Source organism: Salvelinus fontinalis, chromosome 16 (assembly GCF_029448725.1).
Source record: "Salvelinus fontinalis isolate EN_2023a chromosome 16, ASM2944872v1, whole genome shotgun sequence".
In the NCBI taxonomy this organism is placed as follows: Eukaryota; Metazoa; Chordata; class Actinopteri; order Salmoniformes; family Salmonidae; genus Salvelinus; species Salvelinus fontinalis.
In genome coordinates this window covers 24,246,984-24,319,072 of record NC_074680.1, presented here as the reverse complement: position 1 = coordinate 24,319,072, position 72,089 = coordinate 24,246,984, and the positions used below count along the sequence as shown (strand labels likewise).

General features: G+C 41.2%; 3 protein-coding genes across 3 annotated transcripts; all 3 read left to right on the top strand.

Annotated features, from left to right (window-relative positions):
- Positions 1 to 823: 823 nt before the first annotated feature.
- Positions 824 to 8,587, top strand: LOC129813427 (adhesion G protein-coupled receptor G3-like). Its single transcript, XM_055865764.1, has 16 exons — positions 824 to 920; positions 1,539 to 1,625; positions 2,204 to 2,284; positions 2,404 to 2,574; positions 3,672 to 3,746; positions 3,895 to 4,051; positions 5,486 to 5,642; positions 5,795 to 5,926; positions 6,085 to 6,195; positions 6,295 to 6,334; positions 6,461 to 6,561; positions 6,676 to 6,797; positions 6,934 to 7,199; positions 7,615 to 7,705; positions 7,822 to 8,105; positions 8,340 to 8,587. Exons 1-16 carry the CDS (start codon positions 836 to 838, stop codon positions 8,468 to 8,470), a joined length of 2,091 nt encoding a protein of 696 aa, XP_055721739.1. The 5' UTR covers positions 824 to 835; the 3' UTR covers positions 8,471 to 8,587.
- Positions 8,588 to 50,758: 42,171 nt separating this feature from the next.
- LOC129812841 (cytochrome P450 1B1-like) lies at positions 50,759 to 53,887 on the top strand. The gene has a single exon (XM_055864756.1). It carries the CDS (start codon positions 51,076 to 51,078, stop codon positions 52,654 to 52,656), a length of 1,581 nt encoding a protein of 526 aa, XP_055720731.1. The 5' UTR covers positions 50,759 to 51,075; the 3' UTR covers positions 52,657 to 53,887.
- Positions 53,888 to 55,828: 1,941 nt separating this feature from the next.
- LOC129812840 (cytochrome P450 1B1-like) lies at positions 55,829 to 60,409 on the top strand. The gene has a single exon (XM_055864755.1). The coding sequence runs from the start codon at positions 56,314 to 56,316 to the stop codon at positions 57,886 to 57,888; it is 1,575 nt and encodes a 524-aa protein (XP_055720730.1). The 5' UTR covers positions 55,829 to 56,313; the 3' UTR covers positions 57,889 to 60,409.
- Positions 60,410 to 72,089: the final 11,680 nt, after the last annotated feature.

Below are 72,089 nucleotides of genomic sequence, written 5' to 3'. Positions count from 1 at the left end.
TAATGTCAACAGTATATCACCTAGTGCTCATAGTTAACTGTAACAGGAGTTAAGAGCGCTAACAAAACATTCAGCCATGACTCTCTCATCAGACGGGTAAGAATCCTTGATTGGTCTTATAATTTCTGATTCACCATTTTGCTGATAATAACAATTATACTTTTTCTTATAGAAAACAATATAAAAGACGATAGTTTGATAGTTGAAGGGTTTATTTCCAAAACGCTATATCCACTATATCCAGAAATGTTGGCTTATGGGTACCTTCATGTGTGTAAAATATTACTGTTCTCAGATTTTATATTCACGATCTTCGATGTGTATGAAAATGTGTTTACTTTGCAAAACTCTACAAAACATTAAGAACGCCTTCCTAATATTGAGTTGCATGCACCCCCCCCCCCCCCCCCCCCCCCCCACCCTAAAATTAATGCACTTACAGTAAGTCGCTACGGTTGAGAAAAGCATTTGCTAAATGACTAAAATGTCCAATATTACAGAATTTTTTCAATATTGATGCCACCAATGTATCATTTGTACATTTCTTTAAATGGAGCTGCAGTAAAAATGTAGTTATTTGTTATATTTTAGAGTGTGAAGTGGATATATAGCATTTAGCAAAAAAACATGATTATTTGTCTCTGAAATGAAACCATCAAGTGATATATTTTAACCAAATTAGATAAGAATTCTTCAATAAATAAAGGCTAATTTACCAACATTCTGAAAATTGAAATATAGCATTTTGGAATTAAGCTCTTCAGATGTATATTAGACTGTTGTAATGAGCCTGTAATGATACATGTTTTCTTGGCTTGACAGATTAAGGCTATCAATGGAAGGGAAACTTTGGGGATTTTGTTTGACGACAGCCATTCTGCTCTGTGGCATTGGCTGCCAGTTCAATGCAAGTGAACGTCGTAAGTTACGTTTTCCCTTGTAACGTAAACAACACCAAAATTATTTTATTGAATGCTATATTTTTCATGTTGGTCAGTCAGAAATGCAATGCAAATTATATTTTTTCTTAAAAAGTGGATATTTAATTTCAAGGGGCATAACTCTAATGTATTACTGGTGCATTTTAAAAAGGGATTCATATGTACATGGTACGGGTCAAAAGTTTTTGAACACCTACTCATTCAAGGGTTTTTCTATATTTTGACTATTTTCTATATTGTAGAATAATAGTGAAGACATCAAAACTATTAAATAACACATATGGAGTCACGTAGTAACCAAAAAAGTGTTAAACAAATCAAAATATATTTGAGATTTGAGATTCTTCAAATACCCACCTTTTGCCTTGATGGCTGCTTTGCAAACTCTTGGCATTCTCTCAACCAGCTTCATAGTTTTGATGTCTTCACTATTATTCTACAATGTAGAAAATAGTCAAATAAAGAAAAACCCTTTGATGAGCAGGTGTTCTAAAACTTTTGAACAGTAGTGTATATATATATATATATATTTTTTTACAACAAATTTCAATAGATCTTGTCCTTAAATGTGTACATTAACCTGCATTGTATTTCCAGGTTGTACAGTACTGATAGTGAACGATGGCACATATTCAGGAGTCATTAGGAATGGGAAAGATAGTCTATCTCAGAATAACTTTTCAGGTACAGTATGATAACTAACTAGTTAACAGAGAGGTGAAACATTGTCAAAATATAAGCTCATGTCTGTACCACAGCTTAAGATATACACTGAGTATACCAAACATTAGGAACACCTTCCTAATGTTGAGTTGCACCCCCTTTTTCCCTCAGAACAGCCTCAGTTTGTTTGGGCATGAACTCTACAAGGTGTCGAAAGCATTCCACAGGGATGCTGGCCCATATTGACTTGAATGCTTCCCACAGTTGTGTCAAGTTGACTGGATGTCCTTTGGATGGTGGGCCTTTCTTGATACACAATGTTGAGCATGAAAAACCCAGTAGTGTTGCAGTTCTTGACACAAACCGGTGTGCCTGGCACCTACTACCATAACCCATTCAAAGGCACTTCAATATTTTGTTTTGCCCATTCACCTTCTGAATGGCACACATACACAATCATGTCTCAATTGTCTCAAGGCTTAAAAATGTAACTAGTGACATCAATAAGGGATCATAGCTTTCACCTGGTCAGTCTATGTCATGGAAAGAGCAGGTGTCCTTAATGTTTGTATACTCAGTGTACATTGCCTTATTTGCAGATTGGATGGGGAATTGCACCTTACAGAAGGAATTCCAGAGGCTCTGCATCATATCCACTGGAGAGAACACAACAACATCAGGTAGTCTCACTTTATGTAAAACATTATGTAGATCTATATTACAGAATCCAGTTATGGTTATTCAAAACATTCAAATTCATTTTATGAATACTTTGTTGTAATGCTGTATGTATCTTTAGAAAAATGTCATCCAGGATTCACCAACTGTATATTTGAAGTGAGGAAAGATAACAATTCATACTTCATAACTCTGAGTAAAGTTGCTGTCAACAACCAAGAGCTCAACTTGTGGTTTCCACTGAGAAAGAACATAACATGTATTCCATCACAGTTCTATCAAAATACTTCAGGTAAAGTAGACATAATAGTTTTTCTTCATAACATATACTTTTATCAGACATGTTTGGATAACATAGCCAAACTACTGCAGCCGTCGAGGTGTAGGCTACAGCGTACTTGACTTTTGGAAGGCAGTTTCATGTTTTGCATTCAATAACTGTTAAATAGTGCCCTCTGCTGGTATATGCTATATCAAACATACAAGTTCTGTATTGCAATCCTCCAGGCAGCCTACAACTACTGTTAAACTATTAGTCCTGACCTTTCAGCGGGTTGTACATTTCCATTTAATTCCCATCAAAATAATACATCTACAAACACTTACACGAAATCCATAACATTATGGAATTAGGCAAAACATTACAGTGTATAGAGTATATATTCTGTGTTCTATTCATCTGACTGTTTTTTATTTAATTAGGCAAGACAGTGAAGAACAAATTCTTATTTACAATGACAGCCTAGGAACAGTGGGTTAACTGCCTTGTTCAGGGGCAGAATGATAGATTTTTACCTTGTCAGCTCGGGGATTTTGATCTTGCAACCTTTCGGTCACTAGTCCAACGCTCTAACCACTAGGCTACCTGCCGCAACCAACTGTAAAGCCTGCCTGTATAAACGGATGTAAAATAATTATGCTAGTACATTTTCAGACACATGCATGTACTGCCATTCTTAGGAGCCCATATCATATCATACATATCGTACTACACTGGCTCTGATGCTCGCCAGGATATGTGGCAGGGCTTGCAAACTATTACAGACTACAAAAGGAAGCACAGCCGTGAGCTGCCCAGTGACACAAGCCTACCAGACGAGCTAAATAACTTCTATGCTGCTCTTTAATTATTTAATTATTTGTTACTTACATTTTTTTTTTATCCTTATCTATTTTTTTTACTTAACACTTATTTGTGGTTAAGGGCTCGTAAGTAAGCATTTCACTGTAAGTTCTACACCTGTTGTATTCGGCACATGTGTCAATAAAATCTGATTTGACTTGATATCATAAACAGCAGCAGAGATCTAACTGCATAGTTTTATTTGTAACAGTTACTATTTTGATATCAGTATGATTTAACCATGTGCTTTTATAATTATCTAAAAGGTGATCAGACTACTCCGGTGAAGCCAGAAACCTTCTGTGGAAAGAATTCAACCTATGATGCAGATGCTTGCAGAAGTACAGTACATGCCAAACATTTATATACTGTCATAATGTTAAAATGAATAATTATTTACTGTACTGTGGTTCTAATGAAGAAGTTCATACTAGACATTCAAATGTGTTCTGAGCAAGATGCATTGTTTTTGTTTTGATTGATTTGCAGATAACAGCCCAGATAAATTCATTCTTAAGATCACTGAGGCGAGATCAATTAGTTGTCTAACATGTGACAACCCTGTTAAGAAGCCGGATATAGACCTATGTGTACCCAGCGGCCAACTGGAAAGCTCAAGTGGGGTCATAAGTGCTGATTTGGCATCGTAAGTTTTTATATTTAAGAAGCACATACAGTATACAAAATATATACAAAAGTATGTGGACAACCTTTGAAATTAGTGGATTTGGCTATTTCAGCCACACTTGCTGCTGACAGGTGTATAAAATCAAGCACACAGCCATGCGATCTTCATAGACAAACATTGGCAGTAGAATGGCCTTACTGAAGGGCTCAGTTACTTTCAACGTGGCACTGTCATAGGATACCAGCTTTCCAAAAAAGTCAGTATGTCAAATTTCTGCCCTTCTAGAGCTGCCTATAAGTGCTGTTATTGTGAAGTGGAAACGTCCAGAAGCAACAACGGCTCAGCCGCAAAGTGGTATGCCACACAAGCTCACAGACTGTAGAGTGCTGAAGTGCAAAGTGGTATGCCACACAAGCTCACAGACTGTAGAGTGCTGAAGCGCATAGCGCACAAAAATCATCTGTCCTCAGTTGCAACTCTTACTACTGAGTTCCAAACTGCCTCTGGAAGCACAAGAATTTCATGAAATGGGTTTCCATGGCTGAGCAGCCGCACACAAGCCTAAGATCACCATGCTCAATGCCAAGCCTTGGCTGGAGTGGTGTAAAGGTTGCCGCCAATGGACTCGGGAGCAGTAGAAACACGTTTTCTGGAGTGATGAGTCACTCGTCACCATCTGGCAGTTAGACGGACGAATCTGGGTTTGATGCCAGGAGAACAGTAGAGTTTGGTGGAGGAGGAATAATGGTCTGGGGCTGTATTTCATGGTTCGGTCTAGGCCCCTTAGTTCCAGTGAAGGGAAATCTTAACGCTACAACACACAATGACATTCAAGACCATTCTGTGCTTCCAACTTTGTGGCAACAGTTTGGGGAAGGCCCCTTCCTGTTTCAACATGACAATTCCCCTGTGCACAAGGCAAGATCCACACAGAAATGGTTTGTCGAGATCGGTGTGGAAAAACTTGACGGGCCTGCCCAGAGCCGTGATCTTAACCCCATAACACACCTTTGGGATGAATTGGAACGCCAACTGCGAGCCAGGCCTAATTGCCCAACATCAATGCCCGACCTCACTAATGCTTTTGTGATGGAATGGAAGCAAGTCCCCGCAGGAATGTTCCAACAACTATTGGAAAGCCTTCCCAGACGAGTGGATGCTGTTATAGCAGCAAAGGGGGGACCAACTCCATATTAATGCCCATGATTTTGGAATGAGATGTTTGACGACCAGGTGTCCATATACATTTGGTCATGTAGTGTATTAATACAGTAATACTAATAGTTTATGTGGCAACAAACATCTTCTAGTGGAGCTGGTGTGATGGTGGTGATAATAATCACATTGGTTTTAGGGGATTTTATGTTTAGGGTTTTATGTTCACCGCAGCAAAGTCTAAGGCATGGCAAACTCAGATCTCATCTATATTTCAACGTTCTCTCACTATGACAGTGAGGCTATGAAAAATCTCTCCTTGTTGACTAAGAAGATGGGAAACGCCAGCACTGCAACCATTTCAATGGGAAAGGTTAAAGGATTCCTTAGTAGACTTCATAAAGAAGACCCCAAGGATATCAACTTTGGTTTTTCCCCTGACAAGAATATGAGTGTAAGTACAGTAACGTGATCACTAGAGGTAGAACAATGATTACTAATAGTCCGTTAACTTATTATGAAAGTAACTGTTTTATTCTTAAACCAAATACAGAGAACTGTACACAGATTGATGAAGATTGAAATTATAATTATTCTCCTTTGTAGATTGTTGAAGACAAGAATGCTATGAAGAAAAATTTCAATCGATCTGTGCGTGTGTCCAAAGAAGCCTATGACATGGCACTCAATAAGAGTGGAACTTTTGTCGGGGTTCTTGTCTTTCCCAGCATTACCCAGGTAAACCTAAAAATGACTTGGACTAAAAGTTACTTTTTAAAAGCAGTAATTTGATATACTGTATTGTTAAGCATAAGAGGTAATCATGTTACAGGTTACATGTCACAGGTTACGTTACACTTCATCCTTCCAACATGTCATCTCCTCGCTCTTTCTAGGATGAAAAGAAGAGCATTGTTCTAAATGGTGAGGTAGTCGGAATCGAAATTGGAGTCCACATAGCTAATCTCACAGACACCATTGATATTGAGTACAGAAATGTTGATAAGGTAAGAGAGAAGTTGTATCATGTTGCAGGAACATATTTTGATTAGTAAGGCTATGCACAAAATAAATATGGAGATGCATAAATTATATGTTTTACACAGGTGGGATTCAATGTCTTTTGTAATTCCTGGAATGGCAAAGGTATTTCTCTTTCTTTCTGTACGTTTTCAAACCCTTTTCTTTTAATTTATAGAACTTTAATAATTTAAAAGCCAAATATTCAACAACTTCCAACAGAGAGGATTGTGGGATCTTTTTCTCTTTTAGGAAAACTACCTAATTGGACCACAGATGGTTGTCAAACCTTGGAGAGCAACAACAGCATAACGTGCCAATGCACTCATTTATCCTTTTTTGCTATACTAATGGTGAGACATCCTCTCCATCATCTCCTGTTTTGAAGTCATGTTTCTGTCACTTTTAATCACATCCATAAGCTTGTCCACTTGCTCACTTGCTCTTCCTATTGTGATCATACACAGTCCCCTCCACCAAAGAACATCAGTGCCTCAGATGTGGCATCTCTAACCTACATTAGCTACATCGGCTGTGGACTGTCTATGTTCTTCTTGGGAACGGCTCTCTTCATGCAGTTTGTGATAAGGTATTTTTCATTATTCAACACAACACCGTACAGTGTGAGTATGATGACCAGTAGACCTCTAGCAGGCTGGCCATGACGAGTTAACTGAGAATACTGACGCTGAAACAACAAACTTTTTTCACTTCTGATTTCACAGCAAAACCAAATCTAGCCAAGCAACCAAGATCCTTGTCAACCTCTTCTTGGCTATGTTGTTCCTGAACCTGACCTTTCTGACCAACGAGACCATTGCAGCTATGGGGAGCTATGTTGCATGTGTCATCATAGCAGCAGTCATGCACTACTCCATGTTGTCCACTTTCACCTGGTTCCTCATTGAGGCGGTCCACTTGTTCCTGCAGCTGAAGAAACTCAACGCTAACATCAAACACTATATGCTGAAAGTTTACGTTGTGGGATGGGGTGAGAACAGAGTCATATTAGGGTGTATTAGAATGCTGCTCAATGTACATTACTGATTGACACAACAATCTTAATTTAATCACTGTTGTCACAGACAACTGTCCTGCAAAGCAGGAAATGCAAACTTGCAGTGTATTCAAGGTTTAAAAAAGCTTTTAAAGTTTGTCATTTCCACTTAAAAATGACAGACTTGATTTTCCCTAACGAAAAATGCATCAACCCCTACAGTACTGTCCATTAATTATAATCCATATATTTCACATTTCCTGTTGCTGCAGGGTTATTTTCCTACTGTGAGAAACTATTCAAATTAAAATAAAATGTGCCTATGGTATTATCTCCTCTGATTGCACAAAATCATACCAGTTGCAACAGGCATCTGGCATCAACCCAGTGTGTTTCTCATTTTTTCCAGTCCTTCCAGCTCTAGTGGTCATCGTCCTTCTGGGACTGCAAAAATATACATTAATGTCCATAAAAACAGATGATGGAAAATCAGTGAAAATGTAAGTGGAAATGTGACTTTTGGAATTGTCTGTCCTTTGTCCTAATGAGATGACAATCACAAACCATTTACCTGACTTGACTAGTTTGACCACACTATTTCCCTTGTACATTTCAGGTGCTGGATCATTGACATCAACATCCATTATGGAGTCAACATCGGCTACTACGCCTGGGTGTTTGTCTGGACTTTGACCATCTTCATCATTGTAGTGAGACAGATCTTGTTCCTGAGGAAGACCAATGTCGGCAAGGGCCAGAACGACCCAGCGTCCAAGAACACCCTGACCATCCTGGGGCTCCTATTCCTGCTGGGCCTCACCTGGGGCTTTGCCTTCTTCAGCTACGGACCCATGGTTATCCCATCTTACTACATCTTCAGCATCCTCAACTCCTTCCAGGGTAGGCATCACTCAAAAATGACCTGTGTTTAGTGTGTGGTTGTCCATGTACATTATCATAGGGCCAGGACCTTTTGCCTAACCATGTGACCTGACCAGGTTAAACTTCCAGATCTAGAGATTTTCCAGGTCAGGTCATGTGGCCATGGGGAACTCCTGACCATAGATGTGTATCATAGTTTATGTCTAAAGCTATTCCAGGACTGATAGTGACTGAGCTTCCATCTTCCTCTAGGCTTCTTCCTGTTCCTCTACTACTACAACACCAACAAGATTGTTGGTGATGACACGAACTCTGTATTCACCAACCAGACCAGCTCTACTTTTTCAAACATTTATGACGACACTCCCGTTCACAAGAAGTAGCTAAGATTGGGGCCGATGGTGTATCTTACTACACTAGGTTCATAATTGCAATACACTTAGCACAAAATGTTTTTAAGATGTTTAATACCCTATTTAATAAATAAAAAAGTATGCTTATCTTTGTGAAATTTCTGTAATTTATATACACTACCGGTCAAAAGTTAGGACACCCACTCAATCAAGGGTTTTTCTTTATTTGTACTATTTTCTACATTGTAGAATAATACTGAAGACATCAAAACTATGAAATAACACATATGGAATCATGTAGTAACCAAAAAAGTGTTAAACAAATCAAAATATATTTTATATTTGAGATTCGTCAAAGTAGCCACTGTTTGTCTTGAGGACAGCTTTGCACACTCTTGGCATTCTCACAGCCAGCTTCACCTGGAATGCTTTTCCAACAGTCTTGAAGGAGTTCCCACATATGCTGAGCACTTGTTGGCTGCTTTTCCTTCACTCTGCGGTCCGACTCATCCCAAACCATCTCAATTTGGTTGAGGTCGGGGGATTGTGGAGGCCAGGTCATCTGATGCAGCACTCCATCACTCTCCTTCTTGGTAAAATAACCCTTACACAGCCTGGAGGTGTGTTGGGTTATTGTCCTGTTGAAAAACAAATGATAGTCCCACTAAGCGCAAACCAGATGGGATGGCCTATCGCTGCATAATGCTGTAGTAGCCATGCTAATTAAGTGTGCCTTGAATGAGTAGGTGTTCCAAAACTTTTGAACGGTAGTGTATAATCTCTTAAATAAAATATACATATTGAAAATTATATCAATATCAATGTTGTTGCTACTGTATAGAAGGTTAACAAAATAATTTAGATTAAAGGTAAATTAAATACATTTTTCAACTTTAAATGTATCCTCTCCAGCACCAGCCCAACATCAACATACGTGAAAATAGCACATTCTATGTTTTCTACTAAAAAGATAAGTGTTTCCGATAAACCTCATCAATCAATTAGTAGGCAGTGCCTACTCATAATTGGTTAAAATCTCATGATGCACACCGATGATGTCATTAAAAACACTTATCTTCCTCTATCTTATTTACTACAACACATAGAGTTGCGCCATTTTCACATACAGTATGTTGATGTTGGGGTGATGCTGAAGATGATAAATATGAAGTTGACGTTTTGAAAAATGTCCCTTCAAGGTAATGAAATCTTAATTACTGTATAGCAAATCAGTAAATCAGTTTGACACAAGGGGTCAGTCTTGTCCAACTTTATATCTTACTATAATGTGAGCGCTGATCAGTTACGTCTCTCTCTGTCTCTCTCGCTCTCTCTCTGTATCGATCTAGACTGTTTTATACAAGTTGTAAAGCGAGTAAAGTAAAGTCACTTGGTATAGAAACCTAAACAAATAATAATAATAGATAGTAACAGCAGTGGTGAATGTGTGTGTGTGTCTTCTCTGTCTGTGTAAAACATTGAGGAAAGGCAGTGATTCACTCTGACTAAGCTAAAGGAGAGACATCCAAAACCAAGGCATGGTTCAATCACTTGTTTTAATAAACAACAGTACGGACATCAAGAAAAACATGACCCTTCTATAAGTGATGTGGTTGACAAGTGGTCACCACCCACCAAAAGGAGGAACATGCTGTTTCACAGAGGAGGAAAAGGCCTTTCTGTAACTGCAGAGAGAAAGTACCGCTGGGGGCTGCGCTAGCTCTTTTGCGTGCCTGGAGAAAATTACCCAGTGCCTAGAGAGAGTAGTATCCACTGAGTGGGGGTCTTAGCAGTCTAACCAGGAATGATCTCATGGTTACCTATAGTGATTAACAGCCTGAAGGCAAGCCAAATTTCTCCTCAGTTTGTCTGCATTCCTGTAAGATCAGAGTGTGCAGTAACTTTGATTTTGTATTAAGTATAGACAGACAAACTTGGTTTAGTGGTACAAAGCAAAAAGGAAGAATTGCCGTAGTGTATAGGTTGACTACTCTATTGCAATCCAGCTTCTCTTCTCCAATATTTCTTACTTTCAGAAGAGTTTTGGCCTGGGATATACACTATTTGCCTCCCCCAACCTTGAAAGCATCTGTTACATTTTTCTTGCATTCAAACCACAAGAATCGTAAGGGGTGGCTTGTCAATGCTGAAACCATACAGAATTGTTTCAACGGCGTCTGCCCGCTGATACAATTAGTTGGCACAGTGTTCTGTGTGTGGCCAGGTTCTGCTAAACTGACATTTGCATTGCATTGTTGCTGGAATGTGTGGGTCAAAGGATGTGTTCTATCGTACAGATGTGAAACTGTTATTGTGAATCAAACTGACATTTGATGTGGCATCACTGGCATGCACTGAATCAGCTCAGGAAGTTGTTGGGAGAGAGCAGTCTGCGGATATTCCTGTTCTGCAATTCCACTTGTAGTGAGGATTTTTAAGTCCCAGTGGAAGCGGTTCATAGTCCCACTTAACTAACGCAGAACTCTGAGTGGAAGAGAACAAGCAGGAGTTTGTAGAACGACATCCAGAGAGACAACCTTGTTTATGTATCTATAACTGATTCCACCGGACGTGCTACCTGTCCCAGACCTGCTGTTTTCAACTCTCTAGAGACCACAGGAGCGGTAGAGATACTCTTAATGATCGGCTATGAAAAGCCAACTGACATTTACTCCTGATTATTATTTGACCGTGCTGGTCATTTATGAACATTTGAACATCTTGGCCATGTTCTGTTATAATCTCCACCCGGCACAGCCAGAAGAGGACTGGCCACCCCTCATAGCCTGGTTCCTCTCTAGGTTTCTTCCTAGGTTTTGGCCTTTCTAGGGAGTTTTTCCTAGCCACCGTGCTTCTACACCTGCATTGCTTGCTGTTTGGGGTTTTAGGCTGGGTTTCTGTACAGCACTTCGAGATATTAGCTGATGTACGAAGGGCTATATAAAATAAACTTGATTTGATTTGATTTGATTCATCTTCCAAATGAGTTGGTGTGCCAGCCAAAACCTATAGGGTAATTACTGCCATAACATTTGATTAGGTATTGCTCAGAAAGGCCTCTTATATACAGCTACAGCACAGCCTGAATATGAGGTGAGCTGGTCCCTGCATGTGTCTGCCTCTCTGGCCTTGCAACATACAGTACTCTGTGGAGAGGCATCCTGCTGCACTCTGAAGCAGCTCCCTTCATTGTGCTGCACATTAGTCATGGTGGCTTCAAATACAAATTTTCCTCCAAAATGTCGAGGAACTCAGAAAAAAACTCAACATAATGATTTACTTGTATTTATTTTCTCTATTTTCTCTCTATCTCTGTTCATCGAAATGTCTGTCTTAAAAATGGGCAATTAATGATTAACTCGCTAGTATATTGACTTGGACCAATAATGGCTGATTTCCATTTTTTCCTATTGTGTGTAAATCTCTGCTGAGGCTACATTTCAGAACAATCAAAAAGACATTCTAGTGCCTGAACATATGGCTTGTGAGGTGCAGAAACGATTACTTACATGGCTGACAATGTTTTTTTTAAATATGAAGAAGCAACGAAGAATGTGCATTTTAGCCATAATTCCACTTTATTTTGTTTCCTTTAGCGGAGGAAAATTGAGGAAACACTTTAATTGCTCTCAATCTATTAAGTCGTGGAAGCCCAAATGTACAGCTGAGGTTTGGATAAGGCCCAATGTGCATTTCAGCACTGGCATCCATCTCCAGAACTCTCAGACAGATAATTAAGAGAGAGGCCTTTCCTTCCCATCTCTATACTGATATTAGCAAAAGAGAAACAGACAGACAAACAGACAGAGAGGGAGTTAGACAGAGAGGGAGTCAGACAGACAGGGAGTCAGACAGAGAGGGAGTCAGACAGAGAGGGAGACAGACAGAGAGGGACATGATAAACATGAGTCCTTTGTCCTGATCTTGTCCACATTCTGATTGTGGACAATTGATTGGGATCAGATCTTATAAGTAAGTGTAAACAGAGACACACAAAGAGCGAGGGAGCAAGAAGGAGATAGACAGTGAATCCCAAACCACCCCCTCACCCCTACCAACTCGCTCTGAGGGCCCTCCGTTGTCACGTGTTGTTGACGAAATGAAAGAGTTGCGATGGGATCCATAAACCCATCAACCTCTGGACACACTCCTGACTTGAATCATGCAATTCATGTTACACTTTTAAATATTAAAACGAGCATGAACTTCAAATGAACAAATTCCCCCGTCCTTTTACAAGATATAAACTTCTTTTTATCTGTTACGTGTCAAGTTTCAAAATCAGACATAAACAAATGCACATGATTTTATTTGTCACATGTGCCGAATACAAGCTTACCATGAAAAGCTTACTTACAAGCCCTAGGCACGCCTCTCACCTTTTTAAATGAAATTGTGCAAACTACAAACATATTGCATATTGCGGGATAGCACTCTGAAGCATGCTGCCTTGCTGGCTCGGTCGAAGTTGGTATTTGAGGGTCTAAATAGCCCCTATATCCTCGATCATTTTCACTCCCTCAGCTTTGGGAAACTTGCAGAAATGGCGGAGGCGCACATGAACGAGCAAATGAAGGGTGAATTAGGATTAACACACAGCAATTTGTGGATATGAGTCTGTTTGTGGATGCTGCAACAGTTGCTAATAACCCATCCGCAACTGCCTGACTATATGTGATAAAGTTCAAATCTGAGTCCCGCACCCAACACTAACTCACAAATATAGCAAATGCGCTGCACAGTCAGAGATGTCGGGAAAAATGACATGTGGTGCAGATGTATTTTTTTATCTCCTAGTTTGGATATACAGTTGAAGTCGGAAGTTTACATATACTTAGGTTGGCGTCATTAAAACTCGTCCACAAATTTCTTGTTAACAAACTATAGTTTTGGCAAGTCGGTTAGGACATCTACTTTGTGAATGACACAAGTAATTTTTCCAACAATTGTTTACAGACAGATTATTACACTAAATTGACTGTGCCTTTAAACAGCGTGAGAAATTCCAGAAAATTATGTCATGCTTTAGAAGCTTCTGATAGGCTAATTGACATCATTTGAGTCAATTGGAGGTATTTTGCGGTGCATGAGACAAATGGTCACACCAGATACTGACTGGTTTTCTTATCCATCAGATGCATATCTGTATTCTCAGTCATGTGAAGTCTACAGATTAGGGCACTAATACATTTATTTAAATTGACTGATTTCCTCATATGAACTGTATCTCAGTAAAATCTTTGAAACTGTTACATGTTGCGTTTATATTTTTGTTCAATATAAATTCTTACTCACCATAATTCAATAGAACGAATGTTTCAATCTAGTTGACATGGTAAGGTTTTCTCCTTTATCTCTGCTTCTCTCATGCAGCATCAGTTTGACCGGTTTTTAGGGAATTAAAAGTTGTGAAAACGACCCAACAAGATTTTAGTTTGGCTTGGATGCATATTTTATGTGGTTGAAATACTATCAGATTTTATGATGTTAATAAATGCAGCAGCTTTCATCCTCTCAAGATTCTGAAATAAATAAATCATTTTTCTCCACTCCTGTCGCCCAGTCAAAATGCACATTTGGTGTCATTTTACTGCAAGAACTGCTTAATTCTGCAGGAGTTCATATTGACCCTAAGCACACAGCCAAAACAATGCAGGAGTGGCTTTGGGACAGGTCTCTGAATGTCCTTGAGTGGCTCAGCCAGAGCCCAGACTTGAACTCATTCTAACATCTCTAGAGAGACCTGAAAATAGCTATGCAACGACACTCCCCATCCAACCTGACAGAGCTTGAGAGGATCTGTAGAGAACAATGGGACTCAAGGCTCAAGACTCTAATCGCTGCCAAAGGTGCTTCAACAATGTACGGAGTAAAGGGTATGAATACTTATTAACAATTTATATTTCCGTTTTTTTTATACATTTGCAAACATTTCTAAAAACCTGTTTTTGCTTTGTTATTATGGGGTATTGTGTGTAGATTGATGAGGGGGAAACACAAGGTTGTAACCTCACAAAATGTGAAAAAATATAGGGGTCTGAATACTTTCCGAATGCCCTGTAAATCCACACAATGCGGAGACGGAAAGTACGGAGCAGTGTTGCAATGCCATTTTTATAACCTTATACACTTTTTATACACATTTTTATACACACACACACATTCAACACAGTTTTTGCTACCTGGAAATTGAGACACGCCGTATGAGATGCAGATGTATTCGGACAAGAACACAAACTAACAGCTGGAGGGAGATATCATGAAACTTGAACACCGATATCAAAGAAAAATGTAGAACAATTCGGGACCAGTATGTTCGCAATCTGAAAAAGGTGAAGAAGACAAGGAGTGTGGCTGCTGCCAATTGTCCGATAACTGGGCTGGCTTCATCATCAGGCAGACACCAATATGCCAGATCCGGTATGTACCCTTGTCGTGCAGCTGATTCCTTTTGTACAGTGTATGTTTGGGATATTATGTTTAGCAGACCTAGTTAGAACATGTGAAATCAGCTTGTTTCTGGATGGGAGAAATTGTGAGTGGGAAATGGCGTGTGCCTGTGTTGTTGTCATAATGAAAACAGACACTGTGTGTGTTTGTTTGTGCTAGTTAGATTGAGATGTTTATTAAATCAGTTATTTTGAGTGAGCATTTTAAGTCAAAGGAGCCCATGGAGAGATTGCTTGCAATGTATTCTAATGTATTCACCATCGGCATGTAGGTGTTGGGGAGGTAGAATGGCATTGTGGACAGACAAGAGACAAAACTGAGCCCCGAAGGCCCATCTACACGTGGTTCATCGCCCCTTAGTTCATCATCTCCCCAGCCTTGTTCATCACGTCTCCGGCCTCTCTCACTAACGCACAAACAACGCACAAATCTCACTCTCTGCCCTGGCACTCCATCAATCCCCCCCAACTTCCCGACCCAGCTCCAGGGGCCGGAAGAGTGAGACAGCTGAGGATCCTTTGGACACTAACATTATACAGTTTAGGATGTAAAGAAAGATCGTCAGTGTCCAGCAAGTGCCGTCTACAACTTCCTCCTGTGACACTTCCTCTTGTGACACTTCCTCTTGTGACACTTTCTCCTGTGACACTTTCTCCTGTGACACTTTCTCCCGTGACACAATCCTCCTGTGATACTTCCTCTTCTGACTCTTCCTCTTCTGACTCTTCCTCTTGTGACTCTTCCTCTTGCGATACTTCCTCTTGCGATACTTCTTCTTGCGATACTTCTTCTTGCGATACTTCCTCTTGCGATACTTCCTCTTGCGATACTTCCTCTTGCGGCGCTTCCTCTTGCGATGCTTCCTCTTGTGACACTTCATATTGTGACACTTCCTTGTGTGACACTTCTTATTGTGACACTTCCTTGTGTGACACTTCCTATTGTGACACCTCCTCTTGTGATACTTCCTCTTGTGATCATTACCTGGGGAAAAAAGTGATATGTTTGTCTGGTTATTTGTACTTGTGGCAGAAAATATATTTCTGTTCTTAATCAGTCACTCAGTACTGCTTTGTACATGAGCTATGTAGACAAGGTTAATGTCTTGGGGGTCAGTCATTATTATCTACAAAAGTCCTCAATTGTTGAAAGGCCACGACACATTAGGTTGTACATGGCCATGTAGATTAGCTAAATGTCTTGTGGGTCTAATCTTTAAAAAATAGGACAAACTTAAACAGCACAAGGATGAAGTGACTGTCCTCATGGTACTCTTTATTGTGATTTGTAAAGTGTGAATTAGAAAAACATAAAAAATTAAAACAGCAAAACCAAGTGTGTAGCTTACAACATGACATACTGTCTAAACAGTCATCACCCAGAGGAGGAGAACACACTGTATGTGCACATGTTTTTCAAACAACACCAACATTTTGGATACACACTGTCACTGAAGGTAACACTTGACTAACATGGAAGATGGGACATAAGCTAAACTTGCACACAAACAGAGATAAGGTTAGACCTGTGCTTATCAAGGCCTTTGGATATGCACATTCACATCACACAGCTTCCCTCTTGCAGACTACCTGATTTTATGAAGACTCAAAGGTAACTCTTCTCTCTGAAAATGAAATTGTCTTGCCATATTTTAGGCTAATAATGGCATTCATGTCTGAACACACAGGCCTCTGTTTGAGCCGTTATCAACAGCAGCTAAAGTGTGAGAATGATTTTTGAGTTTTATGATGCACATATTTCAGATGAGGGAAAAACAGGCCTCAGCTTCACAGGTATTTTATGTTATAGAGTCTGGGCCAAATCCTGCCTTGTAAACGCCAAATTGCCTATCTCAAATTACCTGTAAAGCTAGAACCCCTTTTCCTGGACACTTGGTACGTCTAGGGGAAATATGATTAGTCTAATAGAATTAGGTGAGCAGTTAAGCAGTATCTTAATGTATTATTTTCAGAGGGTGGACACTTTGATCTACACAGAACACTTAATCGTGTCATTTACATATCTCTACTTGAAGCTACAAAGATGCTTGTTATCATAGACGATATTATCTCACTTTATCTCGTTGACAGAAATATGATCAAGTCAAACGAGTCAGGGTGATTTTGTTTTACACACAGCATTTCTCAGATCCAGGAAGCACCCCTAACTTCACTAGCATCCCTTCCATTCCCTCCTCTGCTTCTTTCTCATAAGTCCTTGAAATGATTTATTTCCCAGTAACTTTGCTCGTGAAATTGATGTGGACCCAGGACCTTTGTAGCGTCTGGTTTCCCTGCCGGCTGCAGTAAAAGCAGGCTGAGGTCCAGGCGCGAGGCAGGGCTTGCGTGACTGCAGAGTGGGGGAGCGGCGGTCATAAGTCTCAGCACCTGGGCAACTGTGAGGGCCCCACCTCCTTGCATGTCACCACGAGGACCCAGACGCAGGATTCAAACTGATAGATTAGAGGGTCCTGCGTTAAGTGTGTGGATTTATGATGGGCGGTTACGGCGGGTCAGAAAAGCAGAGTTACTGTTGCAATGAGCACAAATTGAGGCCTCTTCCTACAGGAAAGGAGAAAAAAATCTGAAAGGTGCTTTCAGATTACAGACTACAGCAGAGGAAAAAAGCTTTGCTGGATGGTGGTTCTAAAAGCCAGGGGTGAATGGGGACAAGAGGGTATACTTGGCTGAGACAAACTACCATGCCTGCCTAGATCCCCATAGGTATGGCTTCCTTCAGCGTGTGTCTCACTGCTCACCTTTACTGTTCATCAGCTACTGTCATCAGGTTAGGATACATGGGCCTGGTAGGGGGCCTAGTTGAGGAGCGGAGACTGGCTGGATGGGGGAGAATGTAAAAGCGTTCAGATTGGGGGAGCTTGAACTCTGATTTCATGCTTCTCCTCCCCACTGGAGCCTGTCTCCCCTTCTCACGTCATGTGGGAGTGCGGGGTGGATGGTTCCTCTTCGTGTCACGTACTGGGAGTGTCTATGTCCTTCTGAGACCTAGGCAAAACATTAATCCCTTACCCTCTAACCCCGCTGCACTGTCGCCCCATCACTCACACTCTCACAAGGACCGCTAGAACTGACAGGACAAAAGGACCACAGACCATATGGAGTTCTGTCCTTACAGTCTACTAAGCCCTGTGTACCCTGAATCGCTGTTGAGCTGGTACTGTATTCATTTCTTATCAAAGCACTGTTACAATCACATGCTGTAAGCACGCCATGTTGGTACAGTAAAATACAGTACCTTCGGAAAGTATTCAGACCCCTTAGCTTTTTCCATATTTTGTTACGTTACAGCCTTATTCAAAAATTAATTAAATAAAAAAACATCCTCAGCAAATCTACACACAATACCTCATAATGACTAAGCAAAACAGGTTTTTAGATTTAATTTAAAATAATTTGTAAATGATTTTTCATAATAAAAAAATGAAATACCTTATTTACAGAAGTATTCAGACCCTATGCTATGAGACTCAAAATTGAGTTCAGGTGCATCCTGTTTCCATTGATCATCCTTGAGATGTTTCTACAACTTGATTGGAGTCCACCTGTGGTAAATTAAATTGATTGGACATGACTTGGAAGGGCACGCACCTGTCTATATAAGGTCCCACAGTTGACAGTGGATGTCAGAGCAAAAACCAAGCCATGATGTCGAAGGAATAGTCCGTAGAGCTTTGAGACAAGATTGTCTCGAGGCACTGTTCTGGGGAAGGGTACCAAAACATGTCTGACGCATTGAAGGTCCACAAGAACACAGTGGCATCCATCATTCTTAAATGGAAGAAGTTTGTAACCACCGAGACTCTTCCAGAGCTGGCCACCCGGCCAAACTGAGCAATCGGGGGATAAGGGCTTTGGTCAGGGAGGTGATCAAGAACCCGATGGTCACTCTGATAGAGCTCTAGAGTTCCTCTGTGGAGATGGGATAACCATCTCTGCAGCACTCCACGAATCAGGCTTTTATTGTAGAGTGGCCAGATGGAAGCCACTCCTCAGTAAAAGGCATTTGATAGCCTGCTTGGAGTTTGCCAAAAGACACCTCTCAGACCATGAGAAACAAGATTCTCTGGTTTGAGGAAACCAAGATTCAACTCTTTGGCCTGAATGCCAAGCGTCACGTCTGGAGGAAACCTGGCACCATCCCTACAGTGAAGCATGGTGCTGGAAGCAACATGCTGTGGGGGTGTTTTTCAGCAGCAGGGACTGGGAGACTAGTCAGGATCGAGGCCAAAATGAACGGAGCAAAGTACAGAGAGATCCTTGATGGATACCTGCTCCGGAGTGCTCAGGACCTCAGACTGGGGCGAAGGTTCACCTTCCAACAGAACGTCAACCCTAAGCACACAGCCAAGACAATGCAGGTGTGGCTTTGGGACGTCTCTGAATGTCCTTGAGTGGCCCAGCTAGAGCCTGGACTTGAACCCGATCGAACATCTCTGGAGAGACCTGAAAATAGTTGTGCAGCAAAGCTCCCCATCCAACCTGACAGAACTTGAGAGGATCTGTAGAGAACTCCCTCAAATACGGGTGTGCCAAGCTTATAGGGTCATAACCAAGAAGACTCGAGGCTGTAATTGCTGCCGAAGATGCTTCAACAAAGTACTGAGTAAAGGGTCTGAATACTTATGTAAATTTGATATTTCTGTTTTATTTTTTTAAATAAATAAGCAAAAAATTTAAAAAAAAAGGTTTTTGCTTTGTCATTGTGGGGTATTGTGTGTAGATTGATGAGGAAATAAAACTATTTAAACACTTTTAGAATAAGGCTGTAACCTAACAAAATGTGGAATAAGTCAAGGGGTCTGAATACTTTCCGAAGGCAATGTATACACTGAGTGTACAAAACATTAAGAATACCTTCATAATATAGATTTTTTTGTTGCCCTTTAACACTCTCAATTCTTCGGGGTATGGACTCTACAAGGTGTCGAAAGCGTTCCACATGGATGCCGGTCCATGTTCCCTCCAATGCTTCCCACAGTTGTACACATTGGAAACTGTTGAGCTTGAAAACCCCAGCAGCATTGCAGTTGTTGACACAAATCGAAGCGCTTGGTACCTACTACCATACGCCGTTCAAAGGCACAACATCTTTTGTCTTGCTCTTTCACACTTTGAACTGCACACATACACAATCCATGTCAAAATTGTCTCAAGGCTTAAAAATCCTTCTTTAATCTGTCTACTCAACTTAATCTACACTGATTGAAGAGTATTTAACAAGGACATCAATAAAGGATGCTAACTTTCACCTGGTCAGTCTATGTCATGGAAAGAGCAGGTGTTCATAATGTTGTGTGCACTCAGTGTACATCCCAACCAATAAATCAAAGTTACAGAACACATTCGGAAAACGATGTAAAGTAGTCTACAGTATATAACTACATGTTACGTAAATCAGGTCTCTCATCCTCTTAGATAATGCTAATGATATCATCCTGACAACATATCTCTCTCAACTATTTATTCATTTCAGTTGGATTTGAGTAGGTCTTATAACTCTGGTCTCACACTTGGTTAAGGAGCTCTGGTTAATCTCTCTGGGATATAGGGGGTGCTGTTTCGACTTAGGGAAAATTGGTCTCCAAATTAAACTGCCTAGTACTCAATTCTTGCTCGTACAATATGCATATTATTGTTATTATTGGATAGAAAACACTCTCTAGTTTCTATAGCCGTTTGAATTATGTCTCTGAGTGGAACAGAACTCATTCTACAGCACTTTTCCTGATATGGATTGAGATTTCAGAAATCTTGGCCTCTGGTCCCAGGTCAGTTTTAATGTCCCTGTAAATGCTATGAGGATACAAACTCTGCCCACGTCTTCCTCTAGATGTCAGTAAGTGGTGACAATTTGAATGGAGTCGATTGCGCAATCAGGGCCTGTATAAAAGGCCAGAGACCAGATGTACCGTTCTTTTGCTCCCTGCGCCTGACGCACGATGGACGTCGGACCTGCTCTCTTTCCAAGCTGTTGTTTAGCCAGTAATATATCACCGGTCATGTTTTTACTCGTTATAGGTGTTAAAAACATCATAAGGTAGTTAATTTAAACCGTTTTATAGCAATTTATATCCGTTTAGTGCGATTTTGAGGCATTGCTTTGTGATGCACTTTCAAGCGCCGGGCACGTTTCGGGGTCCCGGTCGAACGTTAGTGGACATTTCGACGGACAAGAGGACACCTTTCGACCAAAAGAAGATTAGACCCAAGAAAGGATACATTGCCCAAGATTCTGATGGAAGATCACCTCATAGTAAGAAATATTTAAGATGATAAATCGTTGTTCTGTCGAAAAATGTTAAACGCATATTCCGCCATTTTTGTTTGTATAGCTTCGCTTGGCGAACCCTGTATTGCACAGTAAGGATAATTTTAGAAATGTAATTCAGCGATTGCATTAAGAACTAATTTGTCTTTCGATAGCTGTCCAACTTATATTTTTTTTGTCAAGTTTATGAATAGTTATTCATGAGACAAGATCACTGTCAAATATGGCGCCCGACATTTTCAGGCTAGTTTTGCTAGTATTGTCATTGTATAACCACGTTTTTTTGTGGCTAAATATGCACATTTTCGAACAAACTCTATATGTATGTTGTAATATGATGTTACAGGAGTGTCATCGGAAGAATTCTGAGAAGGTTAGTGAAAAAATTAATATATTTTGGCGATGATTATTACTCATCATAAAACATTTCTTAAAAATACACAGCACATAGCAATGGAAAGACACAGATCTTGTGAATTCAGACAACATTTCAGATTTTCTAAGTGTTTTACGGCGAAAACACAATAAATCGTTATATTAGCATACCACATATGCAAATGTTACCCGAGCACTGATTCAAGCCAAAGAGAGCGATATCGTTATCATCGCCAAAATATATAAATTTTTTCACTAACCTTCTCAGAATTCTTCAGATGACACTCCTGTAACATCATATTACAACATACATATAGAGTTTGTTCGAAAATGTGCATATTTAGCCACCAAAATCATGGTTAGACAATGACAAAAGTAGCCCAGCTGGTCAGAAAATGTCGTGCACCATATTAGACAGTGATCTAGTCTTATACATAAATACTCATAAACTTGACTAAAAAATATAGGGTGGACAGCGATTGATAGACAATTTAATTCTTAATACAATCGCGGAATTACATTTTTTAAATTATCCTTACTTTTCAATACAGGTTGCGCCAAGCAAAGCTACACCTAACAAAATGGCGGAACGTGCGTTTAACATTTTTCTACAGAACAACGATTTATCATCTTAAATATTTCTTACTATGAGGTGATCTTCCATCAGAATCTTGGGCAATGTATCCTTTCTTGGGTCTAATCTTCTTTTGGTCGAAAGATGTCCTCTTGTCTGTCGAAATGCCCACTAACGTTCGACCGGGACCCCGAAACGTGCCCGGCCCTTCAAAGTGCACAACAAAGCAATGCCTCAAAATCGCACTAAACGGATATAAATTGCTATAAAACGGTTCAAATTAACTACCTTATGAAGCTGTTAACATCTATAACGGGTAAAAACATGACCGGAGAAATATTACTGGCTAAACTAAAGCTTGGAAGGAGGCGAGTCCGATGTCCTTCGCACGCAAGGCGCAGGCAGCAAAGGGAAGCTACTTCCGGTATTTGGTGATTTATAGAAGCACTGATTGCGCAATCGACTCCATTCAAAGCGTCATCACGTACTGACATCCAGGGGAAGACGTAAGAAGTGTCTGTTTCTCCATAGCATTTACACGGACCTTTAAACTGACTCCAGATCAGGTGCCAAGATGTCTGAAATCTGACTCCCTATCATGAAAAGTGCTGTAGATTGAGTTCTGTTTCACTCAGAGACAAAATTCCAACGGCTATAGAAACTAGAGAGTGTTTTCTATCCAATAATTATAATAATATGCATATTGTACGAGCAAGAATTGAGTACTAGGCAGTTTAATCTGTAGAGCAAATTATGCTAATGCGAAACAGCACCCCCTATAGTTGCAAGAAGTTAATTTTGACGCTATGCTAGCGATGCTAACCAGTGGGGGGGGGGGGGCTTGTCAAGTGGGACGCTAGCGTCCCAACTATCCCAGAGAAGTTAAGGAGCTCTGGTTAAGGAGCTCTGGTTAAGGAGCCCTGGTTAAGGAGCCCTGGTTAAGGAGCCCTGGTTAAGGAGCTCTGGTTAACTTCTACTTCATCACAATCCCGGATCCGGGAGCACCCCCATCAGTAAAAAAGCTGACTAGCATAGCCTAGCATAGCATCACAAGTAAATACTAGCATCTAAATATCATTAAATCACAAGTCCAAGACACCAGATGAAAGATACACATCTTGTGAATCCAGCCGACAATTTCTGATTTTTTAAATGTTTTACAGGGAAGACACTATGTAAATCTATTAGCTAACCACGATAGCAAAAGACACAATTTTTTTCCCACCATTTTTTTCCTGCATAGGTAGCTATCACAATTTTGACCAAATAAAGATATAAATAGCCACTAACCAAGAAACAACTTCATCAGATGACAGTCTGATAACATATTTATTGTATAGCATATGTTTTGTTAGAAAAATGTGCATATTTCAGGTATAAATCATAGTTTACCATTGCAGCCACCATCACAACTCTCACCAAAGCGACTAGAATAACTACAGAGAGCAACGTGAATTACCTAAATACTCATCATAAAACATTTCTGAAAAATACACAGCGTACAGCAAATGAAAGACAAAGATCTTGTGAATCCAGCCAATATTTCAGATTTTTTAAGTGTTTTACAGCGAAAACACAATATAGCATTATATTAGCTTACTACAATAGCCAACCACACAACAGAATTGATTCAGGCCAACAATAGCGATAACGAATAAACCAGCAAAACATATTAATTTTTTCACTAACCTTCTCAAACTTCTTCAGATGACAGTCCTATAACATCATATTACACAATACATATAGAGTTTGTTCGAAAATGTGCATATTTAGCGGCACAAATCATGGTTATACAATGAGAAAAGTAGCCAAGCTGCCAACAATATGTCGGGAGGAATCTTGGGAGAGGCACCTAATCTAATCAGTAACTAATCCTAAACTTGACAAAAAAATACAGGTTGGACAGCAAATGAAAGATACATTAGTTCTTAATGCAATCGCTGTGTTAGATTTTTAAAATCAACGTTACTACGACATACAGCGTGCGATAAAGCGAGATGGCACCGAAACTAATGGCGGAATATGAGTTTAACATTTTTCAACAGAACAACGAATTAACATCATAAATAGTTCTTACTTTTTGATGAGCTCCCATCAGAATCTTGGGCAAGTTGTCCTTTGTCTAAAAGAATCGTTGCTCGGTTATAGAATGTAGTCTTCAACGTTGGAATTAGCAGTAAACATTAGCCATGTGGCAAAGACGTATCCAACTCACTATAACGCAGCACTAATAAATATCCGAAAATCGCAATATACTGATATAAACTGATATAACTCGGTTTAAAATAACAACATTATGATGTCTTTGACACCTATATCGAATAAAAACAGAGACGGATATATCTAAGGGCTATAACGGGAGCTTTCTAGAACGACATCCAGAGGTCCTTTTTGCGTCATGGTGAAGAGAAGAAAGGACGGACCCCACGTTGCCAGCCCATTTATAAGCTCTCAGATCTGCCTAGCAACACCATTTCAATTCTCACTATTCGCTGACATCCAGGGTAAGGCGTATGCAGTGCATCTTAACCAATAGAAGACAGGCAAATTTTATAAAGGGACCTCAGAACAGCAGGCAGATTTCAGCATTCTCACATCCTCATAGGAAAATTGCTCTAACTCTAGTTCTGTTTTACTCACAGATATAATTCAAACGGTTTTAGAAACTAGAGAGTGTTTTCTATCCAATAGTAATGATAATATGCATATTGTATGAGCAAGTATTGAGTACGAGGCAGTTTAATTTGGGAACGAAATTATTACAAAAGTGCCAACAGCACCCCTATTGAGAAAAGGTTTTAAGGAGCTCTGGTAAAGGAGCCCTGGTTAAGGAGCTCTGGTAAAGGAGCCCTGGTTAAGGAGCTCTGGTTAAGGAGCCCTGGTTAAGGAGCTCTGGTTAAGGAGCTCTGGTAAAGGAGCTCTGGTTAAGGAGCTCTGGTTAAGGAGCTCTGGTTAAGGAGCCCTGGTTAAGGAGCTCTGGTTAAGGAGCTCTGGTAAAGGAGCTCTGGTTAAGGAGCTCTGGTTAAGGAGCTCTGGTTAAGGAGCTCTGGTTAAGGAGCCCTGGTTAAGGAGCTCTGGTTAAGGAGCTCTGGTTAAGGAGCTCTGGTAAAGGAGCTCTGGTAAAGGAGCTCTGGTAAAGGAGCTCTGGTTAAGGAGCTCTGGTTAAAAAGCTAAGGATCTCTGGTTAAGGAGCTCTGATTAAGGAGCCCTGGTTAAGGAGCTCTGGTTAAGGAGCTCTGGTTAAGGAGCTCTGGTTAAAAAGCTAAGGAGCTCTGGTTAAGGAGCTCTGGTTAAGGAGCTCTGGTTAAGGAGCCCTGGTTAAGGAGCCCTGGTTAAGGAGCTCTGGTTAAGGAGCTCTGGTTAAGGAGCTCTGGTTAAGGAGCTCTGGTTAAGGAGCTCTGGTTAAGGAGCTCTGGTTAAAAAGCTAAGGAGCTCTGGTTAAGGAGCTCTGGTTAAGGAGCTCTGGTTAAGGAGCTCTGGTAAAGGAGCTCTGGTTAAGGAGCTCTGGTTAAGGAGCTCTGGTTAAGGAGCTCTGGTTAAGGAGCCCTGGTTAAGGAGCTCTGGTAAAGGAGCTCTGGTAAAGGAGCTCTGGTTAAGGAGCTCTGGTAAAGGAGCTCGGGTTAAGGAGCTCTGGTTAAAAAGCTAAGGAGCTCTGGTTAAGGAGCTCTGGTTAAGGAGCCCTGGTTAAGGAGCTCTGGTTAAGGAGCTCTGGTTAAGGAGCTCTGGTAAGGGAGCTCTGGTTAAGGAGCTCTGGTTAAAAAGCTAAGGAGCTCTGGTTAAGGAGCTCTGGTTAAGGAGCCCTGGTTAAGGAGCTCTGGTTAAGGAGCTCTGGTTAAGGAGCTCTGGTTAAGGAGCTCTGGTTAAGGAGCTCTGGTAAAGGAGCTCTGGCTAAGGAGCTCTGGTAAAGGAGCTCTGGTTAAAAAGCTAAGGAGCTCTGGTAAAGGAGCTCTGGTTAAAAAGCTAAGGAGCTCTGGTAAAGGAGCTCTGGTTAAAAAGCTAAGGAGCTCTGGTAAAGGAGCTCTGGTTAAAAAGCTAAGGAGCTCTGGTAAAGGAGCTCTGGCTAAGGAGCTCTGGTAAAGGAGCTCTGGTTAAAAAGCTAAGGAGGTCTGGATTTCCTCAAACCATTGCCTTGTGTTGTGTGATTGACTTGGTTGTAATTTCCCTATTCACACGTGGTTAAGTTGTGGTATTTTGCTTCACACAAGCGGTGAGGCTTTACCACAGTGGAGTAAAGTATATTAGAAGGGGTGATTCACCCCATGGTTAAGCTGTAGGGTTTTTTTTACAGGTAGAAAACTTTCACAGTATTCCACAGTATGGAAAGCATTTACTTTGTGTGTATTTCCGCTGGCATTACTGCAAAACAACATCTAGTGTGTGTAAGTACTAGGTGTCTGTGTGTGATTGTCTGCATGCACTCTCGGCCCAGAGGGATCTGTTTTCAGTTTAGCCAAACTGTTGCTCAAGTGTAGCATTCATTCCCTGTGGATGTTTCTTTTGTCTCATTGTGAAGAGGCCTTGTTCCCCTATTTAGAGGTATAATCTTAGACGAAGTGTGAGAATCTTATTCTGCATATACAAGCATGCTTTGTCTCCAGGGGGGGAGTATCCATTCTCATGCCAATCCTAATCAGATCTTGTTTGCATCTGTGTGTTTGTGTTTGAGTATGTTGCAATTTAATTCCAGCGACCACCAGAAATGTTTGTTTCCAGGAATGAGAGGAAGCTTTATTTCAAGGGTCTTTTTTGAATGTCTCTCGTTTGGCATTTAAAGAAGTCTCAGATTCGGAAAATACGGAAGTGGCTGAACGAGTCCTCAGGGTATCATCACAAAAATATGGGCTCTAACTCTTTCAAAGTGTCATCAGACAAACCACGCCATTTGTCATTGGTGAGTGTTAATTTGGAGCTAATAAATCTTCTCAGTGTGACTCTTTAAACGTTTCCATTAATGGTTGTGATAATAGATGTGGTAAAACAGGAGCTCTGCCGGTGTGAATTTCACCACTCAATGCAAACACCTCAAGCCAGACTGGCTCATCCAGGGCCCACCGTGCAGTTCTATGTGGTGTTCAGAGAGGCAGCCAGGCAGTGAGAGAGTGCTACAGCTCTATGGTGTTCAGTGTGGCAGCCAGGCCAGGCAGCGAGAGTGTGTTTACACCCAGAGTGAGAGCTGAACTTCCAGGGTCCAGAGCCAGCAGGCCACAACTACTTCCATCCCTGCAGAGGCTCTGAGTGAGACGATGGCAGAGGTTAATCTGGAACATGCTGGTGACTATGTCAGCCTGTGTTATTCTGGTGCCGCCACTTCTGTCTGATTTATTACATTCATCACATTGCTGCTGTCTGCCATGTCTCCTCTCTGACTTAAAGGATTACTGGACCTGACGTCACCTGCGTTTCCCTGCATGTGTGTGTGTGTGTGTGTGCGTGCTTGCCTGTGCTTTGTAACCTAGCCCAGATGGAATTAGTGTGTATTGACACAGCTCCATATAAACACGATACACACAGCTCCGTATAAACACTATACACACAGCTCCATGTAAACACTATACACACAGCTCCATGTAAACACTATACACACAGCTCCATGTAAACACTATACACACAGCTCCATGTAAACACTATCCACACAGCTCCATGTAAACACTATACACACAGCTCCATGTAAACACTATACACACAGCTCCATGTAAACACTATACACACAGCTCCATGTATCGTAAACACTATACACACAGCTCCATGTAAACACTATACACACAGCTCCATATAAACACTATCCACACAGCTCCATGTAAACACTATACACACAGCTCCATGTAAACACTATACACACAGCTCCATGTATCGTAAACACTATACACACAGCTCCATGTAAACACTATACACACAGCTCCATATAAACACTATCCACACAGCTCCATGTAAACACTATACACACAGCTCCATATAAACACTATCCACACAGCTCCATATAAACACTATACACACAGCTCCATGTAAACACTATACACACAGCTCCATATAAACACTATTTTAGCATGGGTCCAATCTCATTCTGATGTACTGATCTGATGATAGTCCACTAAGCCCTGCCAGACTGAGAAATCCAGAGAAGTAGGACCACATGTACTTACTTGCTGCTCCCCCTGCCTCAACCTCAGTTGTTTCTTTGTTTAACGTTCACAAAGGTTGCCTAAGTCACGTACTTGATGGCAGCACCGTGCCTTTTTGACTCCCAGTGACCACACCATTTTTCTCAGAAGTTTCAGGCTTGGACTGCTCAGAAACACACCTTATACGTACGTACGTGCTGTCATGTCAGTCTTATTGTGGTCTATGTACTTTGTCAGGTGATAGCACGGTCATTTGACATAACAGATACGCTGAGTAACACATTCCTGTATGACAGCTGAGACAAGCTGAGACAAAGCTTTCTCTTTGGGTTTGTGTGATGTGCGCCTCAAGTGACCCATCAACTCAGCTGAGGCATAGTCCAGTGTCTTACCATACCGTACATGAGAATTACCATGGGACTGCTTTGTGGATGACATAATCACCCTCTCTTGTCATGCATTTCTGTTGTAGCTTCATGTGAGTCTAGTTCCAATGCACATATCTTGATTGATATTCCCACCCACAATACAGTTGGTGAAATCTGCCAGTAGTGGGTCTGCATAGGGCCATCATGTAGATGCTAGGGTGAGCATCTGGGGTATCTGGTCAGTGGGAATCAGTGAAATGTCCAAAGATTGCCACAATCCACATAGTGTATTCCCTTTCCCCAAGCAGCTTTCCGTGGATTTGGGCTGGATCTCTAAACTCTGAATGACCTGCATGTGCATGTCGTTCCTCAAAAGCAGCTACACTGAGGCACATTTCCCTTTGACCGGGCAGGGAGGTCACACACTCAAATATACAGTCACACACACGCAGGAGCACACACAGTCACACACTAACACGCACATGCTGCTCCTATACAGCATGGAGCCCGGGCGGGCAGGAGTACAAACCGCTCGTCCCTCCCATCCCACTGTCCCCCCTTCTCTGAGTAAACATCAACGCCACCTCAGCCCTGACCCCCCCCCATTACTACCCCCCTACCCCCTGACCCCTCCCTAAGCCTGGTCAGAATGTGCCTTTCACACGGGCGGCTGGCCAAAACAAATAAACCAGCAGCGCGCCAGCTAACGAGGCTGTGAAAGGGGTCAAAGGGGGCTTGCCGGGAGTGACAGAGGGAGGGACATGGTCACGCAAAGAAAACAAGCCCAGCCAGAGCCCGTCAGCCTTCTCACGCAGGGGCCCAGACGTGTGTCTTATCATGCAACAGCCACCCCATCAACCCAAATTAGGGCTGACGGAGGTAATAAAGCGAGGGAGGAGAGGAAGGAAGGGAGGGACAAGTGATCGGCGTCCCTCGTTCGTTCATAAGCTTCAAAGACTAAAACTGAGAATCTGTTTCAAGGGTTAGGAGATCTCACCCAACTGGTCCTGTGACCTCATTGTCATGCCAGGCAGGACTTCTGCATGGCTAGGCCTCAGCAGACCTCAGCAGACCTCAGCGGACCAGGGCTATTGTCCAGTATCTGACCGAGAAAAACATGTCCTCTATGCATTCAAATGGTCTTAGTTAGAATGCTGCAAACTAGTCCTCGAAAAACTAGTCCTTTATCTCCAGATGCTTCCAAACAAATTGTTTAGTGTATTTCACATTAGAGGGAAAATAACCAACAACTATGTACTGCCTGATGCTTTAAAGTAGTCTATGGACATGAAGAGTCAGGAGTCTTTGGTGGCTGGTTCTGTAGGTCAATGGACTACTGTCTGTGTATCATAAACTAAGGTAATGTGTAATATCTGTGAAATACCCCTTTAAGAGACAAAAATGTGGCAATTGAAATATGCAATTTCTCTGTGACATAAATTGGCATCCCATTTGTTTTGACAACAAAGCTGAACACACATGAGAGAGCTGAGCGTGCCTCAAAGAGAGGACCCAAATCCTAAATAGAAAATAACTCAGCAGCAGCCAATCCCCAGTGAGGCGGTCAGAGCAGAGCTCAACATAGAGGATGTAGTATAGGTGGTCTGAGCCAAATGTGCAGTGTAGGGTGCCTCTCCGCCTCCACATGACCATATGGAATACATTGTGTGTGTGGGACTCCTCTGAGACTGAGCACTCACAAACTATTGGTTGGTGAGGCAACCCCCTTTTCTCTGAGAGCCCAGGGATTGATAAATGTATCACCTTTGGTGGAGGAGGGAGGGGTCCGTTTAAAGGCTAGCTTCCTGTCTGGTTCTGCCTCCATAGGGAGGCTGGGGCTTATGACCCGCAGGGCCCTGTCCCATCACTGACCTGGCCCACGGTTTGGAAGGATGAGCTCTATTTACACAAAAAAAGATAAACGCAACATTTAAAGTGTTGGTCCCATGTTTTATGAGCTGAAATAAAAGATCTCACAAAAATATTCTTTCTCTCAGATTTTGTGCGCGCACATTTTGTTTACATCCCTGTTAATAATACTTTCTAATTTGACAAGATAATCTATCCACTTGACAGGTGTGGCATATCATTACACTCTAAAATGTGCAGTTTTGTTACACAACACAACGCCACAGATGTCTCAAGTTTTGAGGGAGTGTGCAATTGGCATGCAGACTGCAGGAATGTCCACCAGAGCTGTTGCCAGAGAATTTAATGTTAATTTCTTTACCACAAGTAGCCTCCAACATCATTTTAGAGAGTTTGGCAGCATGTCACAACTGCAGGCCATTTATTTTATCCTGAAAAACTCCCCAGTCCTTAGCGATTACAAGCATACCCATAACTTGATGTAGCCACCACTATGCTTGACAATATGGAGACTGGTACTCAGTAATGTGTTGTATTGGATTTGCTTCAAACACAACACTTTGTATTCAGGACAAAAACTTAACTGCTTTGCCACATTTTTTGCAGAATTCATTTAGAGACAGGATGCATGCTTTGTAATATTTGCATTCTGTACAGGTTTTCTTCTTTTCACTCCGTCAAATAGGTTAGTATTGTGGAGTAAGTACAATGTTGTTGATTCATCCTCAGTTTTCTCCTATCAAAGCCATTAAACACTGTAACTGTTTTAAATTCACAATTGGCATCATGGTGAAATCTCTCAGCAGTTTCCTTCCTCTCTGGCAACTGAGTTAGGAAGGAAGTCTGTATTTTTGTAGTGACTGGGCGTATTGATAGACCATCCAAATTGTAATTAATAACTTCACTATGCTCAAAGGGATATTCAATGTCTGCTTTTTTTACCCATGCACCAATAGGTGCCGTTCTTTGCTAGGCATTGGAAAACCTCCCTGGTCTTTGTGGTTGAAACTGTGTTGGTAATTCACTGCTCGACTGAGCAGATAATTGTATGTGTGGGGTAGAGAGATGAGTTAGTCATTCTAAAATCCTGTTAAACACTATTATTGCACACAGAGAGAGACCACCTTATTAGGAGAGTTGTTAATAAATGTTTTACCCCTGAACTTCTTTAGGCTTGCCATATAAAGGGGTTAAATACTTATTGACTCAGCTTTATGTTTTTTTATTCATTAATAAAACTTTCGGGAAAAATGTATTCACTTTGACATTATGGAGAATTGTGTGTAGGCTAGTGACAATTTATTTTATTTTATTTGGGCTGTAACTCAACAAAATGTGGAATAAGGGGTGTGAATACTTTAAGGTACTGTACCTAACAGCAGCGGCCACTGATTGGTTGGAGTTGTCAACAAAAGCAGCCTAACAGAAATATGATCAAACTACCAGTAGTTTCTTTGAGAACATATATAAAGTGATCTGTGCATTTGAACAACAGCATAAACACAGATATTTCCCTTTTGCATATCAAAAACTGAATGACCACTGCTGCACATGCAGCCACTGTTTTGAACAGATTAGATTATAATATTTAGAACGAGCAGCCATCTCACGAACGAACGACTGCACCAGGGAGAACGCAACAAACATGCAGATGCAATAAGTGAAAACACATTATTTAACTGGGTATAGCAAGCTAACAAAACGTCAGCCATTTAACTTTCCTTTGAAATAACTTCATATTTTTGAATTAATAAGATATTAGTTTAGAAAGACTTAAAATTGGCATGTGAGCTAACTAGCTAGCAAGCTACCAGCTAGTAATATCTAGCTAGCTAGCTACTTATCAAAGGTAGATACAGTTGAAGTCGGAAGGTTACATACACATACACTTCATTAAAACTCGTTTTTCAACCACTCCACAAATTTCTTGTTAACAAACTAGTTTTGGCAAGTCGGTTAGGACATCTACTTTGTGCATGACAAGTAATTTTTCCAACAATTGTTTACAGACAAATTATTTCACTTATAATTCACTGTATCACAATTCCAGTGGGTCAGAAGTTTACATATATTAAGTTGACTGTGCCTTTAAACAGCTTGGAAAATTCCAGAAAATTATGTCATGGCTTTAGAAGCTTCTGATGGGCCAATTGACATCATTTGAGTCAATTGGAGGTGTACCTGTGGATCTATTTCAAGGCCTACCTTCAAACTCAGTGCCTCTTTTCTTGACATCATGGGAAAATCAAAAGAAATCAGCCAAGACCTCAGAAAAAAATTGTAGACCTCCATAAGTCTTGTTCATCCTTGGGAGCAGTTTCCAAACACCTGAAGGTACCACGTTCATCTGTACAAACAATAGTACGCAAGTATAAACACCACGGGACCACGCAGCCGTCATACCGCTCAGGAAGGAGACGCATTCTGTCTCCTAGAGATGAACGTACTTTGGTGAAAAAAGTGCAAATCAATCCCAGAACAACAGCAAACATAACCTGAAAGGCTACTTGGCAAGGAAGAAGCCACTGCACTAAAACCACCATAAAAAAGCCAGACTACAGTTTGCAACTGCACATGGGGACAAAGATCGTACTTTTTGGAGAAATGTCCTCTGGCCTGATGAAAACAAAAATAAAATTGTTTGGTCATAATGACCATCGTTATGTTTGGAGGAAAAAGGGGGACGCTTGCAAGCCGAAGAACACCATCCTAACCGTGAAGCACGGGGGTGGCAGCATTATGTTGTGGGGGTGCTTTGCTGCACTTCACAAAATAGATGGCATCATGAGGGAGGAAAATTATGTGGATATATTGAAGCAACATCTCAAGACGTCAGGAAGTTAAAGCTTGGTCGCAAATGGGTCTTCCAAATGAACAATGACCCTGAGCATACTTCCAAAGTTGTGGCAAAATGGCTTAAGGAGAACAAAGTCACGGTATTGGAGTGGCCATCACAAAGTCTTGACCTCAAACCTATAGACAATTTATGGGCAGAACTGAAAAAGCGTGTGCAAGCAAGGAGGGAGGTCTACAAACCTGACCCAGTTACACCAGATCTGTCAGGAGGAATGGGCCAAAATTCACCCAACTTATTGTGGGAAGCTTGTGGAAGGCTATCCGAAACGTTTGACCCAAGTTAAACAATTTAAAGGCAATGCTACCAAATACTAATTGAGTGTATGTAAACTTCTGACCCACTGGGAATGTGATAAAAGAAATAAAAGCTGAACTAAATCATTCTCTCTACTATTATTCTGACATTTCACATTCTTAAAATAAAGTGGTGATCGTAACTGGACCTAAGACAGGGAATTTTTACTAGGATTAAATGTCAGGAATTGTGAAACTAAGTTTAAATGAATTTGGCTAAGGTGTATGTAAACTTCCGACTTCAACTGTAACTGGCAAATCTGACCCCAAAATCGACCAAACTATTTCTCAATAATGCTTTGTTCTATGCTGTATTCGTCCACACAACGTCACCCTATCAACTACAGTAGAACCCAATGAACAACATGGGTGAAACAAAATTAACCGTGATTTTTTGTCCTACCAGTATCCCTCTGTCCATTGACCCTTGTTGGATGTACAGTAGTTGTCCTGTTTATCAGGTCCCAGGTTCCCATAACTGCTATGATCATTTATTTACAAGTTAATTACAATTTAGCTGGTTGTTAAAACAGCTAAATTGAGAAGATATCATTATGTTGTGTATGAGTGATTAAAGAACGTACTCATATTTCACAGTAAACTTATATTTTGGATCAATGATTGTGTGGTGAAAGATGTCTACAAACAGAATTAATACACAATTAAAGGTTTTGAATGTAAGTCTGTCTGCGTTACAAGTGTTACCAGTTTGGAGTTTTGTACTAAGAGTTTTGAAAATTCACCACACAAAAAAAGTACCAAAGCAATACATTTCAAATAAATCTGAAATAGGGTAATGTAAAGCAGTTGGCTAGTGTAAAAAGATAGCATGGTGTCTTATGCCATTTCTGCCCCATGCAACATTGTACAACATCAGCTATTCTTCGTGACTTGTCAACTGATACAGTATCACCTGTCTCTCTGCTTGACATTCATCAGCTTACAGTGTATCAATGACATTCAGATACATTCAGGTAATGAGTGGAATATTGTTATATACAACCCAAATATTTCAGCAATGCATTGTACACTACACTATAATTCCAAATGGCAGCACGTAGAGTGTCTTACATTTGTCCTATTGAAGCACACTGGCTGATGGAGAATGATGATTTAGTATTTACAGCCACATCCATATAAGATTTGGCTTTATCTTCCAACACAAAAATATACAACTGATAATATTGAAACTGTATATGTTAACTAGGCACTACCTCATTTTTGTTCAGTAGTTTCAGTTTGATTAAGTGTTAGTTCATTGTATTGTTAACAAATGACAAAATCGAATCAGAAGTAAAGTGAATATTGCGTTTTGAAAAGCATATATTGTACTTAGCTTGAATATACATCCAAATTGAAAAAGTGATTTGGTGCAGTGAACAAATGTGTTTGTTGTACTCATTCGATTGAAAATGTGCTTAGAGTTTCGGGACATCAGCCATTTTGATGATCTATTTAGAGTTGTGATGTACCACATGCATGTGAAATTTGCACCTAAGTGATTTTTCTTCATTGTCGAGGAGCTGGCAACTCAAGGTATTTCACTGCACCCGCCATAACATCTGTTTAACTATGTATGCAACCATTAAACTTTGATTTGATTTGGAGCTTCAACATAAAAATATCTCCCTTAATCAAGTGGTAATCCACATTGTCACTGCACTGCTCAGTTCATCACGGTGTGGCAGAGAGAGAGAAAGAGGGGGAGAGAGAAAAGAGAGAGAATCGAGAGAGAGAGAGAGAGAGAATCGAGAGAGAGTGAGAGGGAAAGGGAGAGAGTGAGAGTGAGAGTGAGAGAGAGAGAAGGATGTATGGGAGATAGAGAGAGAGAGAGATGTAGGCCTATGAAAGTCCTTTACTCGAACACAGCCAAATCCTCCATCTTCAAACAGAGCTGATCTGGGAGCTGGATGTTGTCTGTAGGTCAAGAGCAACATGTTTGACATTCCCAGTCATCAAATAAAAGCGTTACCTAGAAAACACAACAAAACAGAACATAGCGAGGTCAACTCTGAACATCTTCACACAATCATCCCGTCAACAGAGCCTGTCTCTGGCACATCCACGGCCCAGCACTGACCCCTGGAACGATGAGGGGTCACGGTCATTCCTCACTAAGGGCTAATTCGACAATGTAAGCTTTTGAGGAGGAACTTGGGAAGAAAATGGGCCTCATGGATCATTGTGCTGTTTCACGTCAGTTCTTTGAACACTCTAATCCATGTACATTGTTTTTTACTGTAGGACAGACGTTAATACTCTCAACAGCTTGCTGTTGCCATTTCCCTTCTTGTCAGAAGGAGGAGGACTACTTGTGTCCAATAGCCATAAACAACACAGGGTACGTAATTAAGACAGCTACCTCATGTTAAATCAATAGTTAGCGAGTGTTACAACCTTAAAGACAGACATAAAGAGAGAGACTAGCTAATGATAGGGACAATGCTGGGATACTGGGAGATACTTAGGCAAGGCAGGAAACAGAGACATCGCCCACAGATGCTGGTCGTTAAAGAAAGGGTTGTTGGGAGGATGCTGATTAGAACATAATGAAGAAAGACGTTTTAAACGATCTGTAAGATTCCTCATCCAGCTGTGGTCTCCTCCAGTATCCTGGGGACATTATGTACAGACAGGAAGAAAACACTGCATGGATGAGGACCGAGTTGTTTCAAGTTTGAATGTCACATGCACAATTACAGTGAAATGCCTTTCTTGCAAACTCAAAACCCAACAATGCAATAATCACTAACAATGTATTACTAGAAAAAACACACGAGAAATAAGAATAAGAAATATGAAATACACAATAAAGTAAGTAAGTAAGCACACTATATACAGGGAATCTTTTTTAAAGTCAGTTCCAATACCGTACTTACATGTGCAGGGATAATGGAGTGATGGAGGTAGATATGTATAGCTGTAAGGTGACTACGCAACAGGATATAAGATAAACAGAGTAGCAGCAGCTCGCATGTGAGTGTGTGTGCGGTTGTGTAGAGTCAGTATAAATGTATGTGAATATTATGTGTGATCAAGCAAATGATGGAGTGAGCGTTTGTGTGTGTGTTGGAGTCACAGTGTGTGTGAGTGTGTAGGGCGAGTGAGTGTGCATAGAGACAGTGCAAAATACTGAAATAAAAGGTCAATAAATCAAATCAAATTTTATTTGTCACATACACATGGTTAGCAGATGTTAATACGAGTGTAGCGAAATGCTTGTGCTTCTAGTTTCGGCAATGCAGTAATAACCAACGAGTAATCTAACCTAACAATTTCACAACAACTACCTTATACACACAAGTCTAAAGGGATGAATAATATGTACGTAAAAATATATGAATGAGTGATGGTACAGAACGGAATAGGCAAGATGCAGTAGATGGTATCGAGTACAGTATATACATATGAGATGAGTAATGTAGGGTATGTAAACATATAAAAGTGGCATTGTTTAAAGTGGCTAGTGATGCATGTATTACATAAAGATGGCAAGATGCAGTAGATGGTATAGAGTACAGTATATACATATGAGATGAGTAATGTAGGGTATGTAAACATTATATTAAGTGGCATTGTTTAAAGTGGCTAGTTATACATTTTTTACATACATTTTTCCATTATTAAAGTGGCTGGAGTTGAGTCAGTATGTTGGCAGCAGCCACTCAATGTTAGTGGTGGCTGTTTAACAGTCTGATGGCCTTGAGATAGAAGCTGTTTTTCAGTCTCTTGGTCCCAGCTTTGATGCACCTGTACTGACCTCGCCTTCTGGATGATAGCGGGATGAACAGGCAGTGGCTCGGGTGGTTGTTGTCCTTGATGATCTTTATGGCTTTCCTGTGACATCGGGTGGTGTAGGTGTCCTGGAGGGCAGGTAGTTTGCCACCGGTGATGCGTTGTGCAGACCTCACTACCCTCTGGAGAGCCTTACGGTTGTGGGCGGAGCAGTTGCCGTACCAGGCGGTGATACAGCCCGACAGGATGCTCTCGATTGTGTATCTGTAAAAGTTTGTGAGTGCTTTTGGTGACAAGCCGAATTTCTTCAGCCTCCTGAGGTTGAAGAGGCGCTGCTGCGCCTTCTTCACAACGCTGTCTGTGTGGGTGGAACAATTCAGTTTGTCCGTGATGTGTACGCCGAGGAACTTAAAACTTTCTACCCTCTCCACTACTGTCCCGTCGATGTGGATAGGGGGGTGCCCCCTCTGCTGTTTCCTGAAGTCCACGATCATCTCCTTTGTTTTGTTGACGTTGAGTGTGAGGTTATTTTCCTGACACCACACTCCGAGGGCCCTCACCACCTCCCTGTAGGCCGTCTCGTCATTGTTGGTAAACAAGCCTGTAGTGTTGTCTGTGGTGTTGTCTGCAAACTTGATGATTGAGTTGGAGGCGTGCATGGCCACGCAGTCGTGGGTGAACAGGGAGTACAGGAGAGGGCTCAGAACGCAGCCTTGTGGGGCCCCAGTGTTGAGGATCAGCGGGGTGGAGATGTTGTTACCTACCCTCACCACCTGGGGGCGACCCGTCAGGAAGTCCAGTACCCAGTTGCACAGGGCGGGGTCGAGACCCAGGGTCTCGAGCTTGATGACATGTTTGGAGGGTACTATGGTGTTAAATGCTGAGCTGTAGTCGATGAACAGCATTCTCACATAGGTATTCCTCTTGTCCAGATGGGTTAGGGCAGTGTGCTGTGTGGTTGCGATTGCGTCGTCTTTGGACCTATTGGGGCGGTAAGCAAATTGGAGTGGGTCTAGGGTGTCAGGTAGGGTGGAGGTGATATGGTCCTTGACTAGTCTCTCAAAGCACTTCATGATGACGGAAGTGAGTGCTACGGGGCGGTAGTCGTTTAGCTCAGTTACCTTAGCTTTCGTGGGAACAGGAACAATGGTGGCCCTCTTGAAGCGTGTGGGAACAGCAGACTGGGATAAGGATTGATTGAATATGTCCGTAAACACACCAGCCAGCTGGTCTGCGCATGCTCTGAGGACGCGGCTGGGGATGCCGTCTGGGCCTGCAGCCTTGCGAGGGTTAACACGTTTAAATGTTTTACTCACGTCGGCTGCAGTGAAGGAGAGTCCAAAGGTTTTGGTAGCGGGCCGTGTCAGTGGCACTGTATTGTCCTCAAAGCGAGCAAAGAAGTTGTTTAGTCTGTCTGGGAGCAAGACATCCTGGTCCGCGACGGGGAAGTTTTCTTTTTGTAATCCGTGTTTGACTGTAGACCCTGCCACATACCTCTTGTGTCTGAGCCGTTGAATTGCGACTCTACTTTGTCTCTATACTAACGCTTAGCTTGTTTGATTGCCTTGCAGAGGGAATAGCTACACTGTTTGTATTCGGTCATGTTTTCGGTCACCTTGCCCTGGTTAAAAGCAGTGGTTCGCGCTTTCAGTTTTGCGCGAATGCTGCCATCAATCCACGGTTTCTGGTTAGGGAATGTTTTAATAGTTACTGTGGGTACGACAACGTCGATGCACTTGCAACTGCATCGCCGATGCAACTTTTACAAAAGTGTATCGTAACTAGATTGAGTGCCAGACATTCAAGAATTTGCTATGGATGCACTCCTTACAACAGACCAAGGGAGGTGTAGACACTGTCAGGCTCAACTTATGTAAATTGTCATTAGTCAATTCATGACTGTTAAAACCACACCAGAACCTACTATCTACACTTTCTGCTTTCCTTTTAAAATCTCCCCCATAGTGTGCAGAGAATATATCATCCACTAGAATCTATGACTCAAGTTCATCAAATCAACCGCTATTCATAGAATTCCAGAAATTCAGGACAGTTGTATGTCTTCAAGGATTTGACACTCTCCAATATAAATGATCCTCCTCTATTTCCATGTCTGGACTCAGTCTAACACCTAAGAAAATAAATAAGTAGACAGAGACCTGAGCCGGAGGTCCCCTGCTGTTCTGAAGTTTTATGACATCACTCAAAACCTGTGCCTCTCGGGAGTGTAATTTACAAAACAAGTCCATGTAAACACATTGAACACACATTAGTCTGTCAGAACCTCACTGTTAGGTCTCCCCTCTCCACCTGCTTTACTGCATAGACTGCTTTACAAAACACAAACCATAGGATGGACAAATTGCTTTAAATCATTTAAGCTGTTGCTTTGGACCTTTAAAGTTGTGCCGTTTAATAAGACAGCTCTACACAGCACAGTGGGTCATACATTGTGGTAAGGCCTGACAGGCATGACTGCACAGGGTCAAAAGCGATTCCAGTTCTCCAGTCTAGAAACAATTCAGTGCTCTCAGTAAAGATTCTGTCTTTCTGTTAAACACTTCTCCAAATGTACAGCCCCACATGCACATGGCTGCGGTGTTCAACAGTGGTATGCTGCAGAAAACTTACCCAGGCCTACCGTAGGGCCACCCAGACTTCAATTATTCTACTCACACAGAATTGTATGTTCCCAATGACTTTACCAGCTTTCCAGGTTCTTGGCCGGTACACAGAAATATGTATGTCATTTTTTGATTTATGAAGAAAATATTTATTTCACTCTTTGTGTCTGCCAAAGCATGTGTTTCTTTCTTTGGGACAGTATCGATTCTACAGTCCAGGCTATAACGTTGATGAACTTAATAATAATACAAATAATTAACTTAATTAATAATACAAAATAAAAAATTGTCCCAGTGTAAACAACAACAGGGCCACCAGGGAGCCTGAGACTAAGCCAGGGCTCAGGGCCCATAACGTTGTGAATGAACTCTGCCCTGGTTGCTCTAGTGAGGGGGACCGGCTCATTTTACGAATCGGAGCACCAAAGGGGGGTGACCCGACCGTTCGCTGACCCAGCTTTGTTTTCAGGATGCTTAAAGGCACTGAGCTGCTCAAGCGGAGGTGCAAAAGAGAGGGAATCACGGAACATTATCCACCCAATTACACAACGAGAAGAGTGACCCGCTGGCAGCATCCACACTACACATAATGTTCAGTTTGTCTGTGTCGGAGACCACCTGCAGGGAGTCCTGCCTGGGACAGCCTGCCACAGAAAGGTGGACTGGAGCAGAGACAAAACAGCTCATATATTTGTGCATTTTCCCTCAAAAAAAGAAAAGAGAACTAGAGAAAAAAAGATGTGACCTGCTTCATGTCCTATTACAGAGAATAGCACATGCTGTGCATATGATTTGATTTTGGGCACCAGGAGATAGGAGATGGGTTTTTTAAATCAAAGGGTAACCTAATTTCACAAGGTTTTTTGGAGGAGAGGTTGTACACAATCTGTTCAGTCATGTCTTGTTAAGAAAGGTATTGGCAAATGGTCAATGGAATAAACAGTGGCACACCCGACTTATACTGTAGCCTGTGTCCAGTTGATACAGTATCTTGTCATCTCATGGTCAAAAATAATGTTGTCCTTTACTGAATATTTGGCCCTGTACAAACATGTATGGCCCTGAAAGCAGAAAACAAACATAACAAAACACCACTTACTAACATTAATCAAGGTATCAGAAACATTACAACTTTTCCATAAAGCTCCGGGTAAAATGGACAAAGCTAACTTTAGAGTGATACAGTTTCTAGAATGCTGAAGAGTCCCTGAATGTCAAGATAGACATAATAATACAGGATGACGGAGAGTTGTGGCTTACCCCAGACTTTGTAAAAACAACATCTGTGCCTTGGCTCCAGCTAATTTCCTCTTAATTCATCCAAATGAACCCTTAATTACGCAATAGACAATGTGCTGCAAAGCCACATTAGATCTCCAGTTTTTAGTAACATTTTCTAATTATACAAATTTGGACAAGTATAAACTGTGGCGATGCTGAATGAGATTTATTTTATTTTATTAACATAACATAAATTGTTGGCTGCTTGTGCCAAATAATTGATGAGATTGGCCCAGTAAGCTATAATCTGTGATAATTTAGGAAGCCATTTGGGAAGAAGGCTAGACTATGTTCTATTGCTTCGGGCTCCTGTTCCTGAGAAGAGAATGACTAGTCACTAAGGTACAGGAAGCAATTTGAATAACTCAATTATGAAATGCACATTTTGTCACAGATAAAGTGTCTGTAAAAACTCCACACGTTGTCTCATTCAAGTCCCTGAAAAATGGGACATGACCAGTGAGTTGCACAGTCAGGGAAATTCAACAACAAAAAACTGACAATGAATATTCGTTATCTGGAGCATCACTAGAGTCATCCTAACGCACAATAGGCACCCACGGTGAGGAATGCGTAATTAAACTGTGCCCTAATACGGGTCTGTTAGCCAGTCACAGATGACCTAACTAAAACAAAACTGGCACTCAAAAACTCAACTGGAAAATGAACAAATAACTGTACATAATACATGGCTAAAGTGAGCATATGTCACACAGACCTATGAGGACATGCTTACATGCAAAACTTTTCCCATTTAAAGTTGTATGTAAGCTTTGAATGATAACCCGTGGCAACCAGTCATTCAGGGCAGGTGGAGACCCATCTGTTTTGAGCCCCACTTGTTTAGTTTTTTTTTAAATGCTATATATATATAAAGTACCAGTCAAAAGTTTAGACACACCCACTCATTCAAGGGGTTTTCTTAATTTTTTACTATTTTCTACATTGTAAAATAATAGTGAAAACATCAAAACTATGAAACAACACATATGGAATCATTTAGTAACCAAAAAAGTGTTAAACAAATCTAAATATATTTCATATTTTAGAATCTTCAAAGTAGCCACCCTTTGCCTTGATGACAGCTTTGCACAAGAGCCCTAGCCCTCACCCTCCAATCCAACAGGTCCCAGACATGCTCAATAGGATTGAGATCCGGGATCTACGCTGGCCATGGCAGAACACTGACATTCCTGTCTTGTAGGAATTCACGCACAGAACAAGCAGTATGGCTGGTGGCATTGTCATGCTGGAGGGTCATGTCAGGATGAGCCTGCAGGAAGGGTACCACATGAGGGAGGAGGATGTCTTCCCTGCAACGCACAGCATTGGGATTGCCTGCAATGACAACAAGCTCAGTCCGATGATGCTGTGACACATCGCCCCAGACCATGACGGACCCTCCACCTCCAAATCGATCCTGCTCCAGAGTACAAGCCTCGGTGTAATGCTCATTCCTTCAATGATAAATGCGAATCCGACCATCACCCCTGGTGAGACAAAACCGCGACTCGTCAGTGAAGAGCACTTTTTGCCAGTCCTGTCTGGTCCAGCGACGGTGGGTTTGTGCCCATAGGTGACGTTGTTGCCGGTGATGTCTGGTTAGGACCTGCCTTACGACAGGCCTACAAGCCCTCAGCCCAGCCTCTCTCAGCCTATTGCGGACAGTCTGAGCACTGATGGAGGGATTGTGCGTTCCTGGTGTAACTCGGGCAGTTGTTGTTGCCATCCTGTACCTGTCCCGCAGGTGTGATGTTTGGATGTACCGATCCTGTGCAGGTGTTGTACACGTGGCCTGCCACTGCGAGGACGATCAGCTGTCCGTCCTGTCTCCCTGTAATGCTGTCTAAGTCGTCTCACAGTACAGACATTGCAATTTATTGCCCTGCCCACATCTGCAGTCCTCATGCCTCCTTGCAGAATGCCTAAGGCACGTTTAAGCAGACGAGCAGGGACCCTGGACATCTTTCTTTTGGTGTTTTTCAGAGTCAGTAGAAAGGCCTCTTTAGTGTCCTAAGTTTTCATAACTGTGACCTTAATAGCCTACCGTCTGTAAGCTGTTAGTGTCTTAAGGACCGTTCCACAGGTGCATGTTCATTAATTGTTTATGGTTCATTGAACAAGGATGGGAAACATGTATAAACCGATTACAATGAAGATCTGTGAAGTTATTTGTATTTTTACGAATTATCTTTGAAAGACAAAAAAGGGACGTTTCTTTTTTTGCTGAGTTTATTTAGACTTGTCTCTTGTTCAACAGGTTATGCATACAGAGGCTGAGAGAGGCGAGTTGGCATACAGAGCACACTAAAATGGGATCTGCTGTAATTCGGTGGGCAAAGTAACTACAGATAATTTGGCGCTTGCAGTAACCATGTGCACAGGAGGGGAATGCTAATCAGGACCTAGACATAACAAGAGTTCCAAGAGAAAAACAACAATATGCTTGCCTACTCTGATGATGATAAATACACTTTTAAGTCCTTTGCATAATTGAGGTTCATGAAACATAAAAAATAATAACCTCCTTGTGTTCAGGTTAAAGTAAATAATCCTACATGATGCAGTTTCATAAATGTAGCCTATATTTACCCACTTTTTTGTCCATTCCAAACCAAGACAAGCAGTTAGTTTGTGAACAGTCTCTTTTTATTCTGAATTTCAAAGACCTATGTGTATCATGAAAAAACTGTTCTTCAAATACGTTTTAAATATGATGTTTATCAATGGCTATCTTTGAACAAGGAGTCCAGAAGAACACATCCTGATAGTGTCCAGTACTTAAAGCTTCCTTGTTTTAATGTCCCCTTAGAAAGCATAAATTAGACTCCGCAGAACAGTATGTTCCCACCACATCTCAGTTCACCTCAGTTGACATATCATGTTATATTACTGACCCAATGCAGAAACTATTCATACCCCTTGACTTATTCCACATTTTGTTGTGTTACAGCCTGAATTCAAAATTGATTAAATGTTTTATTTTTCTCTCACTCATCTACACACAATACCCCACAATGACAAAGCGAAAACATGTTTTAGAAATGTTTGCAAATTTATAGAAAGTTAAATACAGACATATCCAATTTACATAATTATTCACACCCGTGAGTCAATACCTTGTAGAGTGATTTGGCACTCTACAAAGTATTGAGAGTGCCAAATCACTCTACAAATTATTGACTCACTTTGGCAGTGATTATAGCTGTGTGAGTCTATCTGGGTAAGTCTCCAAGAGCTTTCCACACCTGGATTGTGGAAAATGTCCCCATTATTCTTTTAAATATTCTTCAAGATCTCTCAAATTGGTTGATGATAATTACTAAACAACCATTTTCAGATCTTGCCATAGATTTTTAAGTAAATGTAAGTCAAAACTGTAACTCGCCACTCCGGAACAGTCACTGTCTTCTGGGTAAGCAACTCCAGCGTAGATTTGATCTTTTATTTTATGTTATTGTTCTGCTGAAACGATCAATCAATCAATTCCTCTAGGATTTTGCCTGTGCTTAGCTCCATTCCATTTATTTTTTATCCTGAAAAACTCCCCAGTCCTTAACGATTACAAGTATACCCAGAACATGATGCAGCCACCACTATGCTTGAAAATATGGAGACTGGTACTCAGTAATTTTAGTATTAGATCTGCCCCAAACGTAACACTTTATTCAGGACAAAAAGTGAATTGCTTTGCCACATTTTTTGCAGTATTACTTTAGTGTCAATTTCTATTTTGTACAGGCTTCCTTCTTCTGTCAATTAGGTTAGTATTGTGGAGTAATTACAAGGGTTTTGATCCCATGCTCAGTTTTCTCCTATCGCAGCCATTAAACTCATTGGCCTCATGGTGAAATCTCTGAACGGTTTCATTCCTCTCTGGCAACTGAGTTAGGAAGAACGTCTGTAAGTTTGTAGTGACTGGGTGTATTGATACACCATCCAAAGTGTAATTATGAACTTCACCATGCTCAAAGGGATATTCAATCTCTGCTTTATAATTGTCTTACCTACATCTACCAATAGGTGCCATTCTTTGCGAGGCGTTGTAAAACCTCCCTGGTCTCTGTGGTTGAATCTGTGTTTGAAATTCGCTGCTCAACTGAGGGATGGGGATGGGAGGGGGGGGTGCAGTGCAGTGCAGAAATGAGGTAGTCATTCAAAAATCATGTTCAACAATATTATTGCACACAGAGTGAGTCCCATGAAATGTGTGGTGTCAGACAAAGTTCAGAATGAGTGAAGCCATGGAGGCTTGGCACAGGGCTTTTTGGCGAGTACACAAACAAGAAATTGAAGTGAGTCAATAATTTATGTCTCCTCTCCAGTTGGGCTGCTAACTGGACCTCTATCAGGAGGGACCTGTCTGTGGCGGAGCTAACTGGACCTCTATCAGGAGGGACCTGTCTGTGGCGGAGCTGACTGGACCTCTATCAGGAGGAACCTGTCTGTGGCGGAGCTGACTGGACCTCTATCAGGAGGGACCTGTCTGTGGCGGAGCTGACTGGACCTCTATCAGGAGGGACCTGTCTGTGGCGGAGCTGACTGGACCTCTATCAGGAGGGACCTGTCTGTGGCGGAGCTGACTGGACCTCTATCAGGAGGGACCTGTCTGTGGCGGAGCTGACTGGACCTCTATCAGGAGGGACCTGTCTGTGGCGGAGCTGACTGGACCTCTATCAGGAGGGACCTGTCTGTGGCGGAGCTGACTGGACCTCTATCAGGAGGGACCTGTCTGTGGCGGAGCTGACTGGACCTCTATCAGGAGGGACCTGTCTGTGGCGGAGCTGACTGGACCTCTATCAGGAGGGACCTGTCTGTGGCGGAGCTGACTGGATCTTTGTAGCACATCCTGGCTGTTCTGGTCATGGTGGTGAGATGTTGCAACATTGCGCACAGGGTGAACATTCTGCATGACAAGCGATTTCATGGTGTACTTATACCATACTCATGGTCACAGACATTTTTATGTATGTAATTCTCTGTGTTAATAATGACTATTTTATGTCACACGTTGTCTTTAATTATGAATAGATTGCAACACTCTTTTATGTCATGCGTGCTATGAGGATATATACAGTGGACTTGAATGCAGGGAAAATGTCCTCAACATGTTAAAAGGTTCCAGTAATTCCATTACACTTTAGTTTAACAGCATTTTCATACTCAGAAAAAGGTTCAACAGATTACGGGCCCACATTGGCCATCAGGCCAGGGCTCTCATGTGAAAGGGCCGTCATTGGCCATCAGGCCAGGGCTCTCATGTGAAAGGGCCGTCATTGGCCATCAGGCCAGGGCTCTCATGTGAAAGGGCCGTCATTGGCCATCAGGCCAGGGCTCTCATGTGAAAGGGCCGTCATTGGCCATCAGGCCAGGGCTCTCATGTGAAAGGGCCGTCATTGCAGAGGCCGAGAGCTAGGCTACTTATACACTTCAAGATTTACAGCAAGTGTTGTTTATCTTTGTGCACATTATGTGACAACTCTGCTTTTCCCAAACACTGTGTCAAGATGTTATCATTCCACTGAAGTGAATGTTGTTCAATCGTTCCTCGTTTATTTTTTAAGTCCTCCTTTTATACTGCAATCAAGACAATGATCATGTTTGAGCAGTGTCTGTGTGTCCTCATACCGTGCATAGTCAGCCCCGGAAAAATGCACTAATCTCAAACATCAGCATCTCGAACTAGCAATGTCCGGTGGCCACGCCCTTGGCTGGCTGAGATGGCCAAGGCCCAGGGATGTTTTGGTTGGTCTGTTTACTGCTTTGTCTGGGTTGTTTTTAGCAGTCTCATTTTCGATATTGTCTCACCCCTGTTCTTTCTAAAGCCTAATCTACACTGAAATTCCTGCATTCTCCTCTGCTCTTTCCCAAGTCCCACCGGCTCCCCAACTGCCTGTTGGACCCTTGGCTTTCCTCTTCTCTCCTTCCCCCTTCCTTCCTCCCTGTCGATGCTGTGCGTGACAGTAGCTCACTGAGAAGTGGAAATGAGACTAGTAAACAATGATTAGCTCCAGAGCTGGGGCAGCCTGGTCCACCGTGGGTCCTGTCTCCATGGGCCCACCACCAGTGCATTACATGCAAGATGAAGCCTTCCAAGCCCCTCCCCCTCCCACCAGCAGAGTCAGCTCAGGGTCAGGGCCAACCTTTCACAGCCAGGTTACAGGAGATAATCACAGGCAAACACGACAGCCACACGCAAAAAGCACACACGAGCCCTCGCCCACCGCAAACCTGGTTTTAATTAGAGGTGATGGGGATGTGAGTGGCCATATGTGAAGAGGAGAGCAGGAGGAGGAGGGGGGCAGTTAGGGTGTAGTGTTGCACACACAAAATGATTCCTCTATAGCCAGAGAACGAGACAATGAGAAATAGTCATCCCAGTGAAGAAGTGTCTTCTGTTCTGAGACATTGCTGTCTCTGGTTAACCGAGGAATCATGCTGGATGTTTTTGTGTTTTTAGGAACACCACATTTCTCCAGACTAAACAGGGAGAGGGAAGTGAACAGCTTTTAGACAGAGTAGGAAGTTGTGTAACTCTTTTAACAGAAAATAACAATTTCATTTTTAAGTATAAAGGGACAGACAAAACTTGACTCCTTGAAGGTACAATCTGCAGAATTAAAGATTGTGGCTTTTAATTGTGGCCAAACTGTGCAATAGAGATACCATTTCACATTTGCTCTAAGAGCTGTGGGTACACTTCCTAGACGTATTTCACTTAACCAATTAGAAGAAACAACCAATTAAACCTAGAGGTAGAACATACAGAGCATGTTTAATGTTCCATTTGACATTTAAGCTATGCTCCACATTGCGTGATTTTACCTGAATTCCGTTTCAAGTCTCAGAGGAACAAGAAACTAAAAAAAGAAACATGAAACATTTTTTTCACCATTACAGAGTTTAAAATATTCCTATAGACCTTTTCCCATCCTTTTTTCCCATCTTCAACATTACTGTACTTCAGCATTGCTAATTATCCCTCAGTATGTGACGGGCTCCCGAGTGGCGCAGCTGTCTAAGGCTCTGCGTCTCAGTACAAGAGGTGTCACTACAGTCCCTGGTTTGAATCCAGGCTGTCCCATAGGGTGGCGCACAATTGGCCCAGCGTCGTCAGGGTTTGGCCAGGGTAGGCTGTCAATGTAAATAAGAATTTGTTCTTAACTGACTTGCCTAGTTGAATAAATGTTAAATAAAATAAATACATCAACATAATGTTGACTCTACAGGGACCACAGGGCCTGCTAGACTTGCTACCACCTTCTCTTTGCAAGTCTCATGTTTAATAAAATCTCAGCTAAAATCATACTTTAATCAATTTAAGAAAGGCTTAGTCAGATCTGATTGATCCCTTAAATACACATTTTATAACCTCAGCTGTGAAAATATGGTATGCAATGATATAAATGTTAAATAAGCTAGACCAAAACATAGAAAAGTGTATCACTTTAACACTCTTTCTTCAACACCCATAGTGAGAATTCCCACTCCACCCTTTCCCATTTCCTCAAGCACCAACAATGAGTGACTGTGCTGGAGCATTACTGAAGTCTCTGTCCCTCTAACTTACGGCCTCACTTCTGAAATGTTTTAGTGCCTTCAATTAGCGTCATTACCTCCCTGCAAAAATAAACTTCGCAGTTGGTGGGGAAACTAGAAACGCAAATCTATTCTTTGGCACCGAGGGGGAAAAAAGTTTTGCCTCAGGAACTAAAATTAGTCTTTGAGCTGAAAGGTTAATAGAATCAATGGACCAGTGATTTCCATAAGGAATAAACTGCACTTTGTAATGAATGCCAAGGACAGGACTCCGGTTGACCATGATGTGTGTGTGCTACCAGGCATGAAAGCATGATACATCTCAGGTACCAAAACCTACATCTTTAGAGTGTCACCATTACTGCTGCACCTTTTGAGGGGCCAGAACGCCATTGTAACCGTCTGATCTCCTGAAACGTTTCCTCCTAACTCTTTTGAGCTCAACAGCCTTGTTTTGGGGAAAGAAAACCATGTCAAAAGGCACCTGAGGTGTTCGGTGATAAAAGTAAGCTCCCATTGGATAGCACACAATTGAAACATGGCTCTCATGTGCAAAACTACAGACACTTTTATGCTTTGTACTGCAAATGCTTGAAGATATGCTGTAGTATGAGACCTGCTGAAAATGTGAATATGAATTTTCATTGATTTTTCTATGCTAAGATATTGTAAGTGTGTTGTATAAGCATATTTATGAAAGGCAAGTCAGTCTATCTATACCTGCATTGCAAAATGCAACATTGGATTTTTTTTTAATGTAAATCTTGAGGCCTTGACATGAGTGGCAGAATGGTAGTTCTTCATATTGGAAAAATAAACCGTTTATAAATAGTCTATAAACTATATTTCAATCCACACAGATAATTATTTGAGTTGTATCCATGTACAGTCATTCACTGTGAGTCATTTTCAAATTACAGTGATATTCATACAGTGACAAAGATCTAACATAATCCTATTATTACAAATATTATTTGTTTCATCTTTTGCGCAATATTATGGAGAGCAGTCAGACTCGGCTCCTGCACAACTTTCGCTGAACTTCAGAGTACCACGTGGGGATTCGATTAGAAGCGCGACATAGTTGAGTGATTTAGTCAATTATATATGTGCTGTTGACTACCTTGAACGGATTACATGTAATTACATTATGTTTAAAATTATAAATTAAGAAAAATACTATCACAATGGTATTACAACAGTCAATATGCAGCGTGCGCAAAAACCTAATGCAAGACTAGTGCAGGTACTGGCACAGTACCTGCAAAGTTGCTAAACTCACTGTCAATCCATCATTTTTAAACACACATTAATTAGGCTAGATGGCATCATGATTACATTCACTTTGTTATTTTATTGAGACACTAAACAGAGTTTACATTAGGCTATTTATGCAAAGTATAGAATGTCCATGCAGACGCGCACAAAAGCTACACATACCTTATCGACTATTGCAACTAAATAGGCTATTCCATTTACTTATTAACACGTAAAATTAAAACTTATTGAACACAGTTCTTACATTTTACAACAATTAGAAGGCAAAAAAATAAATCAGAAAGAGAAACAAACCATATGCTTGATATAAGCTTTTCTTGAATCTTCAAATTATAACAACCAACGTAAGAAAGTATAACCATTTAACATGGGATACCACTATTACTATTCGAGTTAGTAAAATAATTGTTACTTATAGAGTTAGTAAAATAATTGTCCTCCTAAACGTATTTGCTGGAGTTCACCTCTGCAGAGAGATGGTCTCTGCGCGCTTTTGTTTCCAGTGCGAAGCGCGCGTCGAGGTCCAACATCAGAATGATAATATATATAGGGCTACCACAATGGGAGGAGTATGAAAATAATGCTCAGCCCTACCCACCGACTGCAAACATATAAGACACCTTGCTGAAGCAAAACTAGTCACTAAAGTCTTAAATCTTGCTGAAAAGAGTGACTAGAGAAAAAGAACTTCACCATAACTCACCAAGCTTCATCTGAGATATTTTCCCAAGGAGTACTGAGACAGTCACCATGGTCTCAGAAGGATACTTGGGACTTTAAACTAATGGAACTTGTTTAATTGATTAACTAATTTCATTGTACATCACAAAATCACTTTTGAACATTATTTTATTTATTATACATTTTTTTAACAAAAAAGTTGAGTGCTGGACTAAAGTTGTCAAGAAAACTAAACTTTTTTGTAGTTTTTTTTTTCTTTTACAAAATCTGTTTCCAGGAACAGGTGTCCTGATAATCCATAGCCATGGCACTGCTGGACACAGAGTTTGGGGTGAAGGGCAGCAGCATCATCAGGGAGTGGAGTGGACAGGTCCAGCCAGCTCTGGTCGCCTCCTTTGTTTTCCTCTTCTGTCTAGAAGCCTGTCTATGGGTCAGGAATCTCAGACTCAAGAGAAGGCTGCCAGGACCCTTTGCCTGGCCGGTGGTGGGCAATGCCATGCAGCTGGGGCAGATGCCTCATATCACCTTCTCCAAGCTGGCAAAGAAGTACGGCAACGTGTATCAGATACGACTGGGCTGCAACAACATAGTGGTGCTTAATGGAGACACAGCAATACGAGAAGCCTTGGTTCAACATAGCACAGAGTTTGCAGGCAGACCCAACTTTGTATCTTTTCAGATGATTTCAGGAGGCAGGAGCTTGAGTTTCACTAACTACAGCATACAATGGAAAATGCACAGGAAAATTGCACAATCTACCATTAGAGCTTTCTCCTCTGCCAACAGCCAGACCAAGAAAGCATTTGAGCACCATGTTTTGGGAGAATGTATGGATCTTGTGCAGGTATTTCTGAGAATGAGTGCAGATGGACGATATTTTAATCCCTCTCGTGAATTTACAGTAGCTGCTGCAAATGTAATATGTGCCCTGTGCTTTGGAAAACGTTATGGCCATGATGACATTGAGTTTAGAACTCTCCTAGGCAGAATGGACAGGTTTGGAGAGACGGTGGGGGCTGGCAGCTTGGTGGATGTCATGCCCTGGCTTCAGAATTTCCCAAATCCTGTCCGCAGCAGCTACCAGAATTTCAAACATATAAATGAGGAGTTCTTTGCCTTTGTGAAAGACAAAGTGATGCAGCACAGAGAAACCTTCACGCCTGATGTGACACGTGACATGAGTGATGCTATCATTAACGCGATTGATCACAGAAAGGACAGCGGACTGGCCGAAGACTTTGTTGAAGGAACTGTCACAGACCTCATTGGAGCCGGCCAAGAAACAATGTCAACCATTTTCCAATGGATTCTCCTGCTTTTGATCAAATACCCCAACATCCAAACCAAGCTACAGGAGCAGATTGACAAAGTGGTAGGCCGTGACAGGCTGCCTTGTATTGAGGACAAAGCCAGCCTGACTTACCTAGATGCTGTTATCTATGAGACCATGCGCTATACCAGCTTTGTACCCCTCACCATCCCACACTCCACCACCTCAGATGTCACCATCGAAGGCTTCCACATCCCCAAAGACACAGTGGTCTTCATCAACCAGTGGTCTGTCAACCACAACCCTTTAAAGTGGAAGGACCCACATCTCTTCGACCCCTCACGGTTCCTCGATGAAAATGGTGCCCTTGACAAGGACCTGACTAACAGCGTCATGATCTTCTCCACTGGTAAAAGGCGATGTATTGGCAACCAGATTGCCAAGGTGGAAACATTTTTATTTACAGCCGTCTTGCTTCACCAGTGTACCTTTGAGAGCAACCCATCAGAGGCCCTGACCCTTGATTGTTCCTATGGGCTCACACTGAAGCCTCTCCACTACACCATCACAACCAAGCTCAGGGGGAAGCTGCTCGGTCTGGTGACACCTGCATAATCTCATCCCATTATTGTGGGCAACATTGCCAATCAATTACATTTTACAGTGAGTATAAGCAAACCTGCACTGAATGCTGTTGTTGAAGTGTAATATTTCATATTTAATATTTAATTAATATCTGAACACAATTGAATATGTTTGCAATGTTGTTGATACAGAATTGAAAGTATGATTCAGTAATGGAAAGTTTGCTAGGTAGAGATGAATCTCCTTTGTTGGGGGCCAGGGGTCGGATCATGGGGTAAATGAAGTTGAGGGTACTTCATAAACAGTATTCAGCATGTTAACGTATGAAAATATGTGCATGAAACTAGAATATCACTTAAAGTCAATGGAAGGTTATATCACAGTGTAATATGCTTGTGAGTGTTTGTGAATGTTGTAGTCACACCCGAGGAACCACAATTTGTTGCGTTGAGGACTTTTTGGATTCCTCGCACCAAGATGGTGATGTATCAATGTAGTTAACCTTTTCACATAAAGCAGTCACAAAATATTTGTATAGATATATTTCAGGTGTGAAAATGATTTGTATTATAATCCAATCCACTATCTACTGTACACCATGCATATGAGCACATTGAAATACTGGCGGAAGATAACAAATGCTGACAAACTGCTAAAGGGAAAATCAAGTTATCTATATGCTATAGCCTACAGTGTGAAGACAATTCAGAGATAACAGCATTGGCGCCTCTGTGTAACTTCAAGCTCAGCTTCCCCAACCAAGTTTGGAGGCGTTTCAATGGAGAGGTGGGTTTGGAATTGTGGGATTGATTTATGCTGATGAATATATGGGAGATGACCAACTCCAGACACTGACTGCATTGATCTTCTTAGAAATCTACTGAACAGGCACTCCAGCTACACAACCCATCCCTTCATATCCCAACCAACTGTCACTAAATACAATACTACTACACAAATCAATGGAGTTTTCAAGTCTTTTTGTATTTAAAACAAATGCATGTCTGTTTACACCTCAAGGGTCTGAAATCTATATGGATGTCATTTCACCTTTGTCAAAGCGTACGTATTCAGGAATTTATGAAATAGTGTTCAGAATCTCTGCCTCGCTCAAACCAAGAAACTCAACTACAGCATGTGTTGAATGTCCAGGCAAGGATTCATCATAGAAAATACTGTGTTGAAATTAAAAAAAATAAAAAATAATTATAGGATTGAAAAATCTGATATATCTGGAATGAATAAAGCAATGTTTTAAACAGTCAGGGGTTGATAGCGACTGATTCTGCTTCTCTCTTGTTTGTCATTGATTAACCCATTAAGCATCTCATCATTGGAAGGACTGCAATCTCCTGTCCATTGCAATGGGTTGTTTTTTGTAGTGACACACTCCATGTACAGTGCAATGAATATGAGCTGGTGCATAATATATTACAAAATAAAGATTATTATGGAAATACACACTCTAAGGTACATTTTAAAATGCAATTAACATGTGATAATGTATAATAAAACTGCAAACTAGTCTTTACCACTGTTAACACTCATTATGTTTTATAGCTAATCTACATCAGTCGTGCATGTTTTCTCTCATCAAAACGGTCAGAAACACATCAGGTGGCAGGTAGCGTTTAGAGCGCTGTGAAAAATCTGTCCATCTGCCCTTGAGCAAGGCACTTAACCCTAATTGCTCCTATGAGAGTTGGGATATGCAAAAAAGACATGCACAATTCACACAAGCGTATAATACAAGCTTGTGCATGTGAGAAGTCGGACAAATATAAGCACCCACCTAACTATTTATTTATTATTATCTAATGTATTTGAATAGTGATCTGGTTTAGAAACAATACATGATACAAGTGAAGAATCGCTCTTTGCATCATTACTATCACTGGCCCATTAGAGTACAGAATTCCATAGTAGTTAAATTCCTGCTGAATAGCTTTGAAACCCCAATAGGTCAACTTTTATTTGTTTCTCTGAAAAGCCTTATTACTAGCGTTATTGCCAGAGGTCCCTGTTTTGAACTCACTTTTAAACTATTTTGATATAGCATTATGCAAAAAAAAATCTCTGGTAAATACTATATATACTTTCATAGAACATATAAAAGTGTATTGTACAATGTGTATCTATTCTGTGACAAGATCCAAAACCCAGAGCTTTCATGGTCATATCTTGGATTCTATTCCTAGTAGTGTTTAGAGTTAACAGAGCATAGGCTGAAAATAACAGATACAATTTTATTATAATGTCATAAAAAATGAATACATTAGTTTTCAATAGATGGAAGAAAGCTCCTTCCAAAGTTACAAGTAGTCCTGCCTTAGCCTGGGTACTTCACTGAGACGTTTGCTTTATATACACTATATTTCAGTCTGGAATAGTTCCTATAGAGAGGCAATCAAGTCATTTTCAGAATACAGAATATAACCGGACCAATCAGTGTCCCCTGAGTTTAGCTATGGTGAGTTTAGCTATGGTGAGTTTAGCTATAGTGAGTTTAGCTATGGTGAGTTTAGCTATGGTGAGTTTAGCTATAGTGAGTTTAGCTATGGTGAGTTTAGCTATGGTGAGTTTAGCTACGGTGAGTTTAGCTATGGTGAGTTTAGCTATGGTGAGTTTAGCTATAGTGAGTTTAGCTATGGTGAGTTTAGCTACGGTGAGTTTAGCTATGGTGAGTTTAGCTATGGTGAGTTTAGCTATGGTGAGTTTAGCTATGGTGAGTTTAGCTATGGTGAGTTTAGCTATAGTGAGTTTAGCTATGGTGAGTTTAGCTATGGTGAGTTTAGCTATGGTGAGTTTAGCTATGGTGAGTTTAGCTATGGTGAGTTTAGCTATGGTGAGTTTAGCTATAGTGAGTTTAGCTATAGTGAGTTTAGCTATGGTGAGTTTAGCTATGGTGAGTTTAGCTATGGTGAGTTTAGCTATGGTGAGTTTAGCTATGGTGAGTTTAGCTATGGTGAGTTTAGCTATGGTGAGTTTAGCTATGGTGATCTGTGTGACTGAAAGTCTGAACCCTAACTACTACACCATGTTCTAAATTCTCCCCTGTGGTACCTGTATTGTGTTTAGATGTAGTGCAGCCCAGTCTTTTAGAGCCTCTGGCCCACTAAATCTAAACTCCTTCTGTTTTAGTCCTAGGTTCAGGCGGGCCTGACTGGTTGCTGCTTTCCTTTTTGTCTCACCATGGCATTGAGTGTTAGGTATCAGAAAGACTCCGCAGGAACGAGCATTTCGGCGAGAAAAAAAAAACGAATAGGAGTTTTAAGTCCCTGAACCCTCCCACAGAGGAGATATAAGGGAGAGTGTCAAGACTGAAATCTGCATTCCTCTAATGTGGTCATCTGAAGACGGACAGCGACTGCACTACTGCTAACCACTCAACCTGATCAAGCCTGTTCACAAGCCAGCACGGAGTAGGAGGAGACAGGCACCGTAGTGTAAGAGGTGCTGAAAACCTTCTTCGTTGTCTCGATTCATTTTCTACGTTTTTGGGATGATAATGCAGGACTGACCATACTTAAAAACAGACAGCATTATTATTTCGTTTATTTGGAATTTAGGTGGAGAGGAGGACCTATTTTAAATATCCGGTTACCAGGAATAACATTCAACAAATAAAAGTGGGATCTCTCTCAGAATTTGAAGGATTGGGCACCCGAATTAGAACATCTCAGCACCATGGCACTGCTGGACACAGAGTTTGGGGTGAAGGGCAGCAGCATCATCAGGGAGTGGAGTGGACAGGTCCAGCCAGCTCTGGTCGCCTCCTTTGTTTTCCTCTTCTGTCTAGAAGCCTGTCTATGGGTCAGGAATCTCAGACTCAAGAGAAGGCTGCCAGGACCCTTTGCCTGGCCGGTGGTGGGCAATGCCATGCAGCTGGGGCAGATGCCTCATATCACCTTCTCCAAGCTGGCAAAGAAGTACGGCAACGTGTATCAGATACGACTGGGCTGCAACAACATAGTGGTGCTCAATGGAGACACAGCAATACGAGAAGCCTTGGTTCAACATAGCACAGAGTTTGCAGGCAGACCCAACTTTGTGTCTTTTCAGTCAGTGTCTGGTGGTAACAGCATGACATTCTCTAACTACAGCAAACAGTGGAGGACTCACCGGAAGATCGCTCAGTCCACCATTAGAGCTTTCTACTCTGCCAACAGCCAGACCAAAAAAATATTTGAACAGCACGTTGTGGCAGAGGCTACTGAGCTCATTGAAGCTTTCCTCAAACTCAGTGCTGAAGGACAGTTTTTCAACCCTGCTCACGAACTGACAGTAGCTGCTGCTAATGTAATCTGTGCCCTGTGCTTTGGAAAGCGTTATGGCCATGATGACATGGAGTTTAGAACCCTTTTGGGCAGCGTGGACAAGTTTGGAGAGACGGTGGGGGCTGGCAGCTTGGTGGATGTCATGCCCTGGCTTCAATATTTCCCAAATCCTGTCCGCAGGGTCTACCAGAGCTTCAAAGACCTCAATAAAGAGTTTTTCACCTTTGTGAGAGACAAGGTGATGGAGCACAGGGAGACGTTTGACCCTGAAGTGACCCGGGACATGAGTGACGCCATTATTCAGGTAATTGACAAGGCAGACAGTGATACCGGGTTGACGGAGGCCCACACAGAAGGGACAGTGTCCGATCTGATTGGTGCAGGACTGGATACTGTGTCAACTTGCCTTCATTGGATGCTCCTTTTATTGGCAAAATACCCCAACATCCAAACCAGACTGCAGGAGCAGATTGACAAAGTGGTAGGCCGTGACAGGCTGCCCTGTATTGAGGACAAAGCCAGCCTGGCTTACCTAGATGCTGTTATCTATGAAACCATGCGCTATACCAGCTTTGTACCCCTCACCATCCCACACTCCACCACCTCAGATGTCACCATTAAAGGCTTCCACATCCCCAAAGACACAGTGGTCTTCATTAACCAGTGGTCTGTCAACCACAACCCTTTAAAGTGGAAGGACCCACATCTTTTTGACCCCTCACGGTTCCTCAATGAAAATGGTGCCCTTGACAAGGACCTGACCAACAGTGTGTTGATATTCTCAGCAGGGAAGAGGCGATGTATCGGTGAGCAGATCGCCAAAGTGGAGGTTTTTTTATTTTCTGCTATTTTGATTCACCAGTGCAGCTTTGAGAATAACCCAAGTCAGGACCTCTCCTTAGGCTGCTCCTATGGGTTAACACTGAAGCCCCTGAACTACAAGATCTCTGCCAAGCTCAGAGGAGAATTACTTAATGGGGCATAAAATCTTGTGATTTGTGTTTAATAACAGAGCACCCACTAATGGACTGCAGTAATCCAATACACTATAAAAGGTATGTACACAACAGTGAATTGCTTTGCTTGGTAGGTACCAACCATAAGACTTATATTGATACGTATATTGATACTTTACTATTATTATCATTAGCTAAACTGATTGTTGATTGTATAAATTACTTTTTGTGACAGATATCTGAATCATGTTTGTTATTTTTATTATTTTATTGCACTGGCTATACAGTTGAAGTCGGAATTGTACATACACCTTTGCCAAATTCATTTAAACTCAGTTTTTCACAATTCCTGACATTTAATCCTAGTAAAAATGCCGTGTCTTAGCTCAGTTAGGATCACCACTTTATTTTAAGAATGTGAAATGTCAGAATAATAGTAGAGAGAATTAATTATTTCAGCTTTTATTTCTTTCATCACATTCCCAGTGGGTCAGAAGTTTACATACACTCAATTAGTATTTGGTACATTGCCTTTAAATTGTTTAACTTGGGTCAAACATTTCGGGTAGCCTTCCACAAGCTTCCCACAATAAGTTGGGTGAATTTTGGCCCATTCCTCCTGACAGATCTGGTGTAACTGGGTCAGGTTTGTAGGCCTCCTTGCTCGCACACGCATTTCAGTTCTGCCCACAAATTGTCTATAGGATTGAGGTCAGGGCTTTGTGATGACCACTCCAATACCTTGACTTTGTTGTCCTTAAGCCATTTTGCCACAACTTTGGAAGTATGCTCAGGGTCATTGTCCATTTGGCAGACCCATTTGCGACCAAGCTTTAACTTCCTGACTGATGTCTTGAGATGGTGCTTCAATATATCCACATAATTCTCCCTCCTCATGATGCCATCTATTTTGTGAAGTGCACCAGTCCCTTTTGCAGCAAAGCAACCTAACAACATGATGCTGCCACCCCCGTGCTTCACGGTTGGGATGGTGTTCTTCGGCTTACAAGCCTCCCCCTTTTTCCTCCAAACATAACGATGGTCATTATGGCCAAAGAGTTCTATTTTTGTTTCGTCAGACCAGAGGACACTTGTACAAAAAGTACGATCTTTGTCCCCATGTGCAGTTGCAAACCGTAGTCTGGCATTTTTTGGAGCAGTGGCTTCTTCCTTGCTGAGCGGCCTTTCAGGTTATGCGATATAGGACTCGTTTTACTGTGGATACAGATACTTTTGTACCTGTTTCCTCCAGCATCTTCACAAGGTCCTTTGCTGTTGTTCTGGCATTGATATGCTCTTTTTGCACCAAAGTACGTTCATCTCTAGGAGACAGAACGCGTCTCCTTCCTGAGCGGTATGACGGCTGCGTGGTCCCATGCTGTTTATACTTGCGTACTATTGTTTGTACAGATGAACGTGGTACCTTCAGGCATTTGGAAATTGCTCCCAAGGATGAATCAGACTTGTGGAGGTCTACAATTTTTTTCTGAGGTCTTGGCTGATTTCTTTTCATTTTCCCATGATGTCAAGCAAAGAGGCACTGAGTTTGAAGGTAGGCCTTGACATACATCCACAGGTACACCTCCATTTGACTCAAATTATGTCAATTAGCCTATCAGAAGCTCCTGAAACCATGACATAATTTTCTGAAATTTTCCAAGCTGTTTAAAGGCCACAGTCAACTTAGTGTTCGTAAACTTCTGACCCACTGGAATTGTGATACAGTGAATTATAAGTGAAATAGTCTGTCTGTAAACAATTGTTGGAAAGATTACTTGTGTCATGCACAAAGTAGATGTCCTAACCGACTTGCCAAAATTATAGTTTGTAAACAAGAAATTTGTGGAGTGGTTGAAAAACGAGTTTTAATGACTCCAACCTAAGTGTTTGTAAACTTCCGACTTCAACCGTAGCACATTTCTTACATTTGAAATTGAGACGTTATCCCTCCAGATTTACAAAAAAATATGTAGCAATTCATGTTACATATATCCCTCCTCAGTGTTTATAGAAATTGGGTGTAAACTCCATCAAAGTATTATGTCACAGTATAATTCAATGTATTAGATAAATGAATAAGAACATAACCTAGATATATGTGTGCAGATTTCTACATAAGTGTATGTAAGAATAAAACATATATATATTGCTTGCAGACTATGTGCCCACAGTTTAAAATAAATCTTAAGTATCTATTGTTATACATACAAGGGTATTTAGTTTTTCCACCCTAAATTTGCTAATATACACTGGTGGAATTAATCCATTTTACTGTAAGTGCTTTGTTGTTGCAGTGATGTGGACAAATCATGTGTTAGGCGGGTATCGTGTTGCCCCTGTAGATATATTTTAAGAATTATACATCCTCTGACCCATTCTGATATGTATTCATGGTGTTTTTGTCTGCATAAGTACATACTGTAATAACAATTATAAATGTTCAGAATTTTCACTACACTTACATAATTCCATTGTATTATGATGACTTATACATGTACTGTATGCAATCTATAGTGCCTGAACTCCATGCAATAAATCCTATACACCTTCTCAGCCGTGTCTGTGGCTTACGTCAGTCTGATGAGAACACAAGTGCCAGGTACAAGACAATACAGGGAGGTCAAAGAGATGATAATAGATCATGATGTCGCGTCTGTGTGTTGCCATGAAAGATTGATGTGGGGCTGGGGTGTAGGCAGCACACATGCTCTTCCTCCAGACCCTCAACACCCTGGGTTTGGATAGGGCACATGCAGTCACAGCCCCAGCCACAGGCCCCACTCATCAATATTTCACCGAAGGCAGTCTGCACTCTTAGAATAAAGGGTTCCAAAAGGGTTATTCGGCTGTCCCCATAGGATACCCCTTTTTGGTTCCAGGGACAACCCTTTTGGGTTCCAGGTACAACCCTTTTGGGTTCCAGGTAGAAAGACTTTATCTGGAACCAAAAAGGGTTCTACCTGGAACCAAAAAGGGTTCTAACATGGACCCCAAAAGGGTTCTACCTGGAACCAAAAAGGGTTATAATATTGAACTTGAATATGAGGATAGGAAAGCAGTACATTTGCTCTTATATAAGAGACAGACACTATCTCACGTTCACAGACATTTCTTAGAGTATGTATGAGAATTAGACAACCCTTGGACGTCTTCTATTTCTTCTCTGTACTTCCCCAACTCTGTAGACCAGGGGTTCCCAAACTTTTTTGGCCCACGAACCCATTCTGATATCTGAATAATCTTGCGACCCCAACCATGTGAAAAAAAGTATGTAATTACACTCAATGTTAGATTTTTTGATTTGGGGCTATGGCAGTCAATTGAAAAACATTCTAACATTATTTCTGATTGTCTTCACGATTCACGATCACATACTTTTAATGTGGGGCTACTAATGAGATGGGTTTGCTGGATGGACGTCACGTCGGACTTTCTCAAAGTCAAGGGTTGTGGTCAACAGAGCACACCTCATCTCTGCTGTCACATCCAACCTGGATCAATATTTGGCTTTAATGCACACGAGAGCACTGAATCCACACAGTTATGAGCTGGCAAAAGGTAGGCCACCATAAGTCAACCAAGTTCCTCTCTCAGTGCGAAAAATCTTTCTAACACTCCCCCTCGATAACCACCAAACTTTGGTATGAAATAGAACATTGTTATACTCTGATCCCATATCTCCACATAGTTTTGCTAACAGGTGTGTGCGCAGTGGATGTGGTTTGATTTTACAATCGAAGTTACCTGCTGCAGAATACACTGAGTGTACAAAACATTAAGGAAACCTTCCTAATACTGATTTGCACCCCTCCTACCATACCCCATTCAAAGGCACTTAAATGTTGTCTTTCCCATTCACCCTCTGAATGGCATACATACACAATGCATGTCTCAATTGTATCAAGGCTTAAAAATCCTTCTTTAACTTCTTGCGACTACAGGGGGTGCTGTTTTCTCATTAGCATAATTGCATTACAGATTAAACGGCTTCCTACTAAATTCTTTATCGTACAATATGCATATTATTACTATTATTGGATAGAAAACAGTCTATAGTTTCTATAGGCGTTGGAATTTTGTCTCTGAGTGGAACAGAACTCATTCTACAGCAATTTCCCTGACATGGAGTCAGATTTCACACATTTTGGCCCCTGATCTGGAGTCAGTTTAAAGGCCACTGTGAACGCTATCAGGATACGGACACTGCTTACGTCTTCCCCTGGATGCCTTTACGTGATGACGCTTTGAATGGTATCGATTGCGCAATCACAGCCACTATAAATGAAAAAAACCTGTAGGTAGGGACTCTTTTCCAGATGCGCCGGACGCACGGTGGACACCGACCTGCTCTTTTTCCAAGCATTAGTGTAGCCAGTAATATTTCTCAGGTCATGTTTTTACTCGTTATAGGAGTTAAAAACATCATAAGGTAGTTAATTTACACCGTTTTATAGCAATTTATATCCGTTTAGTGCGCATTTTGGGACATTTATTTCTGAGACACTTTGAAGCGCCGGGCAGGTTTCCAGTTCATGCCGAACGCAGTTGGCATTTCCACATGGCAAGAGGACAGCTTTCGACCAAAAGACGATTAGACCCAAGAAAGGATTCTTTGCCCAAGATTCTGATGGAAGAACAGCTCAAAGTAGGAACAATTTATTATGATAAATCGTGTTTCTGTCGAAAAATGTTAATGCTTATGACGCCATCTTGTTAGACGTAGCTTCGCTTGGCGCAAACTGTATTGAAAAGTAAGGATAATTAAAAAAATGTAAATCAGCGATTGTATTAAGAATTAAATTGTCTATCAATCGCTGTCCACCCTGTATTTTTTTGTCACGTTTATGAGTATTTATGTATACGACTAGATCACTGTCTAATATGGCGCACGACATTGTCTGACCAGCTGGGCAACTTTTGTCATTGTCTAACCATGATTTTGGTGGCTAAATATGCACATTTTCGAACAAACTGTATATGTATGTTGTAATATGATGTTACAGGAGTGTCATCTGAAGAATTCTGAGAAGGTTAGTGAAAAAATTTATATATTTTGGCGATGTTTACGTTATCGCTCTCTTTGGCTAGAATCAATGCTCTGGTAACGTTTGCATATGTGGTATGCTAATATAACGATTTATTGTGTTTTCGCTGTAAGACACTTAGAAAATCTGAAATATTGTCTGTATTCACAGGATCTGTGTCTTTCGATTAGTGTATGCTGTGTATTTTTACGAAATGTTTGATGATTAGTAATTAGGTAAACACGTTGCTCTATGTATTTATTCTAGTCCATTTGTGACGGTGGGTGCAATTGTAAACTATGATATCTACCTGAAATATGCACATTTTTCTAACAAAACCTATCCTATACCATAAATATGTTTTCAGACTGTCATCTGATGAGGTTTTTTCTTGGTTAGTGGCTATCAATATCTTAGTTTAGCCGAATTGGTGATAGCACCTGATGGAGTAAAAAACTGATGGAGTTAGAAAAGTGGTGTCTTTTGCTAACGTGGTTAGCTAATAGATTTACATATTTTGTCTTCCCTGTAAAACATTTTAAAAATCTGAAATGGTGGCTTTATTCACAAGATCTGTATCTTTCATTAGGTGTCTTGGACTTGTGATTTAATGATATTTAGATGCTACTATTTAATTGTGACGCTATGCTAGCGATGCTACTCAGTGTGGGGGGGTGGGGGGTGCTCCCGGACCCGGGGTAGATACTCGTGAAAGGTTAAAAAACTTCTTCGGGATCGGTGTCCCTTCCACGGGACGGTTGAGCTAATGTAAGTTAATGCGATTAGCATGAGGTTGTAAGTAACAAGAACATTTCCCAGGACATAGACATATCTGATATTGGCAGAAAGCTTACATTCTTGTTAATCTAATTGCACTGTCCAATTTACAGTAGCTATTACAGTGAAAGAATGTCATGCTATTGTTTGAGGAGAGTGCACAATTTTGAACATGAAAAGTTAATAATAAACAAATTAGGCACATTTGGGCAGTCTTGATACAACATTTTGAACAAAAATGCAATGGTTCATTGGATCAGTCTAACACTTTGCACATACACTGATGCCATCTAGAGGCCGAAATATAAATTGTACCTGGGCTGGAATAATACATTGTGGCCTTTCTCTTGCATTTCAAAGATGATGGTACAACAAAATACAAAATAACGGTTGTTTTTTTCTTTGTATTATCTTTTACCAGATCGATTGTGTTATATTCTACTACATTCCTGTCACATTTCCACAAACTTCAAAGTGTTTCCTTTCAAATGGTACCAAGAATATGCATATCCTTGCTTCGAGGCCTGAGCTACAGGCAGTTAGATTTGGGTGTGTAATTTTAGGCAAAAATTGAAAAAAAGGGGGTAATCCTTAACCTGTCTCCTACCCTTCATCTACACTGATTGAAGTGGATTTAACAAGTGACATCAATAAGGGATCATAGCTTTCACCCGGATTCCCCTGGTCAGTCTATGTCATGGAAAGAGCAGATGTCCTTAATGTTTTGTACACTCAGTATCTCTGAGTTCTGTGCTCAGCTCTTTTGCCCACAGTTGCTCTCGGTGTCTCATATAAATCAAATCAAATTGTATACACGTGTTTAGCAGATGCAAGTGAAATGCTTGTGCTTCTAGTTCCGACAGTGCAGCAGCGTCTAGCAAGAATATCTAACAATTTCACAACAAATACCTAATACACACAAATCTAAATACACACAAATATAATGCATTCATATGGCAGAGGGAGACACACTCATAACTAGACTGAACAAAAACGCAACATCTAATGTTCCATATGCACAAAAAGCTTATTTCTCTCAAATGTTGAGTTTATATTTCTGTTCAGTATAGATTGCAGAGGTCTGCCCACCGTCCCACCATAGATGGAGCCCCATCTGTGCAAAAGTCCACCATTCGATCCAATATGGAATCTGTTTTCGTCAATATAGCCACACAGCGCACTGAACATCCCCTGTGCTGTTTCAGAACAATATGTCCTCGTGAATAGCATCCCCCGACATGTATAGCGAAGAAAAGTCAATGAATGCATTGGCATCTTGGCCCTCACAGCTAATGTTCATTTGGAGACCATAAACTGGGGAGTTTTTGAGTCCTTCAGTCAGAGCAAAAATTCTTTGTTTAACAGTGTTATCTGACAAAGGTATTGACGTGAGTTTCTGTACCTCTGCCTCCCCACACATTGTTTTCACCATATCAATTGCGTCAAAGTCTCTGTTATAGTGTGTGGAGTCATAGCGTAGCAGGCCTAGCCATTCACCGTGGGAATGATTCAAGTGCTTTTCCCATGATCTAAGGGCGCTCTCTGGTTGAATTATATTTATGTTTTAGATTTGAATCATTTTCATTTAGATTTTTAAAGTTAACCACATTACAATGGTTTTGAGATACAAAGACGATATTATAATATATATATATATATAAAAAGGGTCTCCCACGACCCTATTTTCATATCAGGCGACCCCCCTACTTCTCACCTCCATCTACAAAATACTGATATATACTGTACATCTACATTTCACATACATGTTTTTATAGAGAGTTGCGCCTCTCCACTGCTTCCCCTCTCCCATTATCCCCATCCCCACAGCCAGTGGTGCATGTAGCCTGCACAAGCTGTGCTCTGCTGTGCTGGGCTTCGGTCTGGAGCCTGCAGGAATGAGCACTGTGGGTGAACTCTGAGGGAGGCTTGTTTTGAAATGTGTTAATTCAGAGCAGGCTGGAGACGTTCTGTACCGCTTTAGTCTCTCTCTGCTCTGACAACATTGGGAGCTTGGAGGGGGTGGGGTGTGGGTGGGGGCCGCATGCGAGGAGGCAGAGAGTAGCCGCAGTATGTGCCTCCAGTTCAGCAAAGCTAGTTGCCTGATCCTTCAACTGCCTGCCCCCCCCCCCCCCCCCACACACACACTCTCCAGACTCACTCCAGAAATCTCCCACTGAAAGAGTCCCTTTCACCCCATTCACTCGCTCCTCCCCCGAGCCCAAGGCCCCAGAACTGCTGAATTTGATTTCTGACAGGAAAACAAAACTTGTATGAGCAACCTTTTTTCAGCTCGAGTTTTTTGTATTTTGCACGAACACACATCCACAGAATGACCTCCACACTGGCCTTCCCTCCCCCTGCAACCAGCTACCGCTCTGTGCTGTAAATAATCTCTCTCCCTCTGCCAGAGTCCTGACAGGCATGTTAAAAAGACTGTTTAATAGATGAAGTAGTAACCATAGTGAGGTGACTGTACACAGAAGCCGTCAGAGAGATTGAGCAGACAGCTGTAATGCGTAAAGAATATGTTCTACTGTCCAGTGCCATCCCTAAAAATACAGTGGAATATTGAGTCTGGGAAGTTTTCCTTCAGTGTTTTCAATGGAGATACTCCTGAATATCAGAAACTACCAAAGTTTCACTTTGACAAACATTAGAATGGAAGGAAATGTCAGACATTTTTTATGAAAGGTGACATTTGAAAAAGTCATATGACTGTGACAAATGTAGTTATGAGGTTTAAAATACAAAACATACCTTAGAATATTGCTGGAAGTATTGGTCCAAATTCAAATAAACAGGGACTGTTTTTCTGGCTTTCGCTTTTGGACCCAAAGCAGAAATCATCAGCTTCTGCCTGTCAGTTTAATAAGCATGATCCTTCCTTTAAAAGATCCTCCATGTATTAGAGAATGTCAGTCTGTCATCAGAACACTTCACAGCACACAAAGAATTTAAATTGTTTTCACTCGAAAGTGGAAAGAGTCCTTCTTTGCATTCGAATCCAATCTAATGTATTCCAGAGTTGGTCTGTGATATTCCATTGGTTCCACTGGTTAACCCAAAAATATGTTTCCCCTCTTTTGAAACCCCCATTGGAATTATGTCGTCGCCATAAACATGTGGCAGGACTTACAATATTGTTCTATTTGACATTACAATGATACTTTTAATGCCTTGCTATGGACAGAATATAATAAAAACAAATTAATGCTTGAAGTAAATCCCACCAATCAGTGTAAGTTAACTTAGTGGTCCTGGATACCATCTCATATTAAGTCCATAGTGACGTGTGACCTGCCCTTGGTCAGTAAACAAGCTAAACAAATGTTTTACCCGCTGCGGCCCCCTGCTGCTCAGGATGATTGTGGGCTCTCAACCTCTGTAGCCGACGTAAGACTTTCAAGCGTGTTAACTTTTGCAAGGCTTCCGGCCCGGACGGCATCCCTAGCCATGTCCTCAGAGCACGAGCAGACCAGCTGGCTGGAATGTTTTTGGACATTCAATCTCTCCCAGTCTGTTGTCCCCACATGCTTCAAGACGTCCACAGTTGTTCCTGTACCCAAGCAAGCGAAGGTAACGGAACTAAATGACAAGCGCTCTGTAGCACTTACTACTGTCATCATGAATTGCTTTGAGAGTCTATTCAAGGACCATATCACCTTACCCGACACCCTAGACCCCCTACAATTTGCATATCGCCTCAACAGATCCACGGACATTGCAATTGCCATTTCACTACACACTGCCCTATCCAGCCTGGATAAGAGAAATACCTATAAGAGAATGCTCACTGTTGTTCATTGACACCAGCTCAGCTTTCAACACCATAGTGCCCCGCAAGCTTGCCACTAAGCTCAGAGCCCTGGGTCTGAACTCATCCCTGTGCAACTGGGTCCTGGACTTCCTGACAGGCCGACCCCAGGTAGTGAGGGTAGGCAACAACACCTCAACCACGCTGACCCTCAACACGGGGTTCCCCCAGGAGTGTGTGCTTAGTCCCCTCCTGTACTCCATGTTCACCCGCAACTGCATGGTCACGCACAACTCCAACTCAATCATCAAGTTTGCTGTCAACACGACATTGTGTTAGACCTGATCATCAACAACCAGGGTTGGGGAGTAACGGATTACATGTAATCTGTTACATGTAAGGGATTACAAAAAAACGGTAAGTGTAATCTGATACGTTACCAGCAAAAATATTTTTATCAGATTACAGATACTTTTGAAAAACTAGATGATTACTTCGAGGATTACTTTTAAATTCAGAAAGGATGTTTGCTAAAAAAATCTTTGAGACTTCTCTGTTTTCTCAATGACATTCAAATCAGCATTGAAAAAAGGTACAAGTTTAAGTTTGTTCCACCTGCACGAGTCTGACCACAAGTCAGAGACCACTACGATGACACACCAGATGTGTTTGATGGATCGTGGGAAAATAGCAGGAATAGGCTTTTGTAGGCTACAGTCCAAGCTATGTCTTCCAATGATGCGACTGCTGTCAGCATCCAAAGATTATACAACTTTAATAAAAGCTTGGAGGTAAGGATGACAGCAGTGGTGTAGTCTACAGATATACGGATATCACTTAATATTGATGTCTACATAGAGCATTGATGTGAATCACACTGTTGCTCTCTCATTTAGCTATTTGCGCCTTACGGAGTGTGGTTGTTGTGGATGGCTGTTCACAAATCTAAATGTGTATTTGAACCCAATAATGGTTGAATTCAAAAAGTTTAAGCTGCCTATCATTCATGGTTTTTGAAACCAGTGGACAACCAGTGAAAAATGCACTCTTGCAACAGCTACATATTGCGGATCCCAGCCTATGGAATAAAAGTGGGGCTTTTATTGCCCAGTCTAATTCATGCTGATAAAAAGGCCTAACGGACACATGTTCAAACTCACACACTTTTGATAGACTTAAAGGGGCACTCTGTAGTTGCTACATCCACTTTTGGACTTGTAAATTATATATACAGTTGAACTAAGCTCATGAGACATTTATAAGTTATATTCTCCAAGAATCAATGGTTATACATATATATATATCTTGGAGAATATAACTTATAAATGTCTCATGAGCTTAGTTCAACTGTCACACTCCATGAGAACCCAAAATATAAGCTTGTTTTTCTCCAATGTTTGTAAACATTGTAAATGTAAACAAACACTGTATAGCCTCATAACATGGTTAAAACAATAATGTTGATATCATGGATGGTCAGTCCTTGCATCCATAGCTGTCTATTAATCTGAGAGTGGTTACATTTCTCCAGGCCCATCCCTCAGCGTTTTACCAAAACAAAGTCGGGGCGAGGGTTTTGTTATTGTTTCATTTGTGGATTTGCCCTTTAAACAACTGCATATTATCAAGTTATCAAAGTGTCACCAACATAAAGTTAAACAATAGGCCTACAGCAAATGCAGCACATGGCATTCCTTTTTCACATGTAAATAGCACTTTCAGTATTGCTCAAAGCATGCCATATTTTTTTTCAACTCAAATCAATGAATCCAATCAGTCCTCCATGACAACAAAATCATAAACAACAGAGTAGGTCTGGCTAATAAGTCCTTAGTTTTGTGGTTATCCTCAGGTAAAACAATTTGGGTAATCTATACTTCCATATTTCCAAGTCCTATTTTTGAAGATCAAGGGGTACAACATTTATTGGACTGACTGGAATTCTGATAGACTTTGGTTTTTATTGTAAAAAATAAATTGAATCAAAATCAAATAAAATTGTATTGGTCGCATACACATGTTTAGCGGATGTTATTGCTGGTGTAGAGAAATGCTTGTGGTTTTAGCTCCAACAGTGCAGTAATATCTAACAATTCACAACAATACACACAATACACAACCTAAAAGTAAAAGAATGGAATTAAGGAATATATCAATATTAGGATGAGCAATGTCAGAGTGGCACAGACTAAAATATGGTAGAATAGAATACAGTATATACACATATGAGATGAGTAAAGCAAAAATATGTAACCATTTAAAGATATGTAAAGATATAATTGAATTGTATTATTATAAGTAGTAGAAAGCGCTGAGTTAGAAGAAGCCTACATAACCAACCCATAAAGTACAATGTAACATCCATATATGGCCAGCTATGTAAACTTTAACTGATTTATCCTGCAACAGATGTGGTTCAATTGGTAATATACATTTGTGTCTTCTAATGCCTCTTTTGGGGAAAGTAATCTAAAAGTTACTGAATTTAATCAGATGACGTTTCTGAGTTTGGGTAATCCAACAGTTACGTTACTGTTACAATTTTGGTGAGGTAATAGTAACTGTAATGGATTACATTTAGAAAGTAGCCTACCCTGCCAACAACACGAAGACAGTCTACAGGGAGGAGGTTAGAGCCCTGGTGGTGTGGTGCCAGGACAATAACCTCTCCCTCAACATCAACAAAACCAAGGAGCTGATCGTGGACTAGAGGAGAGAATGCCCCCATCCACATCGACGGGGTCACAGTAGGAAAGATCAAAAGCTTTAAGTTCCTCAGCATGCACATCACTGAAGACCTGAAATGGTTCCATCACATCGACACCGGGGTGAAAAAGGCACAAGACTGCCTTCAACAGCGCCTTCTTCTTGAAGAACTTCGGCATGGTCCATAAGACCCTCACGAACCAATGCACCATTGAGAGCGTTCTGTCGGGCTGCATCACTGCCTGGTACAGCAACTGCACTGCCAGTAAGCCCAACGCACCATAGGGGGCATCGTGCCTGCTCTCCAGGACATTTACAGCACTTGGTGTCGAGGGAAGGCCAAGAAGATCATTAAGAACCTCAGCCACCCGGGCCATGGACTGTTCACTCAGCTACCGTCTGGCAGACGGTACATGTTTGGAAACACCTATCACCAGGCCATCAGACTGTTGAACAGACATCAATAGCATTTTACCTGCCCTGTACTCTGTCCTATACCTTGAGACTATTTTGCACGCATATTTACTCACACAAAACACACACACAAGCTCACACACACACACCTCATACAAACGCAGACTCCTGTACTCATATACTGTATAGATGCACACTCACACACACACACACATGCACACATACTCATAAACAAATACACATACTGTACACACACATTCACACACACACAGTCAACGCTGCTGTCCCATTTACAATATATAGAGACATCAAATACTGGACACTTCAAGTTTCTTGTATACTGTTTTTCACACTGTGCATTTATATACTGTATTCTCAACATACAGTGCCTTCGGAAAGTATTCAGACCCCTTGACTTTTTCCAAACTTTGTTAGGTTACAGCCTTATTCTAAAATTGATTAAATCATTTTTTTCCCTCGTCAATCTACACTTGCGTATTATTGTTTGTAGAGATGAACGTGGTGCCTTCAGGCGTTTGGAAATTGCTCCCAAGGATGAACCAGACTTGTGGAGGTCCACAATTTTTCTGAGGTCTTGGCTGATTTCTTTTGATTTTCCCATGACGTCAAGTAAAGAGGCACTGAGTTTGAAGGTAGGCCTTGAAATACATCCACAGGTACACTTCCAATTGACTCAAATTATGTCAATTAGCCTATCAGAAGCTTCTGAAGCCATGACATAATTTTCTGGAATTTTATAAGCTGTTTAAAGGCACAGTCAACTTAGTGTATGTAAACTTCTGACCCACTGGAATTGTGATACAGTGAATTATAAGTGAAATAATTTGTCTGTAAACAATTGTCTGTAAACTATAGTTTGTTAAAACTTCTTATGGCCGAGATCCCGCTAACGGGATTGATATGACAACAGCCAGTGAAACTGCAGGGCGACAAATTCAAACAACAGAAATCTCATAATTAAAATTCCTCAAACATACAAGTATTTTACACCATTTTAAAGATCACAATCCCACCCCAGTGTCCGATTTCAAATAGGCTTTACGCCGAAAGCACCACAAACGATTATGTTGGTCAGCGCCAAGTCACAGAAAAACACAGCCATTTTTCCAGCCAAAGAGAGGAGTCACAAAAAGCAGAAATAGAGATAAAATGAATCACTAACTTTTGATGATCTTCATCAGATGACACTCATAAGACTTCATGTTACACAATACATGCATGTTTTGTTCGATAAAGTTCATATTTATATAAAAAAATCTCAGTATACATTGGCGCGTTATGTTCAGTAGTTCCAAAAACATAAATGTTGATGAAAATACAAGTGTTATACATGGAACTTTAGATAAACTTATCCTTAATGCAACTGCTGTGTCAGATTTCAAAAAAGCTTTACCGAAAAAGCACACCATGCAATAATCTGAGTACAGAGCTCATAGACCAAAACAAGCCAAACAAATATCCGCCATGTTGTAGTCAACAGAAGTTAGAAATAGCATTATAAACATTATAAATATTCACTTACCTTTGATGATCT

What these genes read in the sequence shown, in the direction of transcription:
- LOC129813427 (XM_055865764.1), top strand. Translation starts at nt 836, where the DNA reads ATGGAAGGGAAACTTTGGGGATTTTGTTTGACGACAGCCATTCTGCTC. An exon ending in GTTCTATCAAAATACTTCAG is followed by an intron (nt 2,575 to 3,671) that starts GTAAAGTAGACA and finishes ATTATCTAAAAG; the next exon opens with GTGATCAGACTACTCCGGTG. An exon ending in ATAAGTGCTGATTTGGCATC is followed by an intron (nt 4,052 to 5,485) that starts GTAAGTTTTTAT and finishes TCACTATGACAG; the next exon opens with TGAGGCTATGAAAAATCTCT.
- LOC129812840 (XM_055864755.1), top strand. Translation starts at nt 56,314, where the DNA reads ATGGCACTGCTGGACACAGAGTTTGGGGTGAAGGGCAGCAGCATCATC.
- LOC129812841 (XM_055864756.1), top strand. Translation starts at nt 51,076, where the DNA reads ATGGCACTGCTGGACACAGAGTTTGGGGTGAAGGGCAGCAGCATCATC.